Below are 57493 nucleotides of genomic sequence, written 5' to 3'. Positions count from 1 at the left end.
GAACCTACAATGGCAACAGCCGAGGAAGCTGCTCAAAGAGTCTATGCCAAATGACTTGCGGCTGATAGAGAAAGTAAGAAAAGAAAGTGTGCCGAGGAATCAAAAGAACAGCATGAAAACAGGCTTGCGGCTGATAGAGAAAGTAAGAAAAGAAAGCGTGCCAAGGAATCACAAGAACAGCATGAAAACAGGCTTGCGGCTAAAGAACGCAAAACCGCGCAGTTAGATGAAAATCCACCTGGACAGCGAGAGTCAAAACATATCAAAACTGAAAATGATAGTGATGATGATTGGGTTGGGGATTTTGACTTGGATAAGGTCATCAATGCCTACCAGATTTTAGTTAAAAAACATATGTTCGGCGATATGTATTTCATAGTGACGCTGAAAAATAAAGAAGAAAAAGAAAACAGAAAAAAGAAAAACGGTGAAAAACCAAAAAAAAACTAAAAAGAAAAAACACTCAAAGAGAAATTACAGACCGGGACACAAATGACGACCGGGACAGAGGGAATATAAATGACGACCGGGACACTCAAAGAGAAATTACAGACTGGGATACCGGGACACAAATGACGACCAGGACACAGGGAATATGACGAACAGGACACAGGGACACAACTACAACGCGGACGCCGGGGGCACAGGGGGATATATAAATGACGACGGGGACACAGGGAATGTTCGATTAGCAATCACCATCAACAAAGCTCAAGGGCAATCGTTAGAAAAATGAGGTATAGATCTGAATACGGATTGTTTTCCCATGGACAATTATTATGTTGCATGTTCAAGAGTTGGTAAACCTGACAATCTATTTATATGGACAGACAATGTGACAGCAAAGAATGTTGTATATTCGCAAGTTTTACGTAGTTAAAAAAAATATATATATCTACCTATATCCACAGGTGGGACACAGGGACACAACTACAATGGCGCGTAACTAATATGGCACGTAACGACTTACGTGCGCGGGGGGCTTGGGGGAGGGCGCGAAGCGCCCCCACCAACTAGGTGTTGGGTGGCGCGAAGCGCCATTCCAACAGCTAGTATATATATATATATATATATATATATATATATATATATATATATATATATATATATATATATATATATATATATATATATATATATATATATATATATATATATATATATATATATATATATATATATATATATATATATATATATATATATATATATATATATATATATATATATATATATATTTATATATATATATATATATATATATATATATATATATATATATATATATATATATATATATATATATATATATATATATACCTGCATATATATATATATATATATATATATATATATACCTGCATATATATATATATATATATATATATATATATATATATATATATATATATATATATATATATATACCTGCATATATATATATATATATATATATATATATATATATATATATATATATATATATATATATATATATATATATATATATATATATATATATATATATATATATATATATATATATATATATATATATATATATATATATATATATACCTGCATATATATATATATATATATATATATATATATATATATATATATATATATATATATATATATATATATATATATATATATATATTAGCAAGATTTTAGTCAAAAAAAAAATATTTGCAAAAAAGTTTTGATTACAAAATAGTTATGTCATATCGTTTGTTTAGTTTATTTTTTCAATTTAAAGTAGCCAAAATAAGTGAGGAGCGGTACTAAGTCTCCTATTTATTTATTTATTTTTTTTTTTTTTTTTTTTTTTTTACAAAAGTAGCAGAAATAAGTAGTAAATTGTCTCAAACACACATAGTACCAATTACCTTGTTTAACAGCAGCGATGTCCAACAGTGTGGGTGTTTCCATGCTTCCCAAATTGAGTTGAAAAACAGTCAGTATGCCTTGATTGTTCCAGGTGGTTAGATATCTCTAGAATCTAAATTATCATTGAATTATCATTTGGTACTAAACGGCTTAATTATATGATATGGTATTAACCATAGTCATATGGTAAATAATTATATGGTACAAATCTTCAAAAGGAAATGAAGGAGCACAAAACCCAGAAACTAGTTGGAAAATAAAGCATAACAAGAGATAAGAGCTCATATGAAACTTGTGACGAGGTCGGAAGAGCCAAAACTCATACATGAGCTTTAGCAAAATTCTATGAATCAATAGACTGATTTAGAAGGAAAATCAGAGACTCAATGCCGTTCGGGATTTAAAATAAGAGCTCTGAGACAAGCGCTCCTTCTAAATATCAAAATACATTAAGAACCGATCACCCACTCGTAAGTTAAAAATACCTCATTTTTTCTCATTTTTCCTCTCCCCTCAGACCCCCAGATGGTCGAATTGGGGAAAATGACTTTATCAAGTCAATTTGTACAGATCCCTGACACGCCTGCCGATTTTCATCGTCCTAGCAAGTCCAGAAGCACCAAACTCGTGAAAGCATAAAGATACCTCAATTTTCACGTTTTCCAAGAATTCCTGTTTCCCCATCCAACTCCCCCCAATGTCACCGGATCTGGTCGGGATTTAAAATAAGAGCTCTAAAGCACAAGATCCTTCTAAATATCAAATTTCATTAAGATCTGGTCACCCGTTCATAAGTTACAAATACCTCATTTTTCTACTTTTCCGAATCACTCCCTCCCCCCCCAACTCCACCAAAGAGGGCGGATCCAGTCCGGTTGTGTCAGTCACGTATCTTGGACATGTTTTTATTACTCCCACCAAGTTTCATCCTAATCTATCCGCTTTAAGTGTTATCCTAGATTTCCGGTCCCCCCCCCCAATGACGCTGGATCCGGGCGAGATCTAAAATCTGATCTCTAATGAGAGATCTGAGTTACGAGGTCCTTCTAAATATAAAATTTCATTAAGATACGATCACTCCTTCGTAGGTGAAAAATACCTCATTTTTTCTATTTTTTCAAATTTAACCCCCCCCCCAACTCCCCCAAATAGAGCAGATCCTTTCCGGTTATGTCAATCACGTATCTAGGACTTCTGCTTATTTTTCCCATCAAGTGTAATCCTGATCCCTCCACTCTAAGCGTTTTCCAAGATTTTAGGTCCCCCCCCAACTCCCCCATATGTCACCGGGTCCGTTCCATTTGTGTCAGTCACGTATCTTGGACTTGTTTTTATTCTTCCCACCACGTTTCATCCTGATATCTCCGCTTTAAGTGTTTTCCAAGATTTCTGGCTCCCCCCCCTTAATGACTCTGGATCCGGTCGGGATTTAAAGTAAGAGATCTGAGTTACGAGGTCGTTTTAAATATGAAATTTCATTACGATCCGATCACTCCTTCGTAAGTTAAAAATACCTCATTTTTTCTAATTTTTCAGAATTAACCCTCCCCCCCAACTCCCCCAAACAGAGCAGATCCGTTCCAGTTATGTCAATCGCGTATCTAGGACTTCTGCTTATTTTTTCCACCAAGTTTCATCCCGATCCCTCCACTCTAAGCATTTTCCAAGATTTTAGGTTTCCCTCAATGTCAAATTTTACTGATTTTTAAACTGATTGAAATTTTAAAATTACTATTTTGTTTAAACAATTCATATGGTCAAGTAGCTATATCTATAGGGATGCTATGCTCCCTCTAGTCTCATGGCACGGATGGTAAATTTTGCAATTTGTACTTTGTTTACATGCAGGATTTATCATTGAGAAATATTTGATCCTGAGCACATCCTAAAAGGCTAATGGCAGGGGTCAGGACCCACAGGGGCTGTGGGGGGTATTGCATGTTTGGGCCTACTTACTGTGCCTTTTGATCAAGGTTCTGACAAATTTCACATGATTGTAAAAATTTACCAGAGGAAGCAAAAATATACTATTCACTTTATTAACTGTTTTTGTTAAAGAGAGCAACAATCACAAGGAATAGAGAAAGATATCTATAATTTCGATACTAATCTAGCTAACAACTCTTTGAATCTAGATTTGTATAAACTCATCCTGTAACATCTTGCCACTATAATTTTCAATAACATTTGATTGGTATACTCTTTCAAAATCTTGGAAGCATTTTTTTTAATATTTACCAATTAAATTTTTCAATTTGGAACTAAGAAAATACCAAAAAAAAATATTTCAAAGGAGAAGCCAAAAAAATTTATATTTCGAAGTATAAAGGTTATTAACAACTGAGGGTATTAAGTTAAAACTTTGAAGGTATGTTGACAAGATACCAAAGAGAGATTAGTGGGTAGCCAGCCCCTCCCTATGCTAAATACTGATTGAAATTTTGAAATTATCGTTTTGTTTAAACAATTCATAAGGTTAAGTAGCTATATCTCTAGGGACACTATGCCCCCCCTAGCCCAGGGAGAAGGATAGTAAATTTGAAATTTGTACTTTGTTTGCATGCAGGATTTATCATCGAGAAACTATTTTGATCCTGAGCATATCCAAAAAGGCTAATGGCACCTTGATCAAAATTCAACCTTGGTCAAAAGGCATAGTAAGTAGGCATCCAAATATGCAATACCTTCCAGAGACCCTGTGGGTCCTGACCCTTGCCATTAGCCTTCTTGGATGTTTGATGTCGTATAAGCCAAGAGAAGGACCTGTAGGCCTATAGAAAAAAAAACTGTTAAAAAAAGGCGATTTTTTTATAATTTACATAGTAATTAGGCCTATGGCTAACACATTCTATATGCAACCCTGCTCTACTTTAGCTCCAATCCTCCTAGCATAGAAATTTATAGTTGAAATTACATATTTCCCATTGATTCTGCCAATCTATCCCTCAACCCTAGTACTTGTTAATTGAACCAACCATGGCAACACAAGAACTGGAAAAACAAGTAGGCTAACAGGTGGCAGAATACACTGGAAATATATAATTTAAGCTATGTATTTGCACATTAGGCAGGTTGGGGGTAAGTTTCTTGTTCATATTTTTGACTTACAAATATAGTGAATATACATATGAAAACAAAGAAAGGAAATAAAAAATGAAAACAGAAAAAACAAATAGGTGAAAAAAACGAGGATTTTATCAGCCAGTAGTAAAATATGAAAAACAAGCAAATATTTCGACAAGGACCTCCGCCAAGTCGTCCTCAGTGCTCAAAAAAAAAAGAAAACAAAGAAGGAACAACAGCAAAATCTAACCTTTATTAGTGAAGTACACGAGAGGAAGAAAGACACTGACTCAACCAACAAAAACCAGCTTGAAATCAATGAAAGAGAAGTTACCAATTAGATTGAATAAGTATCCTTTGCCTTGCAACAGATTTCGCCTGTCAACAATTTCGGTTTTCATTAGATATGCGGACAGGTTGTCTTAAATTAGACTGGGCGAAAATGTTCATAGAGTCTATTAATATTAAATTATTATAAACTGGGCTTAAGGAAATATCTCTCGTGTCTCTATTTATAGCCAAATTTCTATTTATATGTTCTTTTTTTTTATCTCAATTGCCTCTTTAAAAGATTGCGGTAAACCATTTACGGTAGATATTAAAGTTGCCTTTTCAAAAAAACTAAGTCAGAATTTTCGTATATTTGCTGGGCCAGAGCTGAATCAAAGTTGTCATTTTTATTTTCCAATCTCAGGGACTTATCTATTGAAATTTTGTGTTCTTGCAATCGTTCCCCTAGTTGTTGATGGGTCCTTCCAATGTAAGATTTCCCACGTGAACACGGGGCTCTGTAGACACCACCACCTAGTATTGGGTCCGTTTTATCCTTTCCCGAGTTGAAAAAATGTTCAACTTTTTGTTCAGTTCTGAAAAAATCAAAGAGATTATGTTTTTTTAAAATTTTTCCAAGTTTGTCGCTGAGTTTCGAGATGTATGGTAATGTAGTGAAAGTTTTTTTTCTCAATTGCCAGTGTAACTGAATCAAGGGGACGGGCTTCCAGTTTTCCTGTTTTATCTTTTTTAATCGTCTATCTATTATATTTTCCATGAGGTTGATTGGGTAGCCATTGCAGAATAGAATATCTTTCACGTAATCTAACTCGGATTTTACATGATTACGTGAATATATTTTTAGAACCCTGTCGACTAAAGAAATTACTACCCCTTTTTTACACAAGGAGGGTGATTTGACGAGAAATGTAGATACCGATCATTATGGGTCGGCTTTCTATATATAGAAAAATCTTTTCTATATATAGAAACAAAAAAAAATTGTTTTCTTTTTTTCAGCACTGAGGACGACTTGGCGGAGGTCCTTGTCGAAATATTTGCTTGTTTTTCATATTTTACTACTGGCTGATAAAATCCTCGTTTTTCTCACCTATTTTTTTCTCTTTTCATTTTTTAGTTCCTTTCTTTTTTTTTCATACGTCATGCATAGCAAGTATGGTCTCAGAACGTATTTAAGTGAATACACAACTTGATGCCTTTTTTTATGTTCTTTACAAATATAATAATCGTTTCTTTTGCAAATTCAAATTTAAGCACTTTTTAACCTAACCTAACAAATTTTGGCGCTGAGAAAACATAGTACATTGTTTTGTCAAAAATGACGACAAACACATACGTTTTGAGTTTGACTCGGTTATTTATTGTAATTTATGTTTGTTTTGGGTTTAATTTATTTATTGATGGTGATTTGTGGTAGTTTTAAGCTTGGAAAAGTGTTTGAATTTATTTCTGTTCATTTTCGGATTAATGGAGCTCTTTACTTTTTTTTTTAGAAACTCGTTTTCTTTTAAATTAATTTTCTGTTCGTTTTTTATTGACAATAATTACAAAAAGTTTATCCAAAAAATACATTTTTCGAAGAAAAGTAAAGAACTCCATTAAACTAAAAATGTACAAAAATAGAATCAAATAATCTACCAAGCGTAAAACTGCCACAAATCGGCCTCAATAAATAAATTAAACCCAAAACGAATAGAAATTATAATAAAAAACGGATCAAAATTACAACCCTGTCCCCAGGTGCTGAAGGTTTATGTCAACCCTAGAGGCATTGTTATAGTTTCTTTGGACTATTTTGAACAAAATTACTGTCTCTAAACTTCAATCAGATGTGTATGGTGAAAAGAGAGGCTGTCCAGGGAAGGAGTCTAAGTTGGCCTCCCTCACTTTTGACTGTTAAAAGGAAACTAGAACTTCCAATTTTCAACCAAACGAGCCCCCTCTAAAGTTAAACAGCCGCCCCTTCTATAAAAACCTTAAATGCCCCAGAGCATAGCTTACAACCCTCGCCCCCGAGCTCTTGTGGTTTGTATCAACACCAAAAGCCTTATTATATGATCTTTGGACTATTTCAAATAAAATGGCTATCTCAAAATGTCTATTAGCCTTTTTGTATTTCTGGAAAATACGATGCATGTGTGTTGGGGGCGGGGGAATAGTTGCCCTTCGATTACTTTGACTCTTAGAAAGGCACTAGAACTTCTGATTACCAATTCAATGAGCCCCTCCAAAGATTATACGACCACGCTTTCTATAAAAACCTTATATGTCCCAAGGGCATAACTTGCAACCCTTGCCCTGAGGGTTGTGGAGGCGTCATCCTCCAAGACAGACACCGGCCACCATGAGTGCTAACGATGCGAAAATGTGATTTTCCTTGTTGTTCAAAGTTGGGCTGTAAATTTTTTCTTTGGGGTTTCCAACAATGGTGTATTTTTTATTTTACTATGATAGGCTAACTATCAAGTGACAAAATTTTGTGATTTCTAGCTGATATAAGAGTAGTAGGCTGACTGTCATTCCAATTAGTCTCAATAGAAGAATGGGTAAAGGCCTAGAATTAGGCCCTCAACATAAGAAGACATATAAGAACAAAAATAGACACATTTTTAGATTGCAAACTTCATTATCGTTTTGGTAAATTTGAAGTTGTTTAGATTGCTGACCTAGGAATAAGGTAAACATACCATTCAAATTCGTGTTTGTGCTCTTTCCGAGTAAAAGAATAGCTCTACTCACCAATTTAATTTTAAGCCTTTTATAGGCCTTTAAAGGTGATATTTTTTCTCTTATTTTGGATAATGCTAATATAACTCAATTGGCGTTACAAGTTTACCCGTAAATTGACCACTGAACCAGTTCAAACAATCAGAGTTTGCTTTTTCAACAATAAATCTCCCCCCTAAGGCATCCCCATAAGGGCAGTAAGAAACAGGGAAGAATAAAATTAACTGTAATGTTTGTTTTGGAGGTAATCATAGGCAGTGAAATTAGATAGCATTATTTATAGTAAAGAGCCATAAGGCTTCAATATTTCATTATTAATTTTTTTCCCAGAAGCCGTTCATGTGAAAGGGGTAGCTGCATAAACTTCCGAGAGGAATCTTTCGACTGGAAATCAGAAGTTCTAGTGCCCTTTTCAAGAGTAAAAAATGGAGGGTACCCCCCCCAGTATGCAAAAAGCTCCAAAGCGGCTAGTACCGAAAATAAAATAAAAAAATCCAGAAGCCCCCAACAAATTTGGTGATAGTGGAAGCACTGGCATTTTGTGACCAAACCTGCAGACACATCTCTCTATATCTTATCTCTTTAAACAAGCAATAATTATATAAGTATTTTTTTTTCCTAAAAGGGCTCCATATTCTTTTTTTTGAAGATTGGCATCCTGGGATTTTTGGGCCAAGTAAAACGATCTATAAAGGGCACGATTTGATCAAATTCGTCAAGAACATTGATTTCGAGGGGGGGGGGGGATATCCCGCGAGTACCATCATATTTATGAGCATTTTTCAACAGCAGAATGATGCAGGCAAAATTACAAAAGAAACAAAGCTAAGCACAAACTACCAAGTGTAATGAGTCTTTTTGTCAAACACATTTTCAGGAGATCCATAATAGATAGAGAATAAAACGTGAATTAACAATTGCTTAAAATTAATAAACTAGACCATCAAATGAGACAAGATCAGGAGGCAAGCCTGATATAACGATATGCGAAAATGAAGAACAAAGAAGTTTATGGTTAGAATACTTGTGAAAACAAAATTATAACAAGTAAAAAATGATAGTGAACAACAAAGAAATATGAGGTTAAGAGACATGCAGTAGTCAAAACAAAATTGACAAGACAAGAAAGACAAGCACCTAGTCACCTAGAAATAGACGAGCGCCTAGTCAAAAACGAAATTGAAGAACACATAAATAAGCGGTTAAAAGATAAGTGGCAGTCTAAATTAAAGCAAGTCAAAAACGAAGTGAAGCACAAGAAAATTTGTGGTCAAAAGACATGCAACAACCACAGTCAGAACAAATCAAAAATGAAAAACAAAGAAATATGTGATTAGAGACATGCAACAGCAAGGACAAGGAAATATGTGAATAGAAGATAAGTGGCAGCAAGAATTACAAGCAGCAGCAAGAATCAGAACATGTCAAATAAGAATTGTACTATTAAATAAAGAGCCACACGGCTTCAATGTATTATACTGTTTTAAAGAAGCACTTGGTATGGAAGAGAATGCTGCACAGACTTTTGAGGGGGGCTCATTTGGATGGAAATTAGAACGCCTAGTACCCTTTTTAAGAATCAAAAGCGACCAATCACAATGTTGACACAGCCATTCTGTTCAAAATAGTCCTAAGGTCAAAAAGCAACGATTCTAAGGTTGACAACCTCCCTTCCCCTTCTGTTCCTGGAGCAAGGACTCAAACTTGTGCAAGTTGCTTATAGTTAACATATAAGGATTTTTGTTGGAAAAGAGGGCATTAATGTGAAAATTAAGGAAAAACTAAAAGGGGTGCAAAACAAAATCAAAATGCACTAGGCTATGTGCTCAGTCTTGGTGGAAAAAAATATAGGCAATATCTAAGGTACAACTGAGGGTGTTAAGTTGAAGGTTTCCAGGAGTGTTGAAGAGAGATTGGGGGGCAACCAGCCCCATTTCCCCCTCTTTTCCCTTATAAGGTGCCCTCTCAAGGATAGTAAACTATGAAATTTACCCATTGTTTATATGCAACTTTTATCATCAAGAAAAAGGATAAATATTTGATTCTTAGTGTATCCAAAAAGGCTGTAGGGGGGGGGGAGGCTACTAGACTTTTGACCCAGGCTTTGACCTGCTTTACTATATGATATAAAATTTACCAGATGAAACCCAAAAAATACCATTGACTTTACTTGACTAATCTAATAAAGAGAGCAGTAATTAAAAGAACTAGAAAAATAAATCTACTATTTAAGCACCAAATGTAGCAAACAACTATTTGAATTCAGATTTTGAAAAACTCATAACTGTAACATCTTGCCTCCCTAAAGTAATAGAACATTTTACTTGGCTGTCTTGGAAAGTCAATGGATTAGATAAAATAAACATTCAGGAGTTGATCCAGAGCCTTTCATCTCCTCTACTTTTTCCCTCTACAAAGAAATAAAATAAAAGAAAACAAGTTTTTTAAATGAAAGTAAGGAGCGACATTAAAACTTAAAACGAACAGAAATTACTCCGTATATGAAAGGGACTTTTCCTCCTCAACACTCCGCTCTTTACGCTAAAGTTTGACTCTTTCTCTTAACTCTACATTTTAAAACAGCAAAAAACGTTAGCGTCAAGAGCGGGGCGTTGAGAAGGAAAAGCCCCTTTCATATACGGAGTAATTTCTGTTCGTTTTAAGTTTTAATGTCGCTCCTTACTTTCATTTAAAAAACTTGTTTTTTTTTATTTAATTTCTGAACGTTTTTGATTCAATGCATGTTTTGATTTTGGCTCTCCGCAGAGGAATAATTAAAACGAAATTTGTATTTTTTTTTTTTTTTTTTTTGGCTAAAAGGCTTTCTCAAATTTTGATTGAATGACTTTGAGAAAAAAAGAGGGGGGGAGGAAGCCTAGTTGCCCTCCGATTTTCGGTTAATTAAAAAGGCAACTAGAACTTTTAATTTTTTACGAATCTTTTTATAAGTAAAAGATATAAGTAACTTATAAATTAGCTTCCGTAAAGAACTTTTGTATTCTCGTGTTTTTATTACATATATGAGGGGGTTCGCCCCCTCGTCAGTACCTCACTCTTTACACTAAAGCTTAAATTTTGTCCCAATTCATTAAGAATGACCCCTGAATCACAAAAGCCGCAGAATAAATAGTTGAAATTACTAAAAATACTTTAGCGTAAAGAGCGAGGTATTAGGAGGAGGTGAGCCCCTCATATGGGTAATAATTTCTGTTCGTTTTAAGTTATAATGCTGCTGCTTACTTCCAGCTGAAAAAAAACTTATTCATATTTATTTTTTCATTGTTTTTTTTTTTTTTTAAGTAATGCTAGTAAATCCTGCGCTCCCTTCATGGAAATTTTCTTCCCCCATGACAAATTCCTCGATGGAAAGATCCCCCAGCATATCCCCCTCTTCTCAACCCCTGCCTCCAACCAAAAAATCCTCCCGAAAACGCTCGTACACTTCCCAATAGCCATTACTATATGTAAGCACTGGGTGCCTCCAGGGGGCCTAGGTGCCCTCCAATTTTTTTGGTCACTTAAAAAGGGCACAAGAACTTTTCATTTCCGTTAGAATGAGCCCTCTCGCAACATTCTAGGACAACTGGGTCGATACGATCACCCCTGAAAAAAAAAATAAAAAAACAAACAAATAAACACACATCCATGATCTGCGTTCTGGCAAAAATACAGGATTCCACATTTTTGTAGATAGGAGCTTGAAACTTCTACAGTAGGGTTCCCTGATACGCTGAATCTGATGGTGTGATTTTCGTTAAGATTCTATGACTTTTAGGGGGTGTTTCCCCCTATTTTCTAAAATAACACAAATTTTCTCAGGCTCGTAACTTTTTATGGGTAAGACTAAACTTGATGAAACTTATATATTTAAAATCAGCATTAAAATGGGATTCTTTTGATGTAGCTATTGGTACCAAAATTCCATTTTTTAGAGTTTGGTTACTATTGAGCCGGGTCCCTCCTTACTACAGTTCATTACCATGAACTGTTTTTGACAATTTTTGTATCTTGGAAACAGGCATTTTCACAAATGATCTAGGAGGCAATTATGACCATTTCAATTTTTTAATTTGGTATAATAAAAGTACCAAAAAAAAACATTTTTCAATGAGTATACTAGTCAAATGTTTATATCAAAGTTCACACGGAAAGGGGGATTGGTAAAAACCCTCCAATTGATATACCTTGGCATTAAACAGTGACAATCTGATGTAATTTTTGTTGCATAAAAGAGAAATCTCCAAAATTAAATTTATAGCCAAAATGAAGCCAAACAAGACCTTAAATTGTCTAACTATGTATCCTTCAAGAAATTTCCCATAGCTCAATTCTGCTCATTTGCTATTAAATGTATTTGATGAAAATATAATACATAAGAGGATATTAAAGATAATGGGCTATGAAAACTTAAGGGATAATATATGATTTGCAAAAATGTACACTTTTAATATTAGTTTGTGCCAAAAGGTCAAAAATAGGGCCTCTTCAGAAGGAGACATGGTAGATCAAAAATATGGATACATTTTTAGATTGCTAATTTTATGCTCTTTTCCATAATTTAGTTTGCATTTTTGACGATTCCTTCTAGTGCTACTCTAATGGTCTTATGTAGCCTACAAGGAAGCTAACTCTAGGCTATAAGGCATGCAAGCTGAACAAGGAAACTAACTAAAAAATAAAGGAATTTTTTACTTCATAAAATACATCAATTTTAGGATATGATTAAAAACTGATTAAAGTAAAACAAATATGATAAAATCCAGATAAAAACAAGGAAATATGATACATAGGTACTTGCTGCAAAATATAAAATAAGAGTTTTATCATATTTTGGTTAATCTCTTCATACAACAAAGAGTTATTTGAGACCATTAGCAAGGGACAGGGGGGTGAATCATCAAAAATGCAAACCAAACCCTAAAACAGAGAATAGAATTAGCAATCTGAAAGTTTTTCTATTTTTGTTCTGGCATGTCTTCTTCTGAATAAGTCAAAATCTGCATCTTTACCAAGATATCATGTTTAAGGGTTCTCAAAAGGCTCAAATTGAGTTCCCAAGTAGATGAAAACAATTAGTTTCTAAAGGTGTGGCTTGTGAGGTGTTGCAATCAGGCCAAATGGGCTATTTATTAGTTAATTATTAGTTAACATGCTAGGTTTTGGTAGAGGACAACAGAGCTTTTTTGTGTTTTCTTTATTTTAGGGTAAAAATTAAAAGGAAAGTTGTACTTTATTACAATTATTAATTAGTTGCAATAGTTAATTAATTATTAGTTTGCATGCTAGGTTTTAGCAGAGGACAACAGAGCTTGTATATGTTATTTTTGTCCTTTACTTTATAGTCTAGATTAAAGTAAAGTTGTAATTTACTGCAACTATTTATTAGTTGCATTAGTTAGTTAATTATTAGGTAATCATGCTAGGTTTTGGTGGAGGACAACAGATAGGGGAATGCCCTACAGATAGGTAGAGTAGCTCCATAGGAGGCTTAGACCAAGTAGGACCTTGTCCCAGTGGGGCCCATAATAGAAACTGGGAAACCCTCCCCTGGAGGTCATAATTACAGGTGGAGGAGGAAGAAGGCCCCTCAAATGTACACTCAGCAGGGCCAACTGCCGTGTTCACACGTCAGATGAGTTACAAACCTTCTCCCAGTAATGGGTTAAATTGCATGGTGAAGCAGAACACCATCGTGGGAGGATCCTCTATAGGAGGACAACTGCAGCAGGGCGTAAGATCCAGATTTATGGACAACGGCCTCTGTAAAGGGCTGCCTCAACCCTTTCGGGGTACCTGCAAAGAGTGGGAAACTTGCGGTCAATTTTTCCCGCTGGAGGAGTGGCGCCCCTCGAGGAAATTATAGCCTAGTAAACAACACAGCACTCGTACGGGATTCTGATTATTGGATAATTTTCTGGGCTTGGTTTGTTTTGATGGGCGTTTTCGGGCTGAAAAACCTCTTCTTAGCTAATTTATCTACTATGGGCTGCCTCCCCGTAGTAGCATAATATTTGTAGGCATGAACATATAATGAGTCGGAGGTAATAGGCTTGGAACTGTCTGTGCAGGATTTCGACTCTTGTTGATAGAAGAGCATCGCCAAGTGCTGAAAACCATGTTGTGACCAAGATGGGCCCGGGAATGCACAAAGCCTCCAACTTACTGGAGGTCCCAGGGACTTCTTGCTGTCCTGTTCTAAGCCGGCTTAAGCGCTTCGGTGTAGACTTGAGAAGATATGTTGGTCCCCATCCTGCACTGGTATCCGGGATCACTGCTTTTCTTGAGGCCAAAATAATTTCAAAGATTTAAAGAACATGAAACTTGGAATATTACGACGTTAAAAAATTACTATCGCATCGACATTTTGACTGACGAATTCAGACGGTTTGAACTGGATTTATTAGGAGTTTCAGAAACTCATATCCCAGGGGTAGGAAGCATGAAATTAGGTGACATAGAATTTGTTTACTCAGGCAGGAAGGATGGGGTACATAGACAGGGAGTAGGGCTCATGATGAATAAGGAAGCTGCTAAGTCTTGTCTAGGCTGGGAAGGTATTAATAATAGAATACTAATTGCTAATTTTATGACTAAAAAGTTTAGGGTATCAGTTATAGTAGTATATGCTCCCATTGAACCAACTGATGGAGATACTAGTGACTCAGATGAATTTTACTTACAGTTACAGGAGCAAATAGACAGGGTATCAGGTAGAAATATGGTGTTTTTGCTAGGAGATTTTAATGCCCAGGTTGGTAGAAATAGGGATAGATGGTATCCTAGCCTAGGTAAATTTGGTGTAGGAAAAGAAAACAGTAATGGCTATAGGCTTTTGCAATTTTGTAGGTATAACAACCTAGTTATAACCAATACGGTGTTTGGTTACAAAATGGCCCATAAGTTAACATGGTATTCACGTGATAGTAAGACAGCAAACCTTATTGATTATGTTATTGTAAACAGAAGACTAGCAGGATCAATACAAGATACTAGGGTGTATAGGAGTGCTGTTATTGATGTTAAAAGTAAAGATCACCATCTAGTAGTGTCTAAGGTTAATTTAAAGCTGAAATTTTGGAAGGGTAACTCCCTCCTGGAAAGTTATGATGTTGATAGATTTCAGGATGAAAATTTGAGAAAAAAAATTCCAGGAACAGTTGAGTACTAAACTTTAGGGTTTAAAATTTGACAATGTGGAAGATGGATGGAATAATTTCAGAAAAACAATTTGTGAAGTTGCTGATGGTGTCCTAGGGAAGAGTGCTAAGACTGCAACTAGGAATATTAGTGAAAAAGCTTTAGGTTTAATAGAGAGTAGAAGGGGTTTGCATAAGAATTATCTGAGTGATAGGTCGTATGAAAACAAAAGGAATGTAAAGAAAGTGGAGAAAGCATTAAAATATGAACTAAGAAGATGTGAAGTGGAGGCGATAGATAAAATTGCTGAGGATCTGGAAGATGCGGCTAGACAGCATAATAGTAAAATATTATACTGGCATGTTAATAAATTGAAATGGGGTAGCCAATCCGGACTAATCCCAGTTAAAGATAGAAATGGGGCCACAATTAGTGATAAGGAAAAAGTTAAAGAAAGATGGGTGGAACATTTTGAGAATGTGCTAAACTGAGATACAGTTGCAGGAAAAGATATAGATGAAAAAGTTTGTGATACCTTGAATGTGAAGGAAGATTTGTTTAGTGAGGAAGAATTAGCGACAGTACTAAAAGGATTAAAAAATAATAAGGCTCCAGGTGCTGATAGTATGATTAATGAGTTTCTTAAATATGGTGGCTCTGAGGTTAGGAATAAGCTACTGAAGATTATGAACATGATTTTTGAAAAAGGGGAAGTACCCAATGATTTTAGGAAAACCTTAATTAAACCACTGTATAAGAAAGGTGACAAGAGTGAGTGTTGTAATTATCGAGGCATTAGTCTGGTCTCTGTAGGTAGCAAATTACTGAGTAATATGATACTTTTTAGACTGAGACATGCTGTAGACAAAGTTTTAAGGGAAGAACAATGGGGTTTTAGAAAAGGTAGAGGATGTGTAGACCATGTTTTCACTCTTAGGTTAATAATTGAGATGTCCCTTTGATGTCAAACACCTTTGGTCCTTAGTTTTATCGATTGTGAGCAAGCTTTCGATTCTGTTGATAGAACAGCGTTAACAAAGGTCTTATCGTTATATGGTATACCAGAAAAATACATTAAAGTGATTTGCGCTATGTACGAGGCAATTAGAGACCATGGAATCAAATGGGGAGGAAGAACGCTCCAGGACTTAGATTATAATGATGATTTAAGCATATTAGATGAAAGTGTGAGCAAAATGAATGAATTTTTAGAGGTTTATGAGTTCAGGGTGCTAAAATAGGCTTGAAAATTAATGTTAAGAAGACTAAGTCACTAAGGCTAGGAATAAGTGAAGATGAACAGGTGACATTAGGTAACAAAAAGATTGATCAGGTTGGGAGCTTCAGTTACCTTGGTAGTATTATTAGTAAAGATGGCGGGAGCAGTGAAGATGTTAAAAGTAGAATAGCTAAAGCTCAGGGTGTTTTTTCACAGTTAAAAAAAGTTTGGAAGAATAGAAAGATAAGTCTACAAACCAAGATTAGAATATTCGAAGCTACAGTGATGACAGTGGTCAAATATGGCTCTGAAGCATGGGCACTCTGAAAAGCAGATGAAAATTTACTAGATGTTTTCCAGAGAAATTGCCTACAGATCACCCCAACCCCTTGTCTCCCTAAAACTTTCAGGCCAGATTCCAAATTAATTTTCGTTTATTAACAACACTTTCTATTCATTTTAAAAGAAAAGATCAGATTTCAAGTCTTATTTTTTTTTTTTACTTTAGCACCTGGAACTTCATTGAGTATCTATTTCAAATTGGTTGCTTCAAATTCTTTGATTTGGTCTACTTCCTTTTAGACAAAGTGTCAAGGTCTGCGAAGAAAAGGATAATGTTTTTGTTCAATTACCACCAAACTGCTCCCATTTCTTGAAATGCCTTGAAGTAGCATTCTTTGAGCTGACTTTAAAGAACTGGAGAAAAACCCTAAAAAAATACAAGATGCAAAACCCTGCCAAAAAATCTGTCCAGAAGGAGGTTTTCCCAAACTATTGAAGCTCCTCTGGAATGAGCTGGCTAAGGATGGCAATATTAATTGATTAAAGCATGCTTGAAACTGAAAGCATTGCACTAAAAAAATTCTTAATAGGCAAATGATAAAATTGGTGATTATGACATAAACTTTTTTTGAAAAAAAGCAGCTTGTCATTGTTCATACTAAATCATGTAAACAAATAAAGCTTAACAAGGCTCCAGGAAAATCACTTGTCTTGAGGATTCAGGGACAAGTGAAGTGAAACTAGACAAAGCTAATATGAAGCCAAATAAAGAAAGGGGGTTGAAAAAAAAATACAAAAATCCCTTAATCTAGACTACTTATCTGACAACACATCAGATAACTTGCCAAAGAAAAAACATGTAATGATTCTAGTGAACTTAGCTGGGACAACGGCCAGATCACTAAATGTAAGGATGATGATAATTCTGCTTGTAATTTGGACTTGGGTCTCCAGATCAAACTATCTGATTTCTATGTTGTGCTCTATGAGAAAGATTTTTTTTCACTAGACAACCAGAAAACTTACAAGAAGAGGGAATAGTGCAGTTATAATATTTGGAACATAGCCTTCAATTAATGCTGACTTTAGTTAAAACTGGCACAAGAAAAAGGATGTCAGTGTTGTTGAAAAAAGAAATGTTTTTGCTGGACCACTTTTTCACAAAGAACAAGGCCCTTTCCAAATTGCATGGTACCATAAAGTTATGAAGTCATAAAAATGCAATTTGCAAAGAATAGAAGTTCTAGCCTTTAGTTTTCCTGGATTTTCTACAAATTCTTTTATAAACATGATTTAGTTAAATCTTCTATTTATTTTTTAATATAAGCAACTTTTTCAAACTGATTCTATGAGCAAAAAAAAACTCTGTAGGCCTAAGTAAGGGGTTGATCAAACTTACCCAATGCATGGCTAACTATGAACAAATTAGGAACTTGCATGAACAGTAGCCAACAAAAAATTAAATAACATCACTCAAAGTTTGGCAAAGTATAGTTGAAAAAGTGATTGTAAAGTAACAAAGAAAAAAGGTATTTTTAGTTTGAAGCACCCTGATTGACAGTAGGGTATATATTTACCAAAATTTGGCCACTATGATAGGAGGGGGCAGGGTAATAAAGTCAAATGAAACCATTTCCAAAATTTAGAATCATTGAAAGCATTTTTTATAATTTTCAAGTGTTTCCTATTGAGTGTTGAAGCCATTAAACTAGTTCTAACATAGGTAAATTTGCAGTTTACAACATAATTTAGCTAAGACCAAAATGGACACATTAATAGATTCCTTTTCCTATGCTTTCTCATAGCTAAATAATCATCTCTTTGGGAAAATTCAATTTCAAGCCTTTAACATTCCACCAAAAGTTATAACAGTCTATAGTTGCCAAAAAAAAAAAAATGTTTTAACACAAAACTGTTTAGTGAGAAAAAACTCCCATTTGTAGCTTGGTCAAGAATGGTAATTATTACTTTCCTAAGTCTTGATTGTAAAGTATTATGAAAAAACCTGCTTGAAATTTGGGTAAAATTCTAGTTTAGTGACTTTTGGCTATCTCAGAAAGGGGTTGGGTTAGGAAAATGAAACTTTTGGGGATGAGTCTACTGGCTAGATATATCCTGGAAGAATATTTTAAAGCACATGCCTCTACTCCTTCTCCCTTTAGAGGGCCCTGAAATTTGACTACATGACAGGTTTATACCTATTGAAATTTTGACAAAACAATATTTTCCCTTAATTTTCAGTTCTCAAAAAGGTTGCTTTTTCTCTGTCTTTAGCTCTGAAAATGCAATCTCTATTATTTGAGTAGAATTCTAAGCTATATCAATTTTTTTTCAAATCTTAGAAAATGTATTTGTATATCTTTAAAACCTTATAAATTGGGATTGAGCAAAGTTGTGAAGCTGAAAACAATTTTGGTGTATTTCATTCAAGCAGAAGATCAATTTTGCAAGGTTTCACTTTTATAACACACATATTTTTAAAGATCATCAAAGGTCAGGACTCTCTAGAGGGAGAGGGAGTGGAGGTAGGTAGCCTACTTCAAGATACCTTCCAATGACATACTTTAGCCTTTAGACTCATCCCTGAAAGCTTCATTTTCCTAACCTAACCCCTTTCCAAGATAGCAAAAAGACACTAAACTAGAATTTTACTGAAGTTTTCTTTTAAAGAGAGCTTTAAACTCCTCAAAAATTATATCACAGCAAAAATGGCAACATTTTAGAGGGGTTTCAATCTCTTTTACAAATTCCTGCAATTTTTTAATCAAAATAAATTTTAGGCTGCAATTAAGAATAGGAAAATTAATAATTAGGGTAGCCTAACACAACTGAATCATGACATTTTTTTCTCACTAGCCAGGTTTTTTTTGTAGCGTTCTTCTTGACATTTGGTGACTATGTGCTTTTATGAGCTCCATATGGTCTCAAAATGTATTTTGACCTCCAAGCAAATATTGAACCATGAAACAGCATAGGCTAGGCCTATAAAAGGCAAAAATTCATACATTCCCTTTCATCCTAGCTAGGTTATGTTGTAAACTACAAATTTATCCGGAAATTAAAGATGTTTGACAAAAAAGTTCAAAAACTAACAGTTATCAGCACATACAGATACTATTTTTTTCTATTACTAGGCTAAACTAGGCCTGATATTCCCTTTTTTCTTTTACTTGTCCACAGATACGAATACACCAGTGTTGCCAAACTATTTTAGACTAAAGTGTCCAATTCAGCAAAAAGGGGAGACTTTTTGAGTACTCCTAGAAAATTAGCCAATATACTTTAAAAGTTGACAAAAAAAGGCCTTAAATGGTTTTCTCATAACTCCAGGGCCAGATTTACGTTCTTCTGTTTTAAGTAAAGGCAAAGCGGTTCTTCAAATAAGTAAAATCCCATGTAAAACCTCAAATCACCTAATACGCGAAGAAGAAAAAGAATTGAGTACAATTTCTCGGGTTCTCTCGAACCTTCGGTTGTACTAGTTATTCTTCTTCCAAAAACTCAGTAAAGTCCTATGCCGCTTTTTGGACGACAGCTTTCATTTTCGTCATTTTTGACAAAAATTCGAAAGCGCAGTCTTATTTCAGGAACTGCAGAAGAAACTGAATCATTTGTGCTGCGTTTGCGGTGTTACAGGAACTTAAAGAAAAGTTGGAGTACAACTAAGATGAATGACAACATGTGTTGTTTAGTTTTTACGTTTCCAGCCAAAATGTCTATTCTGTACCGCGAGAAAACGAAAACGGCGATAAAACCTATCTTACTATGAGCCGCCCCAACTATCTCAGGTGGAAAATGCCATAATGAAGACAGGGATTAAAAGATTTGCCTCAGCAGACCACAGATACGATGTCTGTCACTGCCAACACGGCTTAATTGCCCTCGCTCCCTTTTTTCCTTCACTAGCATATGAGATTTGCTGCAAAATTTTGTCGGCCATTTCCCGCAGACTGATATCGAAAAGCGAGTAAAACGCACTTGGGTTAGAACTTGCTTCACATCCTTTTCACACCTGGCTTTCGCCAACGCGTTTTATAACGCTGCTCTCGCAAAAATACACAACCACAGCGTTATTTCATCCAAACATTAATGTATTCATGAGATCAATTAACTAAGAGATCAAACTTGATAAGGAGAGAAATAATGACAAGACAAATATCACTTGTTCTGTATAAAGCTAAGTTATTCTTCAAAAAACAAAGAAATTTCAAATTTTCTGCAAATAGTGACAAGACAAATATCACATCAAATGTTGAAATAAAAAAGAAAAAGTACAGAAGACCAAGGTAAAAGGCTATTTGGTGTCAAGAATAGCTATGGTTTTTCGAGGAAAATCTGTTTCTCTCTGCCCACTCTCTTTCTTCTGAGGAGAGGTCGATGGTATCTGTAAAAGACAATGGAAAGGCTTATTTAATTGGAATCCTTTTCACCAAAAGAAGAATGGTGCACAACAAATGTCCAAGCAAATCCAAAATATTTTACGCTAGGCCTTTGCCATCTTCGCGGCTCAAGATCGACCGAGCCGAAAAACCTAAACAGCATGAAGAGACCTTTATAAGGGAAAAAATGGGCTGGATTTCACATACGGTGCATTCCATGTTATGAAGACTTACGGAAAGTGAGCAGATACAAAATGAATCGGAATCCAATTCAGAAGCGTGATACAGAGGTCCAGCCACACCCTGGGTTCAGAAAAGGCCAAGTTTTTCAAGAAAGAAAGGAGAAGATTACAAGAATGTAAGAGTATGAAGGAAAACTTTAATGCAGATTTCCTGTACAAGAAATCCGTTCAAATCTTCAGCTTTCGTTTAAAAAAAAAAAAAAAAAAAAAATCAATTTCTAGTGGTTAACGATTTTGGAGAAAAAAACTTCGGCTACTGCAATCTGATTTCAGTTATTTGGTTTTCTGATTGGTCAGTCAAATAGGTCATGTTCAGATTCATTCTTTATTTGCTCATCCTTGTCGTCAGCCTTGCAGTACCACTTCGAAAAGTTGTTAAGTAATATTGGCAGAATCTACCACCGATCCACCGACGCAGCGCTACGAGTAACTATCTGCTTTACATGCATGAGGGAATCCACAGTTTTCACTTCCAACCGATTTCGCAGCTTAGTTTTAATGTTTATTAGTTGAGAAAACTGTCTTTCGGCACCAGCACTTGAATGAGGTAACGCGCATAAGTTCAGCATAAAGTTTGATAGTTCAAATAATTTGGGAGTACCGTTGGGATTCTTCACATCTAACAAGAGCTTCCAAAAATAAGATGGTGAGGACACTAGCTCTTTACCACCAGACTTCAGGATCATTTATTCTTTGGAATATGGCAGGCTCAGCCACTGGTTTTCGAGAGTGTCTCTAGCAGACTCTATCTCGCTCTGACTTTTCCCCAGGAGTTTGCTAAATCTGCTGGTCAAAGGTGTCCTCAAACTTATAATTACCGATCCAGTGACCCAATGTATACATTGAGTCCTTAGTAAGTGGTTGCAGTGAATATTTGACTCGTTTTGGTTTCAGAATTGCCGAACTAGCTTCCAAGAAGATGATAAAGTGATCAGAATTCAGAAGGGGTCCTAGGGATCTCGGTGCGTAATAAAAGTCTCTCAAGTTTGTAAAAATCAAGCCAAGTGTGCTGCCACTTTGATGGGTAGGTATTGTAACGGCTTGTCGCATATCTAAAACATTTGAAACTCATTGCCTATTAGTTTGATCAAAGTCTCCGACAATAACAAAGCCAGGAGAGACATGCTTGTGGCTCATTTTGTCTACGAAAAATTTTAATGTTTCCAATCAAATCTTTCCTGTTTTTAGCGCTTTCATGATAATAGACCGAAGCAACAATTACACATGAAAATATTTTTGATAAACGTGCAGGTTTGCATTCGGTCCATAATATTTCGTGGTCAGAATCAGTAGAATCGTCAGAAGTATCTTAACATTTATTTATTATTATTATTGAGGCGTTGTTCTGCCTGGCAAAAACTTCAAGTGCATCAGTTTTGTTGTTCTAAGATCTAGCTTAACGTATAAGTATATTTGGCAACTTACGTTTAGCTAAAGGACGTTCAGGCTGTCGTGGATGGGGCACACGGGGGTTTCGTCAAATCTCTTCAGACTCGGTATTTTAGGTGTTCTGGATATCTTGATTCTCACCAGGTGTCGCTCAAACACTTGTTTTGGTGAAGGAAAATAGTCAAGGCTTGTCATTAGTACCGAAATAGCACACCCCGTACGCCTTCTCCTTTCATTTTTCCATGCCTGGCATCCACGTTTCTTTCTTGTCGGATTGTTTCCATTGGTGGACGATGCGCCACCTGTGACTTCTCGCATCAGTGCTATACAGTTAGCGTTGTCAAGGTAGATGGCGCCAAAGAGGTGGAATGGAAAGGCAACTTTATCAAGTCAGATTTTGGCACAACACTAGGAGACCGACCTTCGCTTAGTCGAGGGAATTTTAGAAATAAAGAAAATATTCAGTGCCCCTCACCCTTCTGGAAACGTGTGCCCCCATACCGTGATTTACACAAAAAACTTCTCTTTAATTTTGCTAGATTCCGTTTTTGAAACAAAGATACAAAGGGGAAGGTAATTTACAAGCTCTAGGTGCCATTTTTTCCCATCCGATTGGCATTCCTGGCAAGTTTTAATTAAGGTAAGGTTTCTATCCCAATACTGCCAAGAATTGTTCAGATTTTCTAAATATTTTTAATCAAACCATGCTCGATGAATAGGTTAATAGTTCACACATTTTTTTTGAATAGATTAAATTAGAAAAATTGTTGTTATCTGAAATATAAATAAAATTTCAAGGGGGACTCTTCATGAAGGATAACTTCCGCAGGGGTGGAAAAGGTAAATTTGTTCGCCGAGTTTTTTTTCCTGGACAACACCCTTTTCTGTTATTTTGTATTTCTAGAAAATGAAAAAAAAAGTCCCAAAGTGTATTTTTTGGGTTTCATATGACACCTTATGATTGCATTGTCCAATATATAAAAAAAATATAAATATATAAAAGAGTCCAATATATAAAAACAAGATAAGAGATAACATCTTATCTTGATATCAGATATAACATGATAGGATCCAAAATCCTATCTTGAACTGAAAGATTTAAGGAAGTAAAAGACACTTAACTAACACGGGAAAAAACTTCACCTGAGCAAACATGGTTATATAGGAAGTATAGTACATTTTCACAATTTCGGCGTTAACTAGGCTCACCTATTTACTTGATTATAAGGTTTCGAAGGCGGTATATTTGTATTTATAGTAATGTCGAACATATTAGGAAGTCTAATGGTCCCTTTAAACTTGCGTTTTTCTTATATAAAGATTTGGATGGATTGATCAAAGAAACAATTATCTGCTCAAAGTAAAGAACGAAGTTGAAACTGAAAGCAAGCAACAGTTTTAAAGTTACTTAATAATTTTTTCTCCACATTATTGGGAAGGGGGCAACTTCCCCCCCCTAACGACGCCACTGTGTATCTGTTATTGCTTACGCGGACGATATATTCAACCCCAGCCGAACGGTACTGGTGTTTGAGAAACATTTTTCATTCTGAGTCGAGAACATTCAAATCTTTCAGATTTGAATCAACTGAGGCTCAATTTCCGAAGGATTTAATGTTGATCTTGATGGAATATCGACTGCTCCTAAGCCGGAAAGGAAATATCTTGGCCTCCCAATCAGTGACTCTTAAAGCAACAAGAAGGCTCCTTATCTGTCATTTCTAGCGCCGGGTGTCCAATACCTACGGTAGCATAGTATCCAATGAACTTCGTGTTAATCACCAGCTACTTGCTAAATTGTATAACTTATTTGCACTTCCAAATTCTTGTTTTCTTGCACCTTTGTACCTTTTACGCAATGGAACTGCAGCAACTCCGGCGAATTTATTACTAGTATGCTAAATATCTCCTTGGTATTCCCCCTTGGACAAAATCCATGGGCCATCATAAAATACAGTAATATAGACCCTAATGCTGCCATCGGCAGAAGCGTTAAAGGTTATAATAACAGAATCAATGGACAACCATGGCGTTCCCTTTTAAAATAGTAAATGTATCGCATGTTTTTTCTTTTTGTAATTATTGTACTTGTAATGTGTATAAGGGTGTAATTATTGTACTTGTATGCGTACTTTATGAATTTTTATTTTGCTTTATTTGTTATTTTCCGGTCTTTTCTTTTCTTCTCTTATACTCCGTTCGTTATTGTGTCTACAAAGAATCATAAATAAAATTAATTCAAAAAACATTTAACACCCTTCCACACTGGCGTACACAAAGATTTTACCCTCCGTATGGTTTGTTTTCTTAGATGATAAGATAAACCAGTTCTCGAAGTAAAACAATTCTTACATACGTATATTATATTCGAAAGGTTTTTTTTCACTATGAAATAATTGATAATCGGATTTGATGAATAAGAGAAACATTTCTTACATAAATTCATTCAAAGACCACACTGGCTATACATGACATGAAAAAACAAATCAAACAGACAAGGGTAGGGTCTGCATTTTTCGTCAAACCCCCATCCTTCTGTAGAAATAGAGGCAGTAATATCTTTAGTCGACGGATTCTAAAAATCTGTTCACACAATCATCTAAACCTAAATTAAATTATGTTAGAGATATTTTATTTTGTAACGACTACCCAATTAAACTTATTGTAAATTTCACAGTGGGAAGATTAAAAAAAGATAAAACAGGAAAATAATGAACCGATCCCCTTTCTTCAGTTACTCCGGCAACTGAAAACAAAACAGTCACCACTATACCATATATCCCAGAACTTGGCAACAAACTTGGAAAGGTTTTAAAGAAGCATAATCTTTCTGTTTCTTTCAAAAATGAACTACAGATTAACGTTTTTCAATTCGGTAAATAATGGAACTGATCCTATCTTGGGCAGTGGTGTATACATAATCCCATGCTCATGTGGGGAAGTTTTACATTGGCAGGACCCGTCAACAGCAAAAGGAACGACTGCATGAATACAAGTTTTCAACAGATAAATCTCTGAGATATAAAAATAAAATGAGTTTTGATTCTGCTTTGGCCCTCCACATTTTTGAAAATCGAGATCCTTTAGTTCTTTTTGAGGAGGCAAATTTAATATCTAATGTGAATGGCCTACCACAAATATTTAGAGGCAATTGAAAAATATATAAATAGAGACCTTGCTATAAATGGAGATACTTAAATAGGCCCAATTGTTAATAACTAAGTATCATAAGATTCAAATAAAAATTTTCTTCAGTTTAAAGATAAACCACCTGTTCGTATTTTTAATGAAAATCGAGTCTCTACACTATCTAAATCTATTGCTAAGCAAATATATTTACACAATCCAACTAGTGATTGACCTTTCATTTATTCTGGTTTGTTTCACACTAAATTGGTTTTTCCAGCTATTTGTTTTTTTTTCACTAACTTTTTTTTGTTTCATTAGTCATTTCTTACATATACTGAATAAAGTTTCTTCAACTGAAAGTAGCGAGCAAAATTAAAATTTAAAACGAACAGAAATTATTCATTCTATGAGGGGGCTGTCCCCTTCCCCGTATATCACTCTTTAAGCTAAATATTTTCTGAACATTGAAAAAAAGCTTATTATTCTAATAAAACAGCCCTTGTGTTTCAGGAGTTGTTCTTAAAGAACCGGTAGAAAAGTCAAACTTTAGCGTAAAGAGGGAAGTATTGAGAAGGGGCAATCCCCTGTTCGTTTTAAGTTTTGATGTTATTCCTTACGTTCAGTTGAAAACACCCTTTTTTTAATTTCTGATCTTTTTTAAATAGCAGAGGAAATCCGGCTCCTCCTTCATGGAAAATTTTTTCTCCCCATGGACAATTCCTCCGTAGAAATTTGTTCCTACGTAAAATCGCACCAGGGAAATTCCTCCCAGACAATTCCATTCTAGCTGAAAATTCTCCCAGAAAATTTCTTTCAGACTCTTTCAGATGACAAATTTCTCATAGCACACTTTCATTTAGAAAAAGGCTTTCATTTGAAAAGATTATTTGTAAAATAATTCCTGAAATCCCCTCCTCCGTGGAAGTTTTCCTGCAAATACCTCGCCCCCTTATAGAAATTTGCTTCCACAGAAAATTCTCTCTGGATAATTTATTCTGTGGAAAACTCCCATATGGCGAATTTCTCCGCAAAAAATCCCTCCTTCAGCGGAGAGATACTCTAGAAAACTCCCTCTCGATAAAAATTTTCCCCGAGACAATTCCCCTTAACATATGTACATGTAAAATTGATTCGGCAAAGAGAAAGTAAGAATAATAAAAAGAAATTCGTATAGAAATTCTGGCAAATTCTCCCAGTGTAAAATTTCACACGTAAATTTCTCCCCCCCCCCCGTAATCCTTCCCCATGGATAAATCTCACCGTGAAAATTGCCCCAGCTGAAAAGCCCCCCTCCCTCAAAAAAAATGTATGCATTCTTCCTAAAACAAATACAATACGTAAACAATGGGAAAATTTTATAACTTAGATATTTCCCCAGGAGCTGTGGCGGGTCATGTTTTCTTCAAAAACATAAATACTGGGTCTTTCTGCAATGCTGAACAAAATGGCTATCTCAATATTTCTTATTGGACGATTTTGAAGAAAAATGGGGATGGGAGGAAGTCTAGTTGTCCTCCATTTTTGTTGGTCACATAAGAAGGAGAACTAGAACTTTTAATTTCCATTCGGATTAACCCTTTGCCGATATTCTAGTAGTATTGGTTTGATACGACCACCTCTGGAAAAAAAAAAAACACGCATCCGTAATCTTTCTTCTGGGAAAACATACAGAACTTCACATTTTTGCAGATGGGCACTTGAAACTTCTATAATAGGGTCCTGAGATACACTGAATCTGATGATACAATTTTCATTAAGATATCTTGACTTTTAGGGGGTGTTTTACCCCATTTTTGAAAATTAGCCAAATTTTCTCAGGCGCGTAGCTTTTAATAGGTAAAATTAAACTTGATGAATTTTATATATTTGAAATCACCATAACAAGCCAACTGGTTTGATACATCTACTGATATCGAAATTCATTTTTTGTTTAGAGATATGGTTACTATTAAGCTGTGTTGCTACTTAATTATAGATTGTAGCCATGAACTATTTAATTGCATTTGAAAGGTTTTTCTGCAGTATGATTACTTTGATGAATAAATATGTCGGCTGTTTGGCGGAATATATTCCCACGCATATTATATTTAAAAGGTTTTTCGCCAGTATGAGTTCTCTGGTGATAAGTTAAACCGGAATTTCTCGTAAAACATTTTTTACAAATATCACATTCAACAGGTTTTTATCTCGTATGAGTTCTTTGATGAACAGATAAATTGCCTTTTTGGCGGAACATTTTGTCACATATATTACATTCAAAAGGTTTTTCTCCAGTATGAGTTTTTTTATGATCAGATAAACTTCTACTTGTAGCAAGACGTTTCTGACATATATCACATTCGAAATGTTTTTCCCCAGTATGAGTTCTTTGATGATCAGATAAACTTCTACTTGTAGCAACACGTTTCTTACATATATCACATTCGAACGGTCTTTCTCCCGTATGAGTTTTTTTATGCCGAGATAAACCGGCACACGAAGTAAAGCATTTCTTACATACATCACAATTAAAAGGTTTTTCTCCCGTATGAGTTCTTTGATGATTAGATAAACCTGAAGTTGAAGAAAAACATTTCTCACATACACCACACTCGAAAGGTTTTTCTCCACTGTGAGTTCTTTGATGATAAGATAAACCGGCTAATGAAGAAAAACATTTCTTGCATATTTCACATTCAAAAGGTTTTTCTCCAGTATGAGTTCTCTGATGATAAGATAAAGCGGCACATGAAGTAAAACGTTTCTCACATATTTCACAATTAAAAGGCTTTTTTCCCGTATGAGTTATTTGATGATTAGACAGACCTGAACTTGAAGAAAAACATTTCTTACATGCATCACACTTGAAAGGTTTTTCTCCAGTGTGAGTTCTTTGATGGATAGATAGGTTGGCTTTTCTGTGGAATGTTTTCTCGCATACATCACATTCAAAAGGTTTTTCTCCAGTATGTGTTCTTTGATGAATAAATAGGGTTGCTTTTTGGCAGAATGCTTTGTCACATATATTACATTCAAAAGGTTTTTCTCCAGTATGAGTTCTTTTGTGATCAGACAAACCTCTACTTGTAGCAAGACGTTTCTTACAGATATCACATTCGAAAATTTTTACTCCCGTATGAGTTCTTTGATGACGAGATAAACAGGCATTTGTAGCAAAACGTTTCTTACATATATCACATTTCAAAGGTGTTTTTCCAGTATGAGAAACCTCTTGTTTTGCCACATCTTTTTCTGCACATACATATATATGACTTGGCACCTCATTTTGACAGTCCAAATTCATTTCTTTCTTTAGACATATTCTTGCAAGACCTGGCATGCTAGGCAATCCACGTCCTTGTTTGCTCATATAATTATCAGACAACGCTGCAAAACGTAATAAAAATTCATCAATAACTCAAAAACGTAACAAAAATTCATATATACAAATTTTTGAAGCATTTTTTGACTTTTATTGTAAAAAAATTTGAAACAAAAAATCCTGGGTATACTTTTGGTCAGGTAAATACTTTAATCATATATTGCCTCTATTAACAATTAGGTTGTCAAGATTTTTTTTCCAAAGTGAAAACAAAATCTTACTGTCCGTTTACTTCCGTTTAAAAAATAATTCTTTATTTCCTTCAAATTCAGTTTGATTGCCGTTGATTTTTCTATACATTTTCCCGAATCAATCAAGTTATTTGTATGCCGGTGAGAAACCAAATAACCTCGTTTTTACCCATTGTTTCCATGCCATGATACCCATGTTACCCATTACCCATGTCACTCATGTTACTCATTGTTACCCATGTTACTTATTGTTACCCATGATTTTCAGTTAGTGAAATGAGCAAAAGGCTAATTAATTGATAAAAGTCTCTTTGACAGATTATACAGATAACATTTGGAATCCTTTATTTCTTTCTTCATTCGACAATTATGGCTATACATAAGTTTACCGTCAAAAATGTATTGTTGTACCGTCCATGAACTATATTAACCCCCTATTGTTATCACTTAACACAGTTTCTTCAAATAATAGTTCCTTCAAATAATAGCTTACTTAGAACGCCTATAATACATGAACTATGTATTGGGGAATATGCAACAATTGGGGCAATCCCGAATAAAAATATTTTTATCTCGGTCTTATATAATCAAAGCCTACAGGTGTCGAAGGGGCTTTTAACAGAATCATTTAAAATTGTTAAATAATACTATGTCAGTGGTGCGATTTTATCAAACACATTTTCAATTTCAATTTCATTTTCAATTTCAATTTTCATTTTCAATTTCAATTTTCATTTTCAATTCTATAGAAGGTATATTTACGAAAAGGACAGGTTTTTATTGATTTGACTTTACTAGACTTGATTTTTCTTGAACACCCTAATAGATAAGGCTTACCCAAGGGAGCCATCCTTAGTCCAAATCTGTTTAATCTATGTATCTCTGAGTATCAATCACAGCATGTATCCTTTGGCCTTGATGTAGATGACCTAGTAATATAGAAGTGAGGCAGAAATGTCATTGAATTGGTCCAAGATCTTTAGCAAGATGTCCATATAATCTCTTGCTTCTCAGAAGTATTAGGTTTGTCTATTTCCACCTCCACTTCCAAAACCAAAACAATCTTATTGACTAGACAAAAATATACCAATTATTGTTTTGAATAGCTCCTCTACTCCTACTACTACTACTTCAGTGAAGTTGGTTCAGTAAAGGGATCTTCAGTGAGGTTGAGATGGGTATTGTTTTTAATTCCAAACTAAGATGGCACGATCACATAAAATAACAAAGGAACAAATTTTTTAGAAGCTGGTTTTACTAAAACGCCTTACTAATTCTAAATGAGTTGATCACATATAAAAATGATTGATTTTTATAAGGTTAATGAAAGAGCAAAAATGGAATAGTGCATTCAATTTTCGCTAATAGTCACAATAATATATAGTAATGTAGTTACAACAGTTTTTACGATATTTACAAATCTCTGCAGTCCGTATTGCAACGGGATGTCATACGCATGCCAAAATTACTAAAATGAAAAACCTGTCAGGAATCACTTCACTGCAGGAGAGAGCTCTGCTTTTGAGAAGATCACATTCACCAGACTCCAAGCATTGCTAATCAACAATTTGTATACCAGAAAATCTTTAATAAACCACAGCCTATATTTCTGTAGCATCTTCCCGGAACCTTCATCTAAAGGAGCTTTCAGAGGGGTCTTCTCAGTTAATGGATACTTTCCTCTTTGTGGATTTTCCACCATGGGCGATTGTGAATCACTTCACTGCAGGAGAGAGCTCTGCTTTTGAGAAGATCACATTCACCAGACTCCAAGCATTGCTAATCAACAATTTGTATACCAGAAAATCTTTAATAAACCACAGCCTATATTTCTGTAGCATCTTCCCGGAACCTTCATCTAAAGGAGCTTTCAGAGGGGTCTTCTCAGTTAATGGATACTTTCCTCTTTGTGGATTTTCCACCATGGGCGATTGCTGACGTGGAATAGCATACGACCGTGCTGCTAAGAAATAAATCATGCTATTCAGTCGAAGAAGTTAAGCAAATCTTTGACCACATCCATTTCCCCAATTATATCTATATACAGAGGGTTCTATTACATAGAATATAGAGGTTCTATATCTAGATCTAGATCTATATCTAGAGGTTCTAGATACAGAGGGTTCTATTAGATTCAAAAGCTGCTGTAGCTGCATGTATCCCAAAGCTTAACCTGGATATTTCTGCCCCCTTCTGATTAACTTATTAGTACTGTCTGCTAAACTTTTTGCAGTACGGCTCACAATGGATGCTTTAACTGGTCTGGAGACAGCTTCAAAGAACATCCTATTCCTGTCAAATTCTCTTGTCATTTTATTTTCTATAGCCAAGACCTGGATGGTATACTCCAAAAGAACAGTTTTCTGTTTTCAACCAGATGTTCTATTACATTTAATCATATTCCTAGCTATAGAGAAACCACATAAAATGAAAGGGTAGACAATCTTCCAAATAAGGCAGAAGATATCCGTCTCCCAAGAAACACAACAAGAGCTAAGAGCTCATTTGACACTTCTGACGAGGTCGGAAGAGCCAAGAGCTCATATGGTATGAGCTGAGGCAAAATTCTAAGAATCAATAGATTGCTTTAAAAGGAAAATCAGAGGCTTAATACCGGTCGGGATTTTAGATAAGAGCTCTGAGTCATGAGGTCCTTCTAAATATCAAAATTCATTAAGATCCGATCACCCACTCGTAAGTTAAAAATGCCTCAATTTTTCCAATTTTCCATCTCCCTCCAGTCCCAAGATGGTTGAACCGGGGAAAACGACTTTATCAAGTCAATTTGTGCAGCTCCCTGACACGCCTACCAATTTTCATCGGCCTAGCACTTCCAGAAGCACCAAACTCGCCAAACCAAAGAACCCCACCCCCTAACTTCCCCAAAGAGAGCGGATCCAGTCCGGTTACGTCAATCACGTATCTACGACATTTATAAGCGTTTTCCAAGATTTCCAGTTTTCCCCTCCAACTCCCCCCCCCCATGTCAACAGATCTGGTCGGGATATGAAATAAGAGCTCTGAGACATGGGTTCCTCCTAAATATTAAATTTCATTAAGATCTGGTCACCCGTTCATGAGTTTAAATACCTCAATTGTTGGTAAGTGCTCCTCCGCATCAGTTTGATTTCCAGAACGCATTTAATCGGGAGCATGCTTTTTATGCCTTTTTAATGTTCTAGCTAATGTGGAAGGATCTGGTGATTTCGTTCTTCTTTGCACACTTGACAAAGCCAGAGCCTTCGATTCGTGCATATTTGCCCAGATTTTGTCAGAAGCTATAAAAAGAGAGATTGATTCTTCTGTTATTAATTGTCTCCGTTATATTTATAGTCATCTTAAAGCTAAAATAGAAGGGGTTCGGATCTTTTCAATATATTTGAGGGTGTCAGATAGGGTGGTTTAACTTCCCCTGCTCTTTTTGATAACTCAGTTTCTGCTGCTCAATGCTCTGTCGAGTGAACGTGTATTTATGGTGGAATCGATATTTTTTTTTTATTTATCTACGCTGATGATATTCTGAATATAAGTCGCATCTTTTTGGGAAGTAAGAGATCTTTTTCTAATCTCCAGCATCAATACCAGCAAATCGGTCTGAATTTTATTGTTGATAAAACTGTAGCAATCGCTTTCAATCTTAAGGGTAACTCTGACATTCAACTTGAACTTTCTAAAACAAAATTTATTCCGCTTTCTGATAGCCTTATTTATCTTGGTATGCCCATTGGAAGATATGTTAAAGAAATCATTAAACTTGTAATTCAAAACCTTGCTAAAAAGATTCAAATTGCATATGCTTCGCTTGCATCTAATATCGCAAATCTTAGTTGGTTTCGCCTTTCCAAATTTTAAAGCAGTCTATATGTGTCCCATCTTCTTACTATGTCCTCCATTTAGAAATGTTTTTCTACTTCAAATAAAAAGAATATTAACCAAATCTATTTTAAATTCGCCAACTATCTGCTGCATCTGCCTCCTTGGACCAGTAATTCTTGGACAAAAATCTAAATTAATTCTGCTTGCAAACATTATTGATAAAAGAGTAGAAGAATTTAAATCCTCCACCAGAAAACTCAACCACCAATGGTCTCCCCTATTCGTATAATACGTAGTAATGTTTGTGCTTGTTGATTGTAATCTCTCTTTTCGTTGATTGTTTATTTTCTCTTTTTTTTTGTCTTACTTTTTTTGGGGCTACAAACTCTCTTTTGTTTTGATGACGGATCAGAAATAAACTGAATTGAACTGAACATTTAGGATCGTCCAACAATCAGTGAAAGTATTCTTGCAAACTCAAAAAGGTGAATGGATCCCATTCAAGAGCATACATATCAAGTGAACATATAGAAGATTTTAAAATCATCAGGTTTTAAACTGACATCATTTCATACAATCCTGAAAATGGCATATGCCAGCTTTGTCTTTCACTGAGACGTCTTCCATCAGTCTTGGCTTATTCTCTGATTAGCTATAAAATTATATTATTTCCTTTCTGTATAGCTAAATCCATATTTGTTATATCTTAAAATGTTCTAATGAGTTCCAAAAGCCAGAAAAATTTCCAAATAAAATTCAGTTTGTCGTTTTATTCAGAAGTTTAATTGGGATACAAAACTTATGTCTTAATAGTCAAAACCAACTTGGATTATTATTTGTTATTTTCAAATACATCGAATATACTTAGATGCAATAGATACCCGTCTTTTCTGCCCGTCACAATTTAAGTTGAAGATAAAGCTTCTCATTTTTGGCACCCAAAAATATCGAAGATCAGAATATCTGAAGCATACCTTCATCCTCTTCAGTGTTCAACTCCAGTTTAGGATAGTCAGTATTGTTTTTAAAATCTCCAGATATGCCAGGAGAAACAGCAAAAAGATTTTCTTCTTGTTTCATTAATAGCATAGGATATGCATTTCCAAATATGTCCTTACCATCATTTGAGGATATATTGTCAGTTTCTACAAAAAAATAGAGCAAATAAAAACAACAAATGAAACGATCACAACAAAACAAGTCGGTTAGCTATTAAACATTTAAATTCCAAACATTTTTACATGGTGGTTCATGAATAAGGACAAGTAAATTGATCCTCCCAGCATTTTGCCACTTTGCAAATATATACAAAAGATGACGAGTAATAGATTAAAATTCTCCACCAGTTTTTTATCTAAAAAACCATGCGTACCATATTTGAAAATATCCTTTGGAGACTGATGGAGTTAAATCTTAGCTAGAGAATTATATGATTGCTGTCTCGCATTAGAATAGCCTATTTAACCAAGACAGTTACGTCTTGATTTATCCCTCTCCCAGGAGCCTCAGTAGGCAATATTAAAATGTTGAAAGAATCTGAAGCACAAACAAATTACTTACACTCAAAGCTAATTTTACTGCATATTGTATAAACATTTCTTAGGAATATCAAAATAGAGCCTAAACCCCTGATAAATACCAAATATACCCTGAATATACAAAAAAATACTGAAAATTCCAAAATATACCAAATATAAATACCAAATAATACCCTGATAATACCATAAAATAGAGCCTAAAACCCAGTTTTCTGTTTCTTTTCCAGTACAAAAAGGCTGCTGCAATCTTACAAGTGTGTTGAAATGAACTATAATTCAGACTTAAAACTATTATTCAAACTTTGAATTCAGCCCTACATTGCACAATTGTTTTTTTTTTATCAAAGGTGTTACTTGTTATCATTGGCTATTTCCTAGGACAAACATCTAATAGTGCTAAAATTTCAGCTTGATTGTTGTTCAATCAAGTTGTTCACAAATTTTTGAGAGTTTTATGAAAAGCCTGACAATCAATTGATATCAAATAGAAATAGAACTAGACAATTGAAATCATCATTGTTAAAAACTCTGTTCCAGAGACTCTCAGTTAGGATAAGATATGATCATATTTATTTTCAAAAACTATCACAAGCTCTATGGAGCCGAATTCGCTTTATATGTCCGTAAAAGGTAAGAAAAAAAATTCAGAACAGTACATTAAGTCAAACACTTAAAATTAAAAGGAATTAAAAAAGCAAAATCATCAAAGATAAAGGACAAATCAGTAAACTTAACACTTAAATTACAAAAACATTGCAGTAAATCAAAAAAGAATAAAAACGGCCATAGAGGAAAAAAGGAATTTGGCAAGTACATAATCACGAATTGTTATTAAGGTGTTCCAGAATAAAAGGTATACAACTTTTACGAAACCTTTCTGTAACAGCATGGATCGGAGAGTAAGTTAGGATTGCTAAGGAGGCTGACCGGGGGAGTCGGAGTCTAATGGGACTGTGAAAATCAGGGAGTAAGTCCTCAGTACAGGGATTGGAAATGACTGATTCACCGGCTGATTTGAATGAAAATGGTGATTTTTAGAACCCAATTTAAGCCAAAAGATGGCAATTCCACAACTTTCTGCCGTTTTTCTGCCATTTTTAAGCCACATAGCGCAAGTTTCTGTCCAAAGAAAGCTAAAACGTTGGTAAATCCTAAGATTTCCAATCCATTATTAAAGAAACCATGTCCAAAGAGCCAGAGCCATGTGCAAAGAGGTGGGTGTTACTGTTGTTTATTTTATCTGAAAAAAGAAGTATTTCTTAAAAAAAAGTACGGGATGTCTTTAAACTAAAACAAGCTATTCTTTTAAAAAGGAGTAAGTTTACCCCTCCCCTTGGGGAAAATTTAAAAAAAAAAAATGTAGAATATGCTTTATTGAAATTATAATTAGTATCTTTAGTATCTACAGTGCATTGATACTTCATAATACCACACATTACACTCCCAGCAGAAGGCAGTGAATCAGGAGACCAGTACCTGCACAAGGCAGACCATTGGTCAGCATGCGGAAAGGTCTTTTTTTTAGGTTTTAAGTAGTTTATCAAATTGCATGAAGGACTTGAATAGCAAAATTTCAGTTAGGAAAATTACTTAAAAAAGGGTTTTTTAATTAAAAATAGTTATTTCTTATAGTTTGTTTAATTTATTTTTCAATTTAAAGTATACCAATTACCTTGCTTAACAGCAGTGATGTCAAACAGCGTGGGTGTTTCCATGCTTCGCCAATTGAGTTGAAAAAACAGTCAGTCTCTCTTGACTGTTCCAGGTGGTTAGAGATCTCTAGAATCTAAATTATTATTGAATTATTATAAGTACTATATGCCATAATTATATGGCACAGTATTTGTCATAATCATAGTGTAAACAATTATATGGTACAAATCTTCAAAAGGATATGAAGGAGCACAAAACCTAGAACTTAGTTGGGAGATAAAAGCATAAAAAGTACAGAAATTCCAAACTTCAAGATGAATTTATTGATAATCCATTTTTATAGTGACCAACTGCAATAAAAATTTTCTTATTGTAAATGGTATCATCTCAGAATGGAAGGACATCCACTCAGAAGCCCACATGAGAGAAGATTGGAGGCTACTCACTGATGCCCTGTGTGCCTCTATTTTGCTGCTTTGGAATGAAAAAGTTAAAAGGGAAAGACCAATTTTTAAACAGATCTCATACTAGTAAGCAGAACTTATATTTACAAAATGTTTCACCTATTACCATGACTCATTTATTTAGCTGCTCCTACAGAAGCCATGCGTTTTGTTTAGAACCTTTTAGCAAGATGTTGGCCCCCTACAATCAAGCCAGACTAAGCCTCTAAACATGCAGGCTTTCAACTGGTATTTTATTATAGGTGCCGGTAGGGAAAAGGGACAGGCCCCACTTCCTTATGGACTATAAATACTTCACACATCAAGGACAAATCTGCTGTGAATTTCCCTAGCTTTGTCTTTGAGTTTATATAGGATGAAAGGATTTTTGAGATCTTGCTGATGAGCAATGAGATTTATTTCGAAACTTAAATTCATTCCAAAACTTGTTCAGCAGTCTACTAACACCAGAGCTTGCATAGTTTAATCTTTATGAATATTACTACAAAGAAACCTGTTGAATGTTAAATATATTAGAAAAAAGCCAAATCCCACCCATGCACAAAAAAGTTAAAATCCTCCAAAATAGGAAATCACATCTGATGGTCTACAAGGAAACTGACTGTGCAAGGTTGTACAAGGAAATTAAACAAAAAATAATGGAATTTTCACTTCATAACATACATCAATTTTAGGTTATGAATAAAAACTGATTAAAACAAATCTGAAAATGATAAAAACCAGATAAAAACAAGGAAATACGATTCATAAGTACTTGCTGTAAATTATAAAATAAAGGTTAATCATATTTTACTGAATCTCTTTACACAGCCTAGGGTTCTAAAAGGTCATTAGCATGGGCAGCTGGTAAATTATCAAAAATGCAAGCCAAATCCTAAAACAGAGCATAGAATTAACAATCTAAATATTTTTCTCTTTTTGTTCTAGCATGCCTTCTTCTGGATAAGCCAAATTCTAGATCCTTGCCAAGATATCCTCTTTAGGGGTTCTCAAAGGGCTTAAATTGAGTTTCAAAGTAGATCAAATCAATTATTATATTTGGAAAGAGTATAAAAAAGACACTGGATGATATGTTTACTTAATTAATAGCTCAGTAATAAAATATATCTTCAAATTTACCACCCATTTTATTATGAAAATTAATGGGAATGATAAATACCATTCTTGAATCATCTATATACAACATTTTTTTATTCACTAACTAGAAGGTCGACCTATTAATAGAAATTTATTTTTTAACTTCTGGTTACTATGGACTACTTTAAGTCCAATTTAGGGCTCAAGGTAGAATTTTTTCCAGATGCAAATATATATTTGAAAATAGCAAAAAAAGCATTAAGCAATGCATTCAGTTCTTCCATGAAGGTACTGTCAAATAGTTTTACTTTAAACAAAAAAGTAGCTCTCTTGTGGCATATGTTGGCCAAACATTCAATCTCTGTATATCATCCACAAGGTGTCATTCATGTCAGAATAACATCAAGTTTGATATGCAATTTTTTTTTCTTCAGTTTACAGCACACATTGTTGCTTTCTAATACAGATGAGTCAGTAATAACTTTGTCTTTTGTGTATATTTTGTAAAAATTGACATAAATATTTTTAAGAGATGTGCAAGGAAATTTTAAATGGGTAAACTAATGGATTAACGTGTAATATTTAAGACAAAGTTATCATTGATTTACTATTTATGATGGTTTGAGATGAGAAGAACTGTTCAAAGTTCCCTTGAATTTTAAGAAAAAACATGGGGTTACTTTGAATGCATGTTGGTGCATGTTCAAGGTTCCCAACGTGTGTTCAAAGTTACCATTGTCAAACTTCTCAGCTGCAATTTTGATTCAGCAGGGGTGGTTTTGGCCTTTCTTGCATTGGGGACAAATTCTTGACTAGCACCCCTACCCCTTGCCTCCCTATAATTTTCAGGCCAAATTTTAACAATTTTTTTATTTATTAACAACATTTTGTATTCATATTAATAGAAAAGATCAGATTTAAAATTTGATTTTTCTTACTTTAGTATCAGTAAAATTATCCAGTATCTAGTTCAAATGGGTAGCTTCAAATTCTTTAATTTGATCTACTAACTTTTTGCAAGATAAAGGTCTGCAAAGAAGATAATTGTCCCCAATTGTTGAAATACCTTGAAGTAGCATTCTTTGGGCTGACTTAACAGATCCCAAAAAGAGCACAAAAAAAAACAATATGCAAAACCCTGCCAAAAATCCAGTCAAAAAGAGGTCTTTCTCAAGACCTCAACTGTTGAAGCTCCTCTGGGCTGAACTGGCAAAGAATGACAATATCAACCATTAAAATTGGTTTTAAGCATGGTTTGACAGATCCCAAAAAGAGCACAAAAAAAAAAACAATATGCAAAACCCTGCCAAAAATCCAGTCAAAAAGAGGTCTTTCTCAAGACCTCAACTGTTGAAGCTCCTCTGGGATGAACTGGCAAAGAATGACAATATCAACCATTAAAATTGGTTTTAAGCATGGTTTGACAGATCCCAAAAAGAGCACAAAAAAAAACAATATGCAAAACCCTGCCAAAAATCCAGTCAAAAAGAGGTCTTTCTCAAGACCTCAACTGTTGAAGCTCCTCTGGGATGAACTGGCAAAGAATGACAATATCAACCATTAAAATTGGTTTTAAGCATGGTTTGACAGATCCCAAAAAGAGCACAAAAAAAAAAAACAATATGCAAAACCCTGCCAAAAATCCAGTCAAAAAGAGGTCTTTCTCAAGACCTCAACTGTTGAAGCTCCTCTGGGATGAACTGGCAAAGAATGACAATATCAACCATTAAAATTGGTTTTAAGCATGGTTTGACAGATCCCAAAAAGAGCACAAAAAAAAAAACAATATGCAAAACCCTGCCAAAAATCCAGTCAAAAAGAGGTCTTTCTCAAGACCCCAACTGTTGAAGCTCCTCTGGGATGAACTGGCAAAGAATGACAATATCAACCATTAAAATTGGTTTTAAGCATGGTTTGACAGATCCCAAAAAGAGCACAAAAAAAAAAAACAATATGCAAAACCCTGCCAAAAATCCAGTCAAAAAGAGGTCTTTCTCAAGACCTCAACTGTTGAAGCTCCTCTGGGATGAACTGGCAAAGAATGACAATATCAACCATTAAAATTGGTTTTAAGCAAGGTTTGACAGATCCCAAAAAGAGCACAAAAAAAAACAATATGCAAAACCCTGCCAAAAATCCAGTCAAAAAGAGGTCTTTCTCAAGACCTCAACTGTTGAAGCTCCTCTGGGATGAACTGGCAAAGAATGACAATATCAACCATTAAAATTGGTTTTAAGCATGGTTTGACAGATCCCAAAAAGAGCACAAAAAAAAACAATATGCAAAACCCTGCCAAAAATCCAGTCAAAAAGAAGTCTTTCTCAAGACCTCAACTGTTGAAGCTCCTCTGGGATGAACTGGCAAAGAATGACAATATCAACCATTAAAATTGGTTTTAAGCATGGTTTGACTAAAAGCATTGTATAAAAAAATCCCAATAGGCAATCAGATGATGAAACATGTGAGGTAGTTGGGGATTATGTCATAACTTTCTTTGAAAAAAAAAAGTTTGTCATTGTTGATACTAAATATCATGTAAACAAATAAATGTTAACAAGGCTCTTGTAAAATCACAAGCTGAATCAAGCACTGCAGAAGATAAACATCTTGAAGATTCAGGGACAAGGCTAAAATGAAGCCAAATAAAGGAGAGAGAGCTAGAAATTTTTTTTACAACAATCCCTAAATCTAAACTGCTCATCTGACAACACATCAGATAACTTGCCAGAAAAACCCTTGTGATAATTCTAGTTAACTTAGCTGGGATGAAGGCCAGAAAAGTGAACATAAAAATGATGACAATTCTGCTTTTAAGAAAGACTTAATTCTCCCAATCGAACTATCTGACTTCTATGCAATGCTCTATGAGAAAGATTTCTTCACTGTACCAGCAAAAGACATACAAGAAAAGGAGATAGTAAGGTTCAAATATTGGGAACATGTGATTCACATGTTTCACTTCAGTTAAAACTGGCAGGGGAAAGAGGATGTCATTATTGTTGAAAAAAGATATGTTTTTGCTGGACCACTTGTTTGCAAAGGACTATGCTCCTTCCAAATGGCAGGGCACCATGAAGTTAGGGTAAAGGCTCCAATGATATGACTTTACAATTTTGGAACCACTGTCAAAATGTCCCTTCAAAACAAAATAACTCTGCTTAGTCATGACTCAGAACACCATCACTTGAAGTCATTGTTAAATTTGGACATTATATCCAATACACTCAGATAAGAAAAGAATATTCAATTAAATTAGTCTCCTGTTTTTGACACTAAATGAGCTCCTGACAATGTTTAGCTATGTAATATTCAAACTGTCATTATTTTTTTTTTTTTAAGTTGGGATCAACCCAAATGCATCAAGATACATCAGATCTTCCCTAAAACGTAGCCACATTGGCTTTTTCTGGACAAAATTAAGCTAAAATGGCAGCTAATGTTATAATGACAAAACTATGTTCCAAGTGTCAAAAATTCTTGTCTGATGTAGGGGAATACCAGACCAACTAAAAATGTTCCTTCAGCCAAATTCAAATCTAGAAATTGTCTTCTATTATGAGATTTATTTCTTTTGAGAATATCTTGTAGTAACCTTATAGAAATTTTCAACAGACAGCAACAGGCCCTGTCAAAATATAGGTGACTCAAAATTTCACTGAACATGTAAAACACATGAGAAGCAATTGGTGTCGAAATCCAAGGGTCCTCTCACAAAAACATAGTTGTCAAATTTACAGGTACTTTCTCACACCTAGAGATTTTGATGATCATCATCTGTAGTAATATTTCACATCAAAAAAACTTAATTTTTTTAATCAGTTTTAATGATTTGATGCTAGATTGTTCCTTCATCCAAGGAACTGCTGCTTGGCCTCATACTATATTCATTTTCTTAAGAATTTGCTTGGTTGATGACAACATCCCAATTCATTTATCACTGAATAAATTAGAAGTAGACCCTCTCTTTATATATTTTATATTTGTTTTCTTTCAAATAGATCCCAAGCTGTAAAATACTAAATATTTTCTCTCAACCCATCCCTAATTAGCATGGAATTCCTCAAAGAATCTTAGTAGGACCACTCTTATATGTAGCATTGATTAATGAAATTGGTAAGATTCCCTCAAAAGGTGTTAATATGTAGATGACCTGCTGATCCTTGAAGGACATCATAGAACTATCAAAACAACCCCATCAAAATCTTACCCATGTTTTGGATAAAGCTCTTTGATTATTCAGAGGCTTTGTATTCTAAAGAGACTTGCTGGAAGTAAGTGAGGATGTCATCCTAAACTTATATTGGATTTCTTCAAATTATACATTTGGTCAAACCTAGAATATGAGATTCAATTTTTCTCAGCTCATCCCACATCTTCATTTAAAATCCTTGAAACTTTAAAAAATTCTGGTATTCAAATAGCTTTGGGTGTGCATAAGTATACTCCTCTGCCTAAGTTAAAAAATATTGTCTGGATTTGTGTCCCTAAGTGAAAGAGCATCTAGTCTAAGGATTAAATATTTCTCACAAATCAAGGCTTGTGGAACTAAGTATGCTTTATATGCACATACCTTTAATGGGTATGTCAGCCTGTCCCAATGCCCATTCATCATGGAATCAATTTCAACTGGAGGCCCCAAATTGATATTAATACTCTCCTTATGCATATCCCCTCTGTCGGAAAAGAGTCCACCAGGTTGTCAAGTAGAACTAATATCAATTAATAAAAAACCGATTCCTAATTATGTGATCTAGACTATTTTGGCTGAGCAGATCTCAAAGGTGTACCCTCATCATAGAAAAATATATACTCATACACATTATAAATAAATGGTACATAATGTCGTCTCTGAATTTACGAAATGATACTAGAATGGAGAGATACAAACAAAATCCGACAAGATAAACAAATTATATGATCTAGCTATAAAACTATGATTGAAGTTCCACTTGCCTGGGGCAAGCTGTCAAAAATCTTCTTACAGCATCAGCAACAATAAGTAAGCTGCCTATATATATGTAGCAGAGTATCCTTTGCTGTTTCGTCGCCATATCACAATAGGATAGGATGTCGAACCCATGATTTATTTTAGTAGCTAACATAGGTTATACATTATCTATCATATGCATACAATTACACACAATTTAGAGCCTTCAACCCTTGTAACAAGCTGGCAAGTTTGCTAACGCAACCCTTTGCAGACAACCAGTTTTGAGTTTTGAATTACTTGTTAAACTAATCAAGTAGGTCACAAAGAATAACTGAAAAATGATATTCAGAATCTAAGTTTCTAATAATATTTTAAGGATTCAGACTAGGGCTAAGGCAGACCTTTTTGGGTGGTTAAATTTCAGTTCTTATATTTTACGGAATATATTTGATAGTAAGTCCAGAGTGAGAGAGCTGTCAAGAGCATCTATCCTATCCCTGAACTTGGACATCTATTCTCCTCTCCCATCAGGATCTTCTACTTTGTCTGCTGAATTATGTGCCACTTGCCTGGCCCTGTATGTACTTAAAAATTATCAAATAGAATCTGAAAATATACTCTGTCTCTCTGACTCCAAATCAGCATTACTATTGCTCCAAAATGTAATTAGAATTGCCAATGGCAAGGACTTACATAAAATTGGAAAACAGCTTCTAAATCTTAAGACTATTGGCAATCAGATTTATTTCTAAAGGCTTCCATGTTAATCCCTAGTCCTTCCTCTGACCTCAATGCATGAGGTATTATCAGGCAAACATCCAATGCTAATCATAGTAAAATAGTTGTATCCCTGTCAAACAGTTCATGGTAACAAACCCAGCTCAATAGTAAACGAAACTCTAAAAAACAGAATTTTGATACTAAAAGATTAATTGAATTTTGGATAAAGAATTGGATTTTTATGCTGAATTTAAAAATATAAGTATCATCAAAGTTCGTCTTTGTCATCAAAAGTTACGAGCCTGAGAAAATTTGCCTTATTTTGGAAAATAGGGAGAAACACCCCCTAAAAGTCATAGAATCTTAACGAAAATCACACCATTGCATTCAGCATATCAGAGAACCCTGTTGCATAAATTCCAAGCTCCTTTCTACAAAAATGTGGAATTTCGTATTTTTTGCCAGAAGACAGATAACGGGTGTGTGTTTATTTGTTGTTTTTTCCAGGGATCATTGTATTGATCAAGTGGTCCTAGAATGTTACAAGAGGGTTCATCCTAATGGAAATGAAAAGTTCTAGTGCCCTTTTTAAGTGACCAAAAAATGGAGGGCACATAGGCCCCCTCCCATGTTCATTTTTTACCCAAAGTCAACGGATCAAAATTTTGAGATAGCCATTTTGTTCAGCATAGTCAAAAACCACAATAACAGCCTTGGGGATGACTTACTCCCCCACAGTCCCACAGTTACAAACTTTGACCATTGTTTACATACAGTAATGGTTATTGGGGAGTGTACAGATGTTTTCAGGGGGGATGTTTTTGGTTTGGGGGGGGTTTGTGGGAGGGGGTATGTGGGAGGATCTTTACTTGGAGGAATATGGCACAGGGGAAGAGAAATTCAGTGAAAATGGCGCAGGATTTTCTAGCATTACTATAAAAAAAAACAATGAAAAAATAAACATGAAAATGTTTTGTTTCAATTGAAAGTAAGGAGTAGCATTAAAGCTTAAAACTAAAAGAAATTATTACACATATGACGGGCTATTCTCCTCCTACATACCCTACTCTTTATGGTAAAGTATCTTTAGTAATTTCAACTATTTATTCTATGGCCTTTCTGATTCAGGGGTCATTCTTAAAGAATTGGGACAAACCCCCTCATATACATAAATAAAAATATAAGAATATAGAAGTTTGTTATGTAAGTTAATTCTTAAGTTACATATATATTTTTACTAATAAAAACGTTTGTTAAAAATTAAAAGTTCTAGCTGCCTTTTTAAGTAACTGGAAAATTTAAGGGCAACTAGGCCTCCTTCCCCACCCCTTATTTCTCAAAATCATCTGATCAAAACTAAGAGAAAGCCATTTAGCCAAAAAAAAAATTAATATGCAAATTTAATTTTAATAATTTATGTGCAGAGAGCCAAAATCAAACATGCATTAATTCAAAAACGTTCAGAAATTAAATAAAAAAAAAACTAGTTTTTTTAACTGAAACTAAGGAGTGACATTAAAACTTAAAACAAACAGAAATTAATCTGTGTATGAAAGGGACTGTTCCCTTCTCAATGTCCTGCTCTTTATGCTAAAGTTTTTTACTGTTTAATAAAATAGAATTGAGAGAAAGAGTCAAACTTTAGCGTATAGAGCGGGACGTTGAGAAAGAACAGCCCCTTTCATACATGGAGTAATTTCTGTTCGTTTTAAGTTTTAATGTTGCTCCTTACTTTCAGTTAAAAAAAACTAGTTTCTTTTTATTCAATTTCATACTAGACTAAATACTGTGCTATATTACTGGCTGAAATCAGGTGCTCTTCTTCTAAATAGCTTGTTATTTAATTGGAAGCTAGATCATTCCCCTTTATGCCAAGTCTGCTTCTCAACAGATGAAACAATTCAGCATGTATAATTTGATTGCAAGGTTCTGAGTTAGGAGACTATCTCTCTAAAGCATTTCTTATTCCAAATTCTTATGCAGCTATCCTGAATTCTAACCTGTCATGGCATATTGATTATAAGATATTTAAGGTATCTACTGATATCTTAAAGAAGAGAAATATTAAAGAAGACAATTTAGTGATTAATAATGCATGAAGAAGTCCATTGTAAAGGAAATGATTGACTAATAGATTTTGAGGGCTCAAAAGAGAGCAGGAGTGAGTAGGATGAGCCATATTGGTACCAGCCTGTCTAATGGCCTTAAACTGTTGGGGACAGGTAGTTCAGGTTCCTGCACTTCCCACAAACATTAATATTGTATTATTTTATATAATACTGTCCACTCATTGTTTGCTGATTGGAGGAGAATAGTGGTTCCAGTAGCTAGTTTTTTCTGATAAAGGAGTCGCAGAGGTGAAAGAATGATAGTCCATATACCTCTCTAAAATTTTTGGGACTGGATAAAACTAAGAATTCACATCTAAAAGTAAATTCTACCAAGTCAAATATTATTAAAATAAACTTCTTAAAATTCTTGAAATCCACTTTTGCTTCCTTAGACACTATCCCACCCAAAATGCTAATGAAACATGTTGAACTCCCTGGTGTCACAAACTTCTAACAATCTTAAGTAGGACATAAATGTTTTACAAATTCTCGACTTTTATGACAAATGATAGTCAAAACTACAAATTTTTAAAGGTGATTAAAATGGTATATTAAATTTGAAATGACTAAATATTGACAGCACTTTCACTGAGAACAACAAAGACAACTTTGCAGGACAATTACAGCTTAGAGGAAAAGGGCCATCCCAGAAAGCATTTATACAGCAACCTATATCGCACATTATATTATAGAGGCCTAGGTCACATGATATACATTTCATATGATTATCTAATTTCATCCCTGTGCTTGAGGTAATTTTTTGCTTCCATTATCTGAATAGTGTTTTATACATTTAAAAAGGTTCAAGAGAAACAAAGAAATAAAGTAAAAAGAATAGGCACATTGAATGGACCAGGATCCACTCACAACTATTCCCAAAGTATTTCAACACATGTCAAATTGGGTTCCAACTTATGTCAAATACAGGTAAATTTTTTGTTCTGTCAAATTTATAGGTAAAAATTCTGATTTAAGATTTCTAAGTTTTGTGCCCTTTTCTGATATAATTTCAAACTACTAATCAAACAAGTTATATCTATACATGTTTTACATATATACTAAAACCCATTTCAAGCCAAAGTCTTTAAATTAAGTCTTCTGGAGTAGAAAAAATGTATTTTACAAAAACTGTTTTGTAAAAAACCTTTTCCCAATTGGAAACTTTACCCTATAGCTATACAAAAAACTTAGCAAAGGATAAAAGTTTTCCTTAGGTTTTCTAAAAATCCTTTTTTCTTAACATGATTTTAGTTTAATTCTCTATTTGTTTTTCTTTCTTAATTTTTTAATATAAACAACCTTTTTTATACTGATTCTATGAGATAAAAGCTCTCTAAGAGAGTGGTTGATCAAACTTACACAAAGCATGGCCAGGTTTTACACTATTAAGAATAAGAAAATAAATAAGAGAAAGTTCTACTTTAGCCTAATTTTGAATATCTCGGAAAGGCTTTAATAAAATGTCATAATAAAAAATTATGACATTTCATATAACTGACATACCAATAAAGCAAACATACCACTTGATGAATTTTTTTTATGTTCTTTTTGAATATAATAATTGCTTCTGCTACAAATTCAAAGTTAAGCACTTTTTAAGCTCTTAAAAAGATGAATTTTCAACTAAAGTACAAGTTATCCATCATTTTTGACAAAATAATACTAAGTTTTCTCTGTGCTGTTTTTAACAAAATAATACTACATTTTAGCAGTGCTAAAATTATCTATAATAAGGTTAGTTTAGGTTAAAAAGTGCTTAAATTTGAGTTTTGGTAGAAGTAATTATTATATTTGCAAGAGCACAGAAAAAGGCATCAAGTGATATGTTCACTTTATTGGTAAGCCAGTTGTATGAACTGCAATAATTTTACCAGCCTACCTACCTCTATCCCTTCTTCCTCAATAGGGCTCTGAACTTTGATGACCTTCAAAAATCTATGTGTTATAAAAGTGAAACCTTGCAAAACAAATCTTCTACTTCAATGAAGTAGAACAAAATTTTTTTTGAGCTTCACAACTTTGCTTAATCCCAATTTATAAGGTTTTGAAGAGAGGCTATGCAGATACATTTCTTAAGTTTTGTAAGAATTCTACTCAAATAACAGGAGTTGTATTTTCAGAGTTAAAGCCAGAGAAAAACAAACTGATAACTAAGAATTAAGGTAATATCTTGTTTTGTCAAAATCTCAATAGATATAGACAACTGTCATGTAGGCAAATTTCAGGGATCCTAGAGGGAGAAGGAGTAGAGGTAAGTAGCCTACTTTAAAATATCTTCCCAAGACATATATACTTTAGCCCTGAAAGTTTCATATTCTTGACCTAGCCCCTTTCCTTGATAGCCAAAAATAGGTATAGTATAATTATATCAATAATGATTAAACTACCATTTCTTAATCATTTTCAAATAATCAAACCATTAATGATATTATTCTCTGCTTGGCCAGATTTTTGGTAAAATTCTAGTTAATTGACTTCTTGCTATCTCAGAAAGGGTTTAGATTAGGAATATCAAACTTTCAGAGATGAATCTACAGGATAAAATATGTCCTGGAAAGGTATTTTGAAACAACTACCTCTACTCCTTCTCCCTTATTGGGCCCTAACCCTTGATGACCTTTAAAAACATGTGTGTTATAAAAGTGAAACCTTGCAAAATAGATCTTCTAATTAATTGAAGTACAACAAAATTGTTTTCAGCTTCATAACTTTGCTCAATTCCATTTTATAAGGTTTTAAAGATATGCAAATACATTTCCTAAATTTTGAAAAAAAAAACATTGATATGGCTCAAAATTCTACTCAAATAACAGGAATCGCATTTTCAGAACTAAAGACAGAGAAAAAGTAACCAGTAACTGAAAATTCAGGTAAAATGTTTTGTCAAAATTTCAATAGGTATAGACCTGTCATGTAGGCAAATTTTAGGGCCCTCTAGAGGGAATAGTGGAGATGGGTACATTAAAATATCTTTTGGGACATACTTTAGCCTGTATATTCATCCCTGAGTGTTTCATTTTCCTAAACTAAACCCTTTCTGAGGTAGCAAGAAGTTAATTAACTAGAATTTTACCAGGTTTTTTTTAGTAGCCTAGAATACTTCATCACTTTTGGTGACTATGGGCTGTTGAATGCCCTTTAAGGTCTCAAAATGGATTTTGACCTAGAAGCAATTATTGAATTGCAAAATATCAGACCTAAAAAAGGCATCAAGTAGCATAGTATATTCACTCTCATTGTAGCTAAGTTATGTTTTAAACTCAGATTTATGCTGAAATTAATGACATTTAACAAGAGTTCAAAAACTAAAAATTACCAGCACATACAGACTAGCAATAATTTAAAGCCCAGCCATGGGTGCCCATAGGAAGGAGCAGAGGAGGCTCCAGCCCCCCTGGCTGAATGATGCTGCCTTATGTTTTTGATTTGTTCTGAGATTTCTATTATAAAGCATTGGAAGTACTGATTAGTCCATGTAATGCCCCCCCCCCAAAAAAAAAAAAATTGAGCTTATGGGTGCCCACAAGCCCAGCAACAATATTCATGAACACTTTACACCCCGAACCCACAGCTCCAAACTTGAAAGATAAATGCAAGCATACCCAAGCATCAATTCATGGGATTCAATATTTAATGCAGCGTTTATTTTGTTGCTGGTGTAATTACAGAATTTTTTCTCGTCCTCTTCTTTTTCAGCAGTCGCGAGCTTATTAGTCGAGACTATTCAGCCCTTTTCCTTTGACTCACTCTGTGAGATGGACAGAGCTACTGAGTTGGTTTGTCCTTATATAACTTGAATCTGCTCACATTTCTTGCAGTAAATCTTTTTATACTAGGAGTTGAATTATAAGAGAATAAATATTGAGTTCTGTGCTCTGTGTGTAGGTATGGTCAACGAGACACTTGGCTGATAGTGAGATTTTGAGGTATTTGAAGCATTCTAACATTTTACGTTGCCGGGTATACTCTGCAGAAGTCAGCAGAACTGTCGACAGGCTTCTATCGACAGTTATACTTTCACAAAAAGGCATATCAAGTTACCATGCTTGGCCAGGTCAAAGTCAGGGGAAGCCATGATGGAGGAAGTTTTAGAAGATTTTATAGCCTAAATATAATTTTTTCATGTCTTGTAAAAATTATGAAGAGAGAGACGCGTCTTTTCGCTTTTAGAGTGAAGATACTGAGTATTTTCACTGACCATCTCTGACAATGGTTGAGTAACTAACTTCCTTTGGCATTTCGGATAGTACCCATCTTTGCAGTAATTCCGAAAAATGGATCAACAGGACAGGCTAGTAGTTTCAAACTACTGACTTGGAACAGACGCAAACTAAGTACAATGAAGGGTGAGATAACCGCTTAAGCCTGTTAAGTCACAGGTTGATTTGGTAGTGTTCTACCATATTAAATAGTTCGTTGTGTTCACTGAACTTACCACTCTTCGTTTCATTCTTAAACTTAGTTTGCAATGAATTATTATATTCTTTTTATTTCCTTTCTTCTTAGTAACATTTTCAATTGTTTTAGAACATATTTGCCTAGAGCTTCTCATATAGAAGCTACTAGCTTTTATTTCGGCAACTTCTGACTGAAAATTACTCTGAGCCTACACTCATTCTTTACTTGGTCGCAGCTACTGCTAAAACCATGATTCCTTAAAATTCTTCATGTTTAAATTAACTCGTCAAAAGCTAAAAGCTTATTCGTGTTTATTTATTTGTTTCGTTTGCGATTCGCTGGGTTTTTTTTGTTGTCGCATGTCTTCAAATTGTAATTATAACTGTGTATTATTTTCAATTACGGTTTGTTGTGTAATGCTCGTCGCTGCATTTCTTCAAGGTGTTGGGACAAGTCTTGTAGCATTGTTGAAAATATCATAGATAGAAGATTACATTCACCACTCTATCATATACCCAGAAACTCAGCAACAAACTTGAGAAAATGTCAAAGAAATATAACTCTGTTTCATAAAATCTAAAGGTTGATATCATATCATGAGTAACTCATGATATTTCCCTGTATTTTTAGAAATCTTAAAAACTGGTGCTTTACTGAAACCACAAAATCTAGCCTAAAAAAGATTAGTCTGCAGAGCATAAGACCAATCATGCTAATGATACTTTATTTCATAATAGCTACCCAATAAAACTTGTTGAAATATCATAGATAGAAGATTAAAAAAAAGATAAAACAGGAAAATAATGAACATACGACCCTTTCTTCAGTTACTCCGGCAACTGAAGATAAAACTTTCACCACTCTACCATATATCCTATAAACCCAGCAACAAACTTGAGAAAATGTCAAAGAAACATAACTCCGTTTCTTAAAAAAATTAACTAAAGGTTAAACTTTTTTTTTAATTTGGGAAAGGATAGAACTGACCCTAGATTGGATTTGGTCTATACAGAATCCCGTGCTCACCTGGGAAATTTTAAATTGACAGGACCCGTTGACAGCTCGGAGAATGACTGCATGTACACAAGGTTTTAGCAGAAAAAGCCGTAAAAATGAAACGACAATTTTGATTCAGCTTTGGCCCTCCACATTTTCAAAAATCCAGATCATTTAGTCCTTTTTGAGACAATTTTAGCATCTAACAGAAATGGCTTGCCACAATTATTTTAAAGAGGCAAGTGAGATTAAAAAAAATATATATAAATAGAGACTTTGCTATAACTAGAAATACTGGAGATATTTCCATAGGCCCAATTTATTATGATTTAATATTAGATAGTACTAGCTGTTGGGGTGGCGCTTCGCGCCACCCCAACACCTAGTTGGTGGGGGCGCTTCGCCCCCCCCCCTGCGCGCGTAAGTCGTTACGCGCCATTGTAGTTGTGTCCCTGTGTCCCACCTGTGAATATAGATAGATATATATATATATATATATATATATATATATATATATATATATATATATATATATATATATATATATATATATATATATATATATATATATATATATATATATATATAACTACGTAAAACATGCGAATATACAACATTCTTTGCTGTCCCGTTGTCTATCCATATAAATAGATTGTCAGGTTTACCAACTCTTGAACATGCAACATAATAATTGTCCATGGGAAAACAATCCGTATTCAGATCTATACCGCATTTTTCTAACGATTGCCCTTGAGCTTTGTTGATGGTGATTGCTAATCGAACATTCCCTGTGTCCCCGTCGTCATTTATCTATCCCCCTGTGCCCCCGGCGTCCCCGTTTTAGTTGTGTCCTGGTCATCATTTATATTCCCTGTGTCCCGGTCGTCATTTGTGTCCCGGTATCCCAGTCTGTAATCTCTCTTTGAGTGTCCCGGTCGTCATTTATATTCCCTCTGTCCCGGTCGTCATTTATATTCCCTGAGTCCCGGTCGTCATTTGTGTCCCGGTCTGTAGTGTCATCTTATAATGACGTCATATACAAAGCCTTATATACTTATAATGACGTCAAATGCAAACCCACAAACAAACAAACATGCATATATACAACTTATTTTTATATATATACTACTTGTTGGGGTGGCGCTTCGCGCCACCCCAACACCAAGCTGGTGGGGGCGCTTCGCGCCCCCCAAGCCCCCCGCACGCGTAAGTCGTTACGCGCCATTGTAGTTGTGTCCCTATGTCCCACCTGTGTATATATATATATATATATATATATATATATATATATATATATATATATATATATGTTTTTAACACGTAAAACTTGCGAATATACAACATTCTTTGCAGTCCCATTGTCTGTGCATATAAATAGATTGTCAGGTTTACCGACTCTTGAACATGCAACATATAATGGTCCATGGGAAAACAATCCGTATTCAGATCTATACCTCATGATTCTAATGATTGCCCTTGAGCTTTGTTGATGGTGATTGCTAATCGACCATTCCCTGTGTTGCTGTCGTCATTTATATATCCCCCTGTGCCCCCCGGCGTCCCCGTTATAGTTGTGTCCCTGTATCCCGGTCGTCATTTATATTCCCTGTGTCCCGGTCGTTATTTGTGTCCCGGTGTCCCAGTCTGTGATTTCTCTTTGAGTGTCCCGGGCGTCATTTATATTCCTTGTGTCCCGGTGTCCCGGTCGTCATTTGTGTCCCGGTCTGTATATACATTCGTTTTTGAATTGGTCTTTTTTTTAGTTTTTTACCTTTTTTTAGTTTTTTTAGTTATACCTCATGATTCTAATGATTGCCCTTGAGCTTTGTTGATTGCTGACCGAACATTCCCTGTGTCCCCGTCGTCATTTATATATCCCCCTGTGCCCCCCGTCGTCCCCGTTGTAGTTGTGTCCCTGTGCCCCGGTCGTCATTTATATTCCCTGTGTCCCGGTCGTCATTTGTATCCCGGTGTCCCGGTCTGTATATACATTCGTTTTTGAAATGGTATATGATGAAATAAATTTTTGTATTTTTCCCCTTTTTTTCTTTTTAGTTTTTTTTATTTTTATTTTTTTAGTTTTGTTTTTCTCCTTTATTTTTCATTTTGTTTCCTTTTTTTATTTTTTTTTATTTTTTAGTTTTTTTTTAGTTTTTAAGCTTTTTTAGTTTTTTTATTAGTTTTTAGGGTTTTTTTCTTTTTCGTTTTTTTTGTAGTTTTTACCTTTTTTTTAGTTTTTTATTATTTTTTTTTACTTATGTCCTGGTCGTCATTTATACTCCTTGTGTCCCGGTCGTCATTTGTGTCCCGGTTCTTTGTCGATGGTGATTGCTAATCGAACATTCCTTGTGTCCCGGTCGCTTTCTCTTTGAGTGTCCCGGTCGTCATTTATATTCCCTATGTGCCTATGTCCCGATCGTCATTTGTGTCCCGATGTCCCGGTCTGTAATTTCGTCAGTCAAAAACATGACGTCAGTCAACACACAAACATGACGTCACCCGACAGACCCACACACACACAGACAACTTATTTTTATATATATAGATATATATATATACAGTTTCTTTTTTAGTTTTTTCTTTTCTTAGTTTTTTTCTTTTTTTTAGTTTCTTCTTTTTATGGATTTGTTTTCTTCAATTTGTCAATGTTCATTCTAACATTGACACTTGGAAAAATCTTTGCATGCCAAGCACGCTAAAGCTCCAACAATCTATATATATAAAAAAATAAGTTGTCTGTGTGTGGATCTGTGGATCAGGTGACGTCATGTTTGTTCGCATATGACGTCTGAATTATTTCACACTAATACAAAAGAAGAAAAAAACTAAAAAAGGTAAAAACTACAAAAAAAACTAAAAAGAAAAAAAACTAAAAAAGCTAAAAAACGAAAAAAACTAAAAAAGGTAAAAATCTAATAACTAAAAAAAACTGAAAAAAATAAAAAAAGGCAAAAACTACAAAAAAAATAAAAACTAATAAAAAAACTAAAAAAGCTAAAAAACTAAAAAAACTAAAAAAAACTAAAAAAAGGTAAAAAACTAAAAAAAACTAAAAACTAAAAAAGAAAAAAACTAAAAAAAAAGGAAAAAACTGAAAAATAAAAGAGAAAAAGAAAACTAAAAAAATATGAATAAATATATATAAAAATAAGTTGTTTGTGGGTTATGTCTGTCTGTCGAGTGACGTCGTGTTTGTCCGCATATGACGTCTGAATTATTTCACACTAATACAAAAGAAGAAAAAAAACTAAAAAAGGTAAAAACTACAAAAAAAACTAAAAAGAAAAAAAACTAAAAAAGCTAAAAAACTAAAAAAAACTAAAAAAAGGTAAAAAACTAAAAACTAAAACAAAATGAAAAAACTAAAAAAAGGCAAAAACTAAAAAAAACTAAAAACTAATAAAAAAACTAAAAAAGCTAAAAAACTAAAAAAACTAAAAAAACTAAAAAAAGGTAAAAAACAAAAAAAAACAAAAAACTAAAAAAGAAAAAACTAAAAAAAAGGAAAAAACTGAAAAATAAGAGAAAAAGAAAACTAAAAAAATATTAATAAATATAAAAAATATAAATATAAATATAATATAAATTAGCAATCAACGAAGCACCGAGACACAAATGACGACCGGGACACAGGGAGTATAAATGACGACCAGGACATAAGTAAAAAAAAAAAACTAAAAAAACTAAAAAAATGGTAAAAACTACAAAAAAACTAAAAACTAATAAAAAAACTAAAAAATCTAAAAATCTAAATAAACTAAAAAAGAAAAAAAAGAAAAAAGGAAAAAAATAAAGGAGAAAAACAAAACTAAAAAACGAATGTATATACAGACCGGGACACCGGGATACAAATGACAACCGGGACACAGGGAATATAAATGACGACCGGGACACAGGGACACAACTACAATGGGGAAGCCGGGGGGCACAGGGGGATATAAATGACGACCGGGACACCGGGACACAAGGAATATAAATGACGCCCGGGACACTCAAAGAGAAATCACAGACTGGAACACCGGGACACAAATGACGACCGGGACACAGGGAATATAAATGACGACCGGGACACAGGGACATAACTACAAAGGGGACGCCGGGGTGCACAGGGGGATATATAAATGACGATGGCGACTCAGGGAATGGTCGATTAGCAATCACCATCAACAAAGCTCAAGGGCAATCATTAGAATCATGGGGTATAGATCTGAATACGGATTGTTTTCCCATGGACCATTATATGTTGCATGTTCAAGAGTCGGTAAACCTGACAATCTATTTATATGCACAGACAATGGGACAGCAAAGAATGTTGTATATTCGCAAGTTTTACGTAGTTAAAAACATATATATATATATATATATATATATATATATATATATATATATATATATATATATATATATATATATATATATATATTCACAGGTGGGACATAGGGACACAACTACAATGGCGCGAAGCGCCACCCCAACAGCTAGTAATATATAAATAAGTTGTCTGTCTGTGTATCTGTCTGTCAGGTGACGTCATGTTTCTGTGTCGACTGACATCATGAAGTTAGTTGTCGTCATTTTTGCTATGACGGTGACTTCATTAAAGATATTTAAGACATATATGTTCACGTAGAAATCTATTAATGTTTAAGTTTAAAATGACTGATGAACTTACAATGGCAAAAGCCGATGAAGATGCTCAAAGAGTCTATGCCAAAAAACTTGCTGCTGATAGAGAAAGTCAGAAAAGAAAGCGTGCCGAGGAATCAAAAGAACAGCAAGGAAACAGGCTTGAGGCTAAAGAACGCAAAACCGCGCAGTTAGATGAAGATCCACCTGGACAGCGAGAGTCAAAACATATCAAAACTGAAAATGATAGCGATGATGATTGGGTTTGGGATTTTGACTTGGATAAGGTCATCAATGCCTACCAGATTTTAGTTAAAAAAACGAAGGTTCGGCGATATGTATTTCATAGTGAAGCTGAAAAATAAAGAAGAAAAAGAAAACTGAAAAAAGAAAAAATGTAAAAAACTAAAAAATACTAAAAAGAAAAAACACTCAAAGAGAAATTACAGACCGGGACACAAATGACGACCGGGACAGAGGGAATATAAATAACGACCGGGATACTCAAAGAGAAATTAGAGACTGGGATACCGGGACACAAATGACGACCGGGACACAGGGAATATAAATGACGACCAGGACACAGGTATTTAAGAATATCGTTCAAAGACAAATTTTTAATTGTAAGAAGACCGTTGAAAGAGAAATTTCTAATTGTAAAATGACTGAAGAACCTACAATGGCAACACCCGAGGAAGCTCCTCAAAACGAATGTATTCAAGCCGAAGTAGCTGAGTTGGTAAAGCGTTATGTTTCAGGTTCTAGGTCCGAGAGGCTCCAGGTTTGAACCTTGGCTTTAGCATTAATACAAAAGAAGAAAAAAACTAAAAAAGGTAAAAACTACAAAAAAAACTAAAAAGAAAATATATATTTATATGTTTATATATATATATCTACTAGCTGTTGGGGTGGCGCTTCGCGCCACCCCAACACCTAGTTGGTGGGGGCGCATCGCGCCCCCCCCCGCGCGCGTAAGTCGTTACGCGCCATTGTAGTTGTGTCCCTATGTTCCACCCGTGAATATATATATATATATATATATATATATATATATATATATATATATATATATATATATATATATATATATATATATATATATATATATGTTTTTAACTACGTAAAACTTGCGAATATACTACATTCTTTGCTGTCCCATTGTCTGTGCATATAAATAGATTGTCAGGTTTACCGACTCTTGAACATGCAACATATAATGGTCCATGGGAAAACAATCCGTATTCAGATCTATACCTCATGATTCTAATGATTGCCCTTGAGCTTTGTTGATGGTGATTGCTAATCGACCATTCCCTTTGTCGCCATCGTCATTTATATATCCCCCTGTGCCCCCCGGCGTCCCCTTTGTAGTTTTGTCCCTGTGTCCCGGTCGTCATTTATATTCCCTGTGTCCCGGTCGTCATTTGTGTCCCGGTGTCCCAGTCTGTGATTTCTCTTTGAGTGTCCCGGGCGTCATTTATATTCCTTGTGTCCCGGTCGTCATTTATATCCCCCTGTGCCCCCCGGCGTCCCCGTTGTGGTTGTGTCCCGGTCGTCATTTATATTCCCTGTATCCCGGTCGTCATTTGTATCCCGGTGTCCCGGTCTGTATATACATTCGTTTTTTACTTTTGTTTTTCTCCTTTATTTTTTTCTTTTTTCTTTTTCAGTTTATTTAGATTTTTTAGTTTTTTTATTAGTTTTTAGTTTTTTTTCTTTTTAGTTTTTTTGTAGTTTTTACCTTTTTTTTAGTTTTTTTTTTTACTTATGTCCTGGTCGTCATTTATACTCCCTGTGTCCCGGTCGTCATTTGTGTTCCGGTGCTTTGTTGATTGCTAATCGAACATTCCTTTTTTTT

At 34.5% G+C, this 57493-nt stretch overlaps 2 protein-coding genes across 13 annotated transcripts in view; both read right to left on the bottom strand.

The window, feature by feature from the left end:
* LOC136034055 (zinc finger protein 182-like) overlaps positions 1-19795 on the bottom strand; it is a 62935-nt gene extending 43140 nt beyond the window's left edge. For 2 of the 10 annotated variants that reach the window (XM_065715166.1, XM_065715160.1), the window contains exons 1-2: positions 19725-19795; positions 1896-2008 (exon numbers count right to left, since the gene is read on the bottom strand). In XM_065715166.1, the coding sequence (XP_065571238.1) occupies positions 1896-1938 (43 nt within the window). In that variant the 5' untranslated portion in view covers positions 1939-2008; positions 19725-19795. Of the gene's footprint in view, positions 1-1895; positions 2009-5209; positions 6661-16590; positions 16657-19620; positions 19640-19708 lie in introns of those variants that run through there. The other 8 variants (XM_065715165.1, XM_065715159.1, XM_065715162.1 and 5 more) reach the window with 7 other exon arrangements.
* A 5445-nt stretch (positions 19796-25240) lies between these two features.
* LOC136034054 (gastrula zinc finger protein XlCGF17.1-like) lies at positions 25241-49329 on the bottom strand. 3 transcript variants are annotated; one of them, XM_065715153.1, is made up of 4 exons: positions 49218-49329; positions 36333-36446; positions 34097-34267; positions 25241-29120 (listed from the first exon to the last, which is right to left on the bottom strand). In XM_065715153.1, exons 2-4 carry the CDS (start codon positions 36373-36375, stop codon positions 27937-27939), a joined length of 1398 nt encoding a protein of 465 aa, XP_065571225.1. In that variant the 5' UTR covers positions 36376-36446; positions 49218-49329; the 3' UTR covers positions 25241-27936. The 3 variants fall into 3 exon arrangements, with proteins under 3 accessions (XP_065571225.1, XP_065571226.1, XP_065571228.1); XM_065715154.1 differs by lacking the exon at positions 49218-49329 and adding an exon at positions 43478-43648; XM_065715156.1 differs by lacking the exons at positions 36333-36446; positions 49218-49329 and adding an exon at positions 32397-32584.
* Positions 49330-57493: the final 8164 nt, after the last annotated feature.

The sequence above is a fragment of the Artemia franciscana genome, chromosome 12, assembly GCF_032884065.1.
Source record: "Artemia franciscana chromosome 12, ASM3288406v1, whole genome shotgun sequence".
Classification (NCBI taxonomy): Eukaryota; Metazoa; Arthropoda; class Branchiopoda; order Anostraca; family Artemiidae; genus Artemia; species Artemia franciscana.
Note: the sequence above shows the minus strand (reverse complement) of the source record. Positions and strands in the feature narration are given on the sequence as shown.

Excerpts from the sequence above, each read along its gene's own strand:
- LOC136034054 (XM_065715153.1), bottom strand. The coding sequence starts at position 36,375 with ATGGAAACACCCACGCTGTTTGACATCACTGCTGTTAAGCAAG. Across the intron at positions 34,268-36,332 it reads CATCACTGCTGTTAAGCAAG|AAACTGACAATATATCCTCA; the intron begins GTAATTGGTATA and ends ATTTTTTTGTAG. Across the intron at positions 29,121-34,096 it reads GAACACTGAAGAGGATGAAG|CGTTGTCTGATAATTATATG; the intron begins GTATGCTTCAGA and ends TACGTTTTGCAG.